At 35.6% G+C, this 72,089-nt stretch overlaps 6 protein-coding genes across 8 annotated transcripts in view; 2 read left to right on the top strand and 4 right to left on the bottom strand.

Annotated features, from left to right (window-relative positions):
* The first annotated feature begins 17,680 nt into the window (after positions 1-17,680).
* Positions 17,681-18,691, top strand: LOC138316522 (uncharacterized). The gene has a single exon (XM_069258211.1). The coding sequence runs from the start codon at positions 17,681-17,683 to the stop codon at positions 18,689-18,691; it is 1,011 nt and encodes a 336-aa protein (XP_069114312.1).
* Positions 18,692-22,730: 4,039 nt separating this feature from the next.
* On the bottom strand, positions 22,731-26,277 carry LOC138316523 (perlucin-like). Its single transcript, XM_069258212.1, has 4 exons — positions 26,241-26,277; positions 25,869-25,951; positions 23,570-23,654; positions 22,731-22,969 (listed from the first exon to the last, which is right to left on the bottom strand). The coding sequence occupies exons 1-4, from the start codon at positions 26,275-26,277 to the stop codon at positions 22,731-22,733; spliced, it is 444 nt and encodes a 147-aa protein (XP_069114313.1).
* A 12,145-nt stretch (positions 26,278-38,422) lies between these two features.
* Positions 38,423-44,717, bottom strand: LOC138314874 (sepiapterin reductase-like). Its single transcript, XM_069255469.1, has 3 exons — positions 43,508-44,717; positions 42,948-43,100; positions 38,423-38,926 (listed from the first exon to the last, which is right to left on the bottom strand). Exons 1-3 carry the CDS (start codon positions 44,043-44,045, stop codon positions 38,808-38,810), a joined length of 810 nt encoding a protein of 269 aa, XP_069111570.1. The 5' UTR covers positions 44,046-44,717; the 3' UTR covers positions 38,423-38,807.
* A 4,448-nt stretch (positions 44,718-49,165) lies between these two features.
* Positions 49,166-53,052, top strand: LOC138314872 (sepiapterin reductase-like). Its single transcript, XM_069255468.1, has 3 exons — positions 49,166-49,981; positions 50,310-50,462; positions 50,977-53,052. The coding sequence occupies exons 1-3, from the start codon at positions 49,441-49,443 to the stop codon at positions 51,126-51,128; spliced, it is 846 nt and encodes a 281-aa protein (XP_069111569.1). The 5' UTR covers positions 49,166-49,440; the 3' UTR covers positions 51,129-53,052.
* Positions 53,053-53,158: 106 nt separating this feature from the next.
* Positions 53,159-65,728, bottom strand: LOC138314869 (beta-galactosidase-like). Of its 2 annotated transcripts, none has more exons than XM_069255463.1 (16): positions 65,582-65,728; positions 64,001-64,167; positions 63,527-63,677; positions 63,021-63,084; positions 62,187-62,465; positions 60,185-60,240; positions 59,799-59,920; positions 59,242-59,282; positions 57,997-58,112; positions 57,569-57,643; positions 57,275-57,364; positions 56,921-57,028; positions 56,633-56,767; positions 56,097-56,197; positions 55,537-55,651; positions 53,159-55,105 (listed from the first exon to the last, which is right to left on the bottom strand). In XM_069255463.1, exons 1-16 carry the CDS (start codon positions 65,657-65,659, stop codon positions 54,848-54,850), a joined length of 1,956 nt encoding a protein of 651 aa, XP_069111564.1. In that variant the 5' UTR covers positions 65,660-65,728; the 3' UTR covers positions 53,159-54,847. The 2 variants fall into 2 exon arrangements, with proteins under 2 accessions (XP_069111564.1, XP_069111565.1); XM_069255464.1 differs by lacking the exon at positions 65,582-65,728 and adding an exon at positions 65,389-65,469.
* A 926-nt stretch (positions 65,729-66,654) lies between these two features.
* LOC138314870 (beta-galactosidase-like) overlaps positions 66,655-72,089 on the bottom strand; it is a 12,191-nt gene continuing 6,756 nt past the window's right edge. For both annotated transcript variants that reach the window (XM_069255466.1, XM_069255465.1), the window contains exons 11-17: positions 71,697-71,771; positions 71,273-71,362; positions 69,945-70,052; positions 69,339-69,473; positions 68,069-68,169; positions 67,754-67,865; positions 66,655-67,320 (exon numbers count right to left, since the gene is read on the bottom strand). In XM_069255466.1, coding sequence (XP_069111567.1) covers positions 67,081-67,320; positions 67,754-67,865; positions 68,069-68,169; positions 69,339-69,473; positions 69,945-70,052; positions 71,273-71,362; positions 71,697-71,771 — 861 coding nt within the window. In that variant the 3' untranslated portion in view covers positions 66,655-67,080. The remainder of the gene's footprint in view (positions 67,321-67,753; positions 67,866-68,068; positions 68,170-69,338; positions 69,474-69,944; positions 70,053-71,272; positions 71,363-71,696; positions 71,772-72,089) is intronic.

Here is a 72,089-nt window from a genome sequence, read left to right on the forward strand (position 1 = left end):
AATTGGAATTTTAAGCATAAAGTTCGGTAACATAATACACTAACTATCAAAATTAGAAACAAAAAATGAAGGTTCAACTTTAAAGCTTATTCTAATTCGTAAATACTTTTTACAGATTTGAACCAATTTGCAATGCTCTTTCTGTATCAGCACTCAGGTGACCGTCAAGGCCTCTTGGGCCTCTTGTTATAGTGTTATATCCAAGAGATACCAAGGGATACGTTTGGAAGAGTCGGCAAGGAATAGGTAACGATAATATTCCAAATTGAGTCGTTTTTTTTACAATCATGCAAATAGGGCAGCAGGATCTTACATCCCAGCAGCAGTAGTGTTCATTTTTATATGGCATATAATGCGCGCGTAATTGCGTGCGCTTTAATTAAACCCAACCTTCAATATTGCCTCCTGTCCACTCCTAGGTGTTGACGTCCATTAAAGATATATATTCCATTCTTTATAATAACACATTGGTGTGGTAGTAGCGTGCTAGTTTATGGTTATCTAACCATAATACTACTTGTGATGGTATTGGTCGGGCTAATATGACACTTAAATGTTGTGGGCTTATATATATGTACTGTGTGATAGAATAGGACACGAGGTATCTTGCAGCTAGAAATATATCATCGATTTATAATTTGTTTATCATTCTTCATGTTCTACAAGTTGATAATATAGTCCGTGGTTATCTTATACGTAGTTTTTTTTTATATACATTCATCTTCTAAATATTGGAAATGAAGATTGTTGCTTTCAGTGGGTTTTTTTTCTTCAAAATCTCGATATGTATCCACATTCGAAAAACTACCATATTTTGAGACCAAAACACAAAATATTATATTATAATTGGTTGATATCATGTACGTGTGGGCACGTTGAGGATTTTATACCAATTAGATTCCGTCAACCCTTACAAAGCAAAAAATAACAAATGTATTTGTGCCAGAACAAATATTGATGTGAATAAGAAATGTTCATCCCAGTTGAAATATCTAACCCTCTCTGAATATGACTGTTCGTCAGAAGGACGCTTGGGATTGTGTGTAACGCTCCTATGGTACTCATATTCGACAACAACACTATCCAGGCGCCTCAGCGTCGTTAATTAATATGGTATTGATATTTGTGGCCGGTACATAGGTACTGTCAGAAGGGACAGTATGTAAATCGTCCAACACCGGACTCTATCATAGCGCTTATGTGACCACCATTAAACTGTTTAGTATCAAACTTCTATAATCTGTAAACATACAAGGTTGATGTATTGCATTCATATGCAACGTAATTCAGACACGAGCTGTAAAATATCTTCTTATATATAAGAACATCCGATTCGTTTTATTAAAAGCATTTCAACAAGATTCCCGTGTGTGCATCATTTGAATGCCTGCATCAACGCAATAAAGTGTTATCTAACGGGTGCCATTCTTAGTTATCTGCCATCCGGGTTAGCATTATATCTACTGTATACCGAATCTAGTAACAGTTCGTGGCTTACTTTCACTACCCTTTTTGCAGCCCCTCCCCCTGTTCTTTTTTCAAACTTCTCACCCAATGAAGTCCACCTCCCAAATATATATTAACATATGGTATAATACTTTCAGTAGTAGCATTGACTCCGCAATACAATTTCTCTCAAAAAGCCACTTAGTATAAGCGATAGCGCAAAATATTTGTGTCGATGAATTAGATTTCATTTTTTGAAGTATTATTTAAATAACATAACTACAATTTTAAAAAATATATTATTAAAATTAAAACATTTTGACCACTGCAAATAAGTTTACTATTGACGGTTCTGTAGCGACATACGCATTTCCGTAAACGTAAATATGCCGTTTTTACTATGTATTGAAGTATTCAGTTCATCCAAGTAAACCAAATGATGGGATTTCAATTTTCAGGCTATGACCACGCTTGACCGCTCACTGAAAACTCGAAACATACTTGAAATAATAAACTAATCCTATTGAGCTACATATTGTTATATTTTTTCAACATATGCAAAAAGAAATGTGAAGTTTCCTAAACATCCAATAACATTTTGTTGCTATATTACCATATGAAACGTCAAAATGAAAATATAAACGAAATCTATGGACTATTGAATTGGTGAGTATGTAATGTCTGGTTTGCCACACATCCCGGATACCTAACTAATGTTGCGGATGACCATGTAATATAAAATCATCTTATAAATACAAAATATTATCGATCCTTGTTTGTTTGATTAATCAATGTCCTATTTACCGCCAGGGTCATGTAAGGACGACCCCACATGTATGCGGTATCTAGCGTGTATGAAGTGCACAGTGCGTGTTTTGGGAGACTGCTGTATGTTCGTATAGTGTCTTCTTGTATAGTAGAACTAGTACTCTGGCCCTTTTCTGCCGATAACCTGAGTATGTTATTGAATTGGAGAACTAGAATAAAAATGAACTTCTAAATTAAACAAGAGGCCCATGGGCCTTAACGGTCATCTGACTCATGGCACAAAACAACAAAGTCACAGTATAAAGCAAATTGGTTAACGATTAATATAAACAATACAAGGAACTCCTTAGTTGAATATGTAAGTTTCTGAAATAGGTAAATATCATTTGTTGAACAAACTTGGTAGCCCTTCATCCATATATGGTTGTAACCAATTCAAGGATTAATATGAGGAGTCGTCAGATTTTAAAGCCAAATTTCAGCAAAGCTCCCATTTTGGACCTCCGCCGTACTATCCCCATGGGTCTTAGCTCGGTCCTTTATAAAATATGATTGTCCTCACCTAAAGTTCCCCCTTCTGAATCAATTAAAACCCCTATAGACCAATTTTCATTGAGATCGGAGACTGAAACCTGAAAACAGGAAGTGGGCCAGTGGCCATCTTGGAATACCAAAATCTTTATGAAAATGTTTTCATGTTGTTCGGCATCAATTAAAACCCCTATAGACCAATTTTCATTGAGATCGGAGGTTGAAACCTTAAAACAGGAAGTGGGCCAGCGGCCATCTTGGAATACCAAAAATCTTTACGAAAATGTTGTATGTTGTTCGGCATCAATTAAACCCCTATAAAATCATTGAGATCGGAGACCGAAACCTGAAAACAGGAATTGGGCCAGCTAAAATTAAGAAAATTTGCCCTTTTGGGGCCCCACCCCTCAGCCCCTAGGGGTCAAACCAGACTCATTTATATAAAATATGATTGTCCTTCCCCAATGATGTTTCACACCAAATATGGATGAAATTCATCCAAGGATGAAGGAGGAGTAGGATTTTAAAGCTAAAATTAAGAAAATTTGCCCTTTTGGGGCCCCACCCCTCAGCCCCTAGGGGTCGGACCAGGCTCATTTATATAAAATATGATTGCCCATCCCAAATGATGTTTCACACTAAATATGGATGAAATCCATCCAAGGATGAGGAAAGAGTAGGATTTTAAATCTAAAATTAAGAAAATTTGCCCTTTTGGGGCCCCACCCCTCAGCCCCTAGGAGTCGGACCAAGCTCATTTATATAAAATATGATTGTCGGTCCCCAAGGATGAAGGAGGAGTAGGATTTTAAAGCTAAAATTAAAAAAATTTGCCCTTTTGGGGCCCCACCCCTCAGCCCCTAGGGGTCGGACCAGGCTCATCTATTTATATAAAATATGATTGTCGGTCCCCAATGATGTTTCACACTAAATATGGATGAAATCCATCCAAGGATGAAGGAGGAGTAGGATTTAAAAGCTTAAATTAAGAAAATTTGCCCTTTTGGGGCCCCGCCCCTCTGCCCCTAGGGGTCGGACTTATCTCATTTATATAAAATATGATTGTCCTTCCCCAAGGATGTTTCACACCAAATATGGATGTAATTCACTCAAGGGTTTAGGAGGAGTAGGCTTTTGTATAAATAGTTTTACGCACGACGCACGGCGGACGGCGCACGACGACGGACGAAACACGATGACAATAGGTCATCCTGACCTTCGGTCAGATCCTACTTAGAAAAATAGAACTATATTTAAGCCCTAATGTCTTACTCTTCCTTGGAAGGAATATTGCTTTAAAATGGTTCTTTGGAATACGGATGTTTATGTCTGCTTTAACAGAACGTTCGATCTCTTTATCTAGGAGGTAGGCGCGTATATTTATGTGTGTATTTTAGTTTTACTACCAAATTTCTTTTGTTGATGCGTGATAGGTGTGTGTATAGATTTTTCAGTTCTGTAACTCATGACGAATTGTAAAGATACACGCGATTTCATCCACAATTTACCGTCAAGTTTATAAATACAGGAGAACTTTATTTCCAAATCTTGAGTATATTTCATCGCCATGAAATGTTCACGCAAATGTCAGCACGCAAGCAAATGCTTTTATATATGACTTCGAAGACTGGATTGAGCGATTGGCATATTTTATCTGCATATTGATATGATATTGGCGAAGCTTACATCCTTAATATTATTGCCTGTCGTTATGAACATTTCATACCTGTCAAATCATTGTTTCATTTCCTTGTTTTAATGGATTAGTTCCGAGTCTGTTTTGGTGTCTGTATATTCAACACAAAATCCTGCAAAGAATAATCGTAATGCAATATAGTCCAGTATGCTGCAGCCCATTCGTGTATCATTATGATTTGTCATAACATAAATGTTAATAGTGTTGCTACATTTCATACTGCTGTGAAAATATCACATTTATTCTGACAAAAAAAAGAACAAGGTGCCTTAAAGGGGAATAAAAAGCTGATGAAACAGCCAGGATTGTATTTTTATAAGCAGATTTGAAATTACATAATGTACTATACACAGATATAAAACAGCGATGGCAACAATTGTCGTCTATTGAAACATTTTTTTCAAATACAACCTAAACTGAAACTTCATTTGTTCAGTTAGAGAAATCGTATAGAGAAGGTTGCCATTTCTCGTCTCGAACTGGTCATACCGTCTAAGTCGTGTGCATCTGCTGAGAGTGGAGGATGTCATGTATGTTATTCTCCCTTCACAGTAGAGCACATTTCATTACACTGCGGATTTTAGTGTATCAGCACTTAGTACTTCGATGTCTCCGACATGCTACCTGTTTCATGTCGTGGGCCTTTATGTTACTTTTATACACCTAAATGAAATTGACTTTTATCATAAGCTATAAATCTTAGTATCATGTGATTTTACATTATTATCTTTTGATGGCCTTTTTTATATTTCATATGATTATTTGTTATTTACTGAAACACTTTTTTGCCATTAACAGCACATTTTGAACGTCCATAGAAACACCGAATTTGTTTTAGAACGGAACGCACTTGTCTATTTTTTAATCATTGTTTTAAAGGTTATACCATTGATATACTTCAATCATTAAGTTTGGCCCTTAACGTTTATGTAAAATCCTGCATTATACAAAATGCTAGAGGATAATTTAGCCCGAATTTCGTTCAATAATAAAAATAATTATCGTTTGATTTTACATATTATCATTCTTCATAAAGAATCAATTAATAGTCTCAAAAATAATCAATGATACTTTTAATTGTCAACAAAGTGATTAGGACCAACATTGTATATTCTGTTGTATCGCTCGGTTGGATGCAGTATTTAGTATCTAAGAGTATGATTATAAAACTAGTGCCAAATTGTGTAACAAACAAATCATACATTATCTGATGATTTATCGCCATGTTTACTTCTACATCCTGACACTGGATAGCTGAAACATTATTTGAATTATCGGTTATTTGATATTAGGATCTAGAATATCTGTCTGATCAGATATTCCACTATTTCTTATAATCTAATAACACACATCAAATGAACTCTGCCAGTGGCATGGAGAATGTGTTTCACTGTACTCTTCTGTGACAAATCACGTGCTCACCCGGTTAGTGTTGATGTAATTATTCTTTCCGCGTTTCGATCCCGGGCCGTACTTCAGCAATGAGATTTAAACGAGATCGGCGTAGTCAATCGTTTTTACTGGACGTGGAACAAGTCAGTAAACCGAATTACCTCGAAACAATTAAATCAGTCCGCGGTGTAAGTAGTTCCCTCACGTTGCAACACTGATTTAGATGATAGTGCTTCACATTATTATTCTTGTGTAGAAGTCCCCGTCACTGTTTAATCAAATTATGCTGATATATGACAGAATGACCTACAAACATTTCCAATAGAGATTCTGATCACAAAATCGTTGTAAACAAGCATCAAAAATTGATACACCAATCGCATTTACCCCTCCGCTATCAACGTTTAGATCATTTGAGTTTGGCGGACATGTATAAGGTGTAAATACACCTCTTAAATTATATGTGCCATAATTGTCGCATTTCAAAGCCAAAACCATGTTGCTCACCAACAAAGGAACTACATTTTGATAAACAAATATGGCACGAAAAGATTTTTTACACTTTTGCGTAGCCGGTTGGTTGATTGACTTTGCTTAACATCCTATTAAAATCTAAGGTCATTTAAGAACGCCCTCCGATATGTTGTGTGTGAATGTCTATATGCATTGGGATTGCTGAAGTATATCCGTGTCTCTATTTGATAGTGCAACTCCATCCGTTTTTATAGTGTTCACTGAAGCATACGGCGGACACGAAACAAGCAAAACAAGCACACCCCATCCGGCCGCATTTTACTGACAACAGGCTCAAAGTTTCATACTTGTAATATATGCGCCTTTGTAAATGACGAGGTATGAAGCGGCTTCCTTTCCAATACTTTGAAGTTAACGTGTGCTCTCTTATACCAATGTAATAAACTACAAATCTACTACACTATCCAAATGTGCATTCAAGTGTATTAAATAGTCAAACAAAATTCGACTAAAATATTCATGCATAATCATATTGTTTGTGTTTCTAGAGTAACATGGGCAATGATTAACCGTTCTAGGGAACACATCCATCAAAATTATCATATTCTTTCTGACTAAAAGTAGGATTCCAACTTGTCCCAAGATTTCTATATGTCATGCTTCAGTCTGACAGTAATATTGATTTCTAACACTACCATCAGATTCTAGATGTTTCTCAGCACAATCGTTCGATCATCTATCCCCGTCTTGGGTTCGAATTGGGAATTGCAATACATCTTCTATGCTACAAAGACAAGGTACAAGGTATACCCACAGTGAAGTGTTGTCCTCGTTCGTAATCGAGGTACATACTTTCATACTTTAATAGAGACATACTATTGTACAAAGAAAAATGATCCGTTCGGATCCAAACACATTGATTGACAAAAATGGTTAAATTTTTTTTATGGTATCTGAATGACTATCTTATCTCTCGCTAAGATGAAATTTGTTTTGCTTATCTTTTAATATGAATTTTTCAGTTTTATTTTTTGACAGATTTAGTTTACAATCTTTGTGATTTGTAGAAATAATTACAATATTTTTTTTCATGTGATGTGATAATTTGACATCGGGCTGTACATCAATAAAACTTTATTTTGCTTGATTAATGAACAGTCGTGCCTCTATTGTTCTTGGATTGTAATAACTCGACCGACTTTCTGATTCTTTTGTTAGTAATTTCATATTTTATTTATTTTAATATATTGTTAAACTTCCCGTTAAATCAAAGGAAATTAACAACTATTACTTGTTTGTTTGTTTGTTTGATTTATTAACGTCCCATTAACAGCTATGGTCAACTATTACAATTATCTGTGATTTCACGAGAAAATCAAAGCTGTGAATATCCCATATTTTGGATTTAAAATATTGAGTTAATTTTCAGCATCATTTCATGCCAACATACACCAATAGTTTATGCTCTTAGCAAATAACAAAACAGCTTAAGTAAGTCTCAAGTACAAGTTTGTTTTTAATTAACAGGTTGTGATTGTGTTGTTTCAGGGTGTTTTATTGTTATTATTATTTTCGCTTTGTTTTATTAAATCCTCTATATATATATATTGCCAGATGTAGACGAATAGAGATAGAAGAGAAAAATGTTGAAAATGGCAACAGTCCAACTATAAGAAAATCAAGAATATGCGGCAGCCTTCCGAAGAGACACAAGCACCTTAGACATGCCGTGGGATGCCGCCCTTAAATAATTTTGGCTGTTAGTAGGACATTAATATAATCAACTAATTAAACAATCAACGATTGTGAAAAGGACTAACAGTGTGTAATACCTTAACTGTACATGGAGTAACAATTAAAATGTTGTTTTATCAGATTGGCCGTAAAATATTATTATTGTACAACTCCTTACTCCGTAGATACGAATAAATAATCCTCGCATAAACTGTGTTATTTTTTCATGACGCGGATCACAAATTAATAATTTTATTTACTGTCCACTTAATACTGACGTGTTTAGATACCACACATGCCTTCGGCACAACCCTAACTGCTGCACAGGTCTCTGGTGCGCTGAGCTGGACAAGTTATCGGAAGACAGCAGACAGCGTTGAAGATATATATGATCGTAGTTATGTGGTTTAAGATAAATCTGTCACAGTATTTCTGTCAACACAGCTATTAATTTGAATCAATAAAATCTCGAGAGTTTACTGCACCGACAATATAGCCACTTTTTATTGCGTGGGTATAGTTAAAGTCGAGAATTTGTTTGGTTTCATGCCTATAGTTACGGTAATTAACACTCACGCGTGCCATGTTTCATATCAAGCTGCAGACAATTTAAAGTCTGTTATTTATCAATAAAGAACCAAAATGTTTATCAATAGGATTTCAATTCTCTGAGATAGTACACATAAAATAGATTAAAACAATAATGAACGTTATGCTTTTGTTTGTTTATTTTAACGTCCCATAAACAGCCAAGGCCATGTAAGGACGGCATACCTGTATGCGGTATATAGCGTGTGTGAAGTGCGTGTTTTTGGAGACTGACGTATATTAATGTTGTGTCATTATGTATAGTGGAATTTTTTGCCTTTGTATAGTGCTATATCACTGAAGCATGCTACCAAAGACACCGAGCAACACATCCTACCGGGTCACATTATACTGGCAACGAGCGAACCAGTTGTCCCACTCCCTTAATTCCGAGGGCCAGGCAGAGAGCAGAAGAAACTACCAGTTTTATAGACTTTGGTGTGTCTCAGCCAGGGGACAGAACCAAGAGCCTACCTCACAGTAGCGAGCGCTGAATAGAAGGCCAAAAGTGAGGTGATGACGGTAGGAAGAGTGAAGTAGGTTACGGATTCTCACCGCCATACAACAATGAAGTATGAGTGTTATTGGAGTTCGCCGCAAGCAAAATGGCCAGAATTTTGTTTGTTTGTTCGTTTAAGTAACGCCCTATTAACAGCCAGGGTCATGTAAGGACGGCCTCCAATGACAGATTTTGAAAAATGTGGGGGGGGGGGGGGGGGGAAATGATAGTATAACTTAGTTAATAAATAGGAACCTTTTTGTGTTAATCATTATGTAGCATTGATTTATATACATACATATTATGACGTGTACCAAATAAACCTAATTAAATTGGAAGCAGTGTCCTTGTAAAGCAGAGATAATATGTACCAATAACGACATCAACTACACACTGTAGCCATAGTTGGGTGACGTGGTCATTCAGCTCTTTGCCGTTTACATAGCCAGTCGGGTTTGATTCTGAAAAAGGTGCGGATTTTCTCGAGAACTCCGGTTTATTCCCACACGTAGAATCATAGCGCGCTGACATCTGGACAATCGGAATTTTGTTATCAATGAAAATAATGTTCATAGTTTTATATCTCTGTTTCCTTTACTGTTAAGATCTATATTAGTTACATATCACGTCCGTCCGTCACGATATATCATCATTACAAACGACCCCGAGTCTATGGAACGCTTGACATGAAGAACGTATATTATAGATGTCTCCTTTTAAAGCTATATTTTGTAGAATATAATTGAATGGATTGTTGTTTTCTGCTGTATTTGTTTGTTTCTGTGACCTGCTTCCTGTCGGGGGTAACGCACTTCCTATCAGACGTCCATATTGATTTTTCGATGTTTTGTTTTATTTTGATTATACATGTAACCGGTATATATATTAAAATCTTTCGCCTGATTACTTCTGATAATACCTCACCTAGATTGCAATCAGTCTACTTATTCAGCTCCTTCGAGTGACGTCAGAGTACGTAATGGCAGGTACAGGTAGTGCGTTCATGTCATGGTTTGGTCGTAAATATCCCTAATCTAAACGAACCTTTATTAATGCTATTATATTTATGTACATAAAAAAGCTCAATTGTTCTGGTGTTTCGGATGCTGACGCCAATGCATTATCGATTGATATTTACGATCAGCGGATTTTCGCCGACAATGGAACAACTATTTGGCCTCAGCCCGTCAACATCGTATAATGCTTAACAAGCAAAATAAAACTTCAAATTATCGCAAATAAAACATTATTACAAAACATGTTTTGATCACCTACGGATGATTACGTCAGAGTTCTGAAGACATTGCCTTATCGAATTACCATGATGATAGACATCGTTCGCTGAGGCTGAGCGGAATGCGGGCCGTGCTGGTTGTCATTGGCGGTGTCGATTTCGTAATGCGGAAGTCATTGTCTACCAGGCTGGTGTATATTTCAAATTACTGATTAAAGCAAAAATGGCGGAACGAATTAGTCAACGTGTCACCGATTACGTATTTAAGAACAGATAGGATTTCCAGCACTCCGGAAATTAGCGATGGTCTCGGAAATAACGTCACCGTTGTTTGTTTTAAAATGGAACTGGTCGATAGTCTAAGGTTTACTACAACAAATGTTGTGCATGCTTGTCTTATCGAAGAGAAGGCGATAGTATTACGCTATCACAAGAGGACAAATACAGAAAGAACATAATCACTACACATATCCTGGTTAGGTGTTTTTTTTTATTTACTTTGCTCTTTAGAGAACGAGTAGAATTATCAAGCGTTTCTGAAATATAAATTATGCTTATCGAAACTTTAAAATAAACAAATGAAAAATACCGAAATACTATTGCTAAGGAATAGACAATGTTTTATCTGAACATGACATTAAACGGTCCAAGGCCAGAGTCTGAGTGGTATACATTGTTTTAGCAGCCAGAAGGTTCTAGCTAGGAATAGACAATGTTTTATCTCAGCGGGTAAAACTCAAAACAGTACGTTGTCGACTACCAGTCTTATCAACGTATGTTAATTGAACGAAATCTGACGCAATGAAAATAACTTGATCATGAAGGTACCATCACTGACCATGTTTAAATTATTATGAGGGTATCGCAAATTAAATGATCGACCAACGATAATCGAATATTTTCATCCGGCGTCTTATTTTAGTTGTTTTTATAGATATTCAATATATAGCTTATATTTTCATCCGGCTTACATTGTGAATCTGCATCGCGAAAGTCTTGTTGTGGTATGCTTCAATATGATAACATGAACAGTCAATTTATGTTAGGATATTTTTAACACAAACATGTATTTCGATGACTAGTACGCACAATATGTACAAAGTCACCTTCGTCAGACAATTGACCAGGCAGCGTATGAACACAAAGGAGTATTGTCTTCGAAATGAAAGTAGACAGTCGATAATGGTGGTTATATTTCAATTTCCGAATATTTTATTGACAAAAGATGTAAAGTGTCAATAGGATTACACATCAGGCATTAGCTGATATTCCTATAGGAATAGATAGTACAATGTCCAACATATAAGATTTTGATGTTGACGAAAAAGCACAATAATTGCTGACATTTCTTAAAACATAGACATTATAAGTTATTCTTAAGGTACGTTTTACGACTGAAACTCTAGGGAAATCATTGAGAATTAGCGATAAATACCCTTATCCCAGCAGACGACCGTCCACAAGTGACATGAAACACTTGATCTACCGTCAGTTCGAACTGTCGTAAGAACAATTGTTTCTAGTACGTAATTCAAACCACTTCGTAAAGCCAATATTTAAGCATTTGTTGTCATATTTTTTGAGATGCATTATTGCTTTATATAAATTGGGTGTTCTAAGATATGTTAGCACTAGCACATACTATGAATAGATATAATAAGGAAAACAGAAAAAAAGGAATCAAGAAACTGCAATTGCATTGACATTAGTGTGAATGTTTCAGGGCGATGAAACATAGTTAAGAATTTGAAATAAAGTTCTTCTATATTTATAAACCTGACGGTAGTTTGTGGCTGAAATCGCGTGTATCTTTACAATTCGTCACGAGTTACAGAACTGAAAAATCTATACACACACCTATCACGTATCAACAAAACAAATGTGGTAGTAAAACTAAAATGTACACATAAATGTAAGCGCTCACCAACTCGATAAAGAGGCCGAACGTTCTATTAAAGCACACTTAGGCGTCTAAATTCTACAATACTATTTGAAATAAAATTCTCTCCACGGGAGAGCTTAAAAAGGAGCTCTATTTTTTAAGGAATGTGAAGTAGGATTTTCTTATTCATGGTAGTAGTCAAGTTGTATTCTATAACGTGATCGAAATCGATAACATATTTAGGCTTACTGTATTTATATATAGATGAGTGTTTATTTCATCTGTGATTTCATGAATTGAGTCCTAAGAAGTTTTTATTTTTGCGAGCCTTGACGACAACAACCTACTTTTCGAATAATCTCGCGTCAAAATGTATTGCTGTGGCCGTCATTTTGTACCACTATCCTCGAAAACCTGACGTCACGTATTTTAATGGCTTCATTTTATTGTGTATGTTCAGACGTCATAAAAAAGTTCCATCCAATGGAATAGCTCCAGGTCATATTGCACTAGTGGCACCGGCGAAATCGCTATATATCAGGCGAATTACGTAATAAAAGATGATATTATGGTTATCTGCAACACTAGGTATATATATCCAGGATTTGTAGCACAACAGATTTATATCAAACATACTCGTAAAGAGGCCATGATACACACATGCTTTTTATGTTTATTTTAACGTTTCATATGCTAACGTGGCAACAAAACGGTATTGGATGTTTTGAAAACTTTAAGACTGTGCTTGACATCCTTTGAAACCGAGATAACAATATGTAGCTGAATATGTTTCGTGTATTATTATTAGTATCCCCCGCGAAATGCATTTATGAGGGATATTGTTTTGGGCTCCGTCCGTCCTTCAGAGATTCTTATCCGGGCTATAATTCAAAAACCGTTCAACGCAGCTCCTTGAACTTTCTGTGAATATCAGACAAGTGTCCTAGTTGCGCCTTTTGTTATTGCAGACCTTCTATTTTTTTACAATGGAAACTTAGTCAAATATACGTAATTACTGGTTCTTTTTTCTAGGCTATAACTCAAAAACCGTTCAACGCAGTTCCTTAAAAAAATTTGAATATCGGGTTTCTTTTTCTTTTTGTTACCTGCTGTTGTTTTTTCAGTTTTACAATACGCACATAAATATAAAGTTATACTTGAATAATTGTTACTTTGACCTTCATGTATTTGGGGTTTTATACCAACTGCGGGGGGCGGGGGATAATGCCACGCTTTGCGGCTCCTTGTTATCATTATGTTTCTAGTGTTCAGTTCACTCTATGTAATGTGTTGAGCGCTCACCCTGTGAAGTAGGCTCTGGGTTCTGTCCCCTGGCCGAGACACACCAAAGTCTATAGATGCTGTAGTTTCTGCGCTTGCTTAGCGCTCACCATACAGGGTAAATGTCGACTGGTCCGACCGTTTTCAGTATAATATAACCGGATTGGGTGTGTTGATTGGTGTCTTCGGCGGCATGCTTCAGTGATATAGCACTATAAAAAGGGCAAGTGTTTCACTATACAAGAAGACAACACTTGTTTGCTTGTTTGAATATCGTGACGTCCTATTTACAGCTAGGGTCATGTAAGGACGGCCTTTCATGTATGAAGTGTGTAGCGTGTGTGAAGTACGAGTTTTGGGAGACTGCGGTATTTTCGTGTTGTGTCTTCTTGTATAGAGGAACTGTTGCCCTTTTTATAGTGATATATTTAGCGTTATTATGCATTAAGCATTCTCGATTTATGTTCTTTTCGAATTCATGTTTTTTCAGTTCGAATTTGTATTACTGACGTACCTTTTTTTCTCATCATTGTGCTTCACAATAATTTATTTTCTTTTTATTCACATTCATGTTTAATATGTTATTGTTATAGTTCTTTTCAATTATACCCTTACATGTATGGAAGTATTAAACAAAGTAAAAACAATTCAATGTTAATCAAACAAATCATACCAGTTACCGATAGACTGTCAATAAAAATATATTCCTTATATTTACAGTATTTCACGCAAATGAATTTTACATATTCTCGCGACAGTTGTATTTTTTTTTAAATACCCATATCTCCCGTCATCTTCAACGAATTCGATTGAACAGCTGATTGCTATCAAGTCATTCATATGTTCCCACCAAAAGTGGGGTCATGACCCCACGTTTCTCGCCGCATTACTACGCTATTGGCTATCCACGTAACAACAGAATCGCCGCACGTGTTGTGCTTTCATTATACACTGATAATGATTATACTAAAAGCATGGTTCTTGAGTTCATGGCAGTACAAACTGTAAATATAAACTGATAACCGTTTTCTGTAATGGTTTAGCAACGCATCATTAATGTAATCTATATCTTGGTAGCTTGTATTTATAAAATTCTGTTTTTGGATTACGCTTTCTATTAAATCGTAACGAAAACTTTTATCGTAGAAAAGCATCCCTATTGCAACTGTTTTGTTGTTATTCATTACATAAGGAGTTTGTACATTGGTCTCTATCACTCAGCTGTCGGAGCATACTCCTTTGACTCGGTCGGTAGAGCCCCACCATTACTGGTCGGAGCTTTTGACAGGCATGTGTATTTTCCTGTTCTTTCACTGTTATATTACGGTGGTATACATAAGCGTCAACAATCTCTTTATGAACTCTGATTTCGCTATTGATGTTTTATTGTCTTTGGAAATAAAGCAACTATATTATACGTGTAACTTGTTTGATTTTAATGTTCCCAATCGTTACATGGTTTATTGGACAAAGGGAGACAACAAGTAGATGTATGTATCATAATACAGGTGCAAAAGACAAACTATCACTATTTATTTGTTAAAATGTGGTTTTGCTTGGTTTAGTAGGTTTAACATCCTGTTAACAGCCGTTTTAGGAAGTCTCCCATGTGTGCAATGTATAAGTTTTTGTAGAAACAGAAAACTCCGAAATAAATAATTTGAATGTACTATATCTTATTGATGAGAAAGAGAAGGGAAAGGAAGGAAGTTTGGTATTGAAAACGTTTCTTGATGGACAATGGAAACATTTTTCATATTTCGGTCTCTTGATTTTAATAAAAAAAAACAAACAAAAAAGTATATAGTTTACAATTTAATTTAGCAATATAAGTTATGCAGTTTGTTTCGCAGTCGATGTCAAGAAAAACACATTCAATAATGTATATTATTATGCTTTGTATTTACTCCAAATTTGTAGATTACGTACAAATATGTACAATCAAGTTTACGTCAAATAAGAAAATAGTTGAAATTTAATTGTAACATGAAAGATCCTCTGTTTTAATGGGTCGATACAAAGATTTCACCTTTCCTTCAGTAGTTTGTAAAATCAAATGTTAATTCTTACAAAAAGAAATAAATCAATCAAAATCTGATGAATTCTGAAGCGATGGCATGAATTCGAATTTAAATCACCAGAATTCATCACTTTCGCTAAACATTCCACAATATTGACATAATTTCATACGATTTGATATCGGTGAGTTTGATAACATCTATATCATTTGACATACGTACTAACCGTGATCTATCTTTGTATAGATTTCCATTTCCGGGAGATGTACCAGATTTTATACAAATAGTAAATGCATCTTACAAAAAAGTAATTTGTAGTATTCATGAGATGTCTTGTATAAAACCTTATTTTTTGTATTAAAAGACTACTCTCCACGGCAATTTCTATAGTTATGAACATCAGGTAGGTTTTCGTTGAAGTGATTTGCTTCGTGTAGCGTGTAGTCATGATGAATTTTAACAGTTACAGTTTACCTGTTGCTGATGATGGGACTAGAGATTAGCTCCCCTTAAAGGTTATATTATTTATTGGAAACAACATATTGTCAAAATGAAGTATTCTAAACTACAATTCGATAATACATTTACAAGCATACATAAGCTTATTATTTAAAGCATAAGACTTTTTGACTCTTCTATTTTCCTCTTTCTATTCTTTCTTTTATGGTATATTTTTAGTATATTACGTATGTGGTTGTACATAATGTAAGATGATGTAAATCTCATCAGCCAATATACTCCTATAGATGAAACGTATCCGTTTAAAGATGCTACACCGCTGACGAATGGTATTTGTGTCTCTATCAAAAACATGAATAGACGAATTAGTATTTTCTTCAATTACAACTTTTAAAGTTACTTACTTTACACCATTTCCACCATTGAAAAGTTTTGATTATTTTACCTCAACATCAAAATAATAAAAAAAATGATTAATTGCGCCGTCGAAAAAAAATCCATAGCCCCTATGCCCAAAATGGAATTGAAGTACTAAATGCGCATCCACCAAAAACAAAAGTCATTTATAAAAAAAAATTGCGCCGTCGAAAAAAATCCATAGCCCTATGCCCAAAATGGAATTGAAGTACTAAATGCGCATCCACCAAAAACAAAAGTCATTTATACTATTTTTGTATTACGTATACATTGTTCATGTATTTACTTGAGTAAACACAATTATAGTTCAAATCATGAGTATCCTTTATGCATTGTCGGCGGTGTATCATCTTTAAGTATACAAAAATATATGTCAATTTATAAAAGGCAAATCTAAAAGGAAATTGAAACTTTTAAAACATAATATATGGTTGTGTATTGAATAAATCTCCTGTGTAGGGATACTTACGTAACATCATAGGAAGTATGAATAAAATTTGATTTTGAACCTTTCAAAAGACGGAAAACATTCATGTTTTAAAATAAATGAAATATTACAAAATGACCAATAAAGATTAGTTGAATGAAACAGGAGAAAAAAAGAGGCCTATGGGCCTTAACGGTCACCTGATATTGGATACAAATCAGTTATGTCATTTATTAACCAACAGATGTCTTTTGTTCACGAATTAGTTATTGTGTTCACAAGGTCCAATAGTAATTATTAGTGCAAAAGGCAATAACTCCGTAAAATACTGTCGAATCAAGCTAATTTCAAACTTGTTCGAGATCTTTTCAATGTTAGTCTATATACAAAGTTTCATTAAGCTCGGTTTTGTAATATGAGTATCTACGGTACAGACACACTTAGCTAGGTATTACGTCATCAGCTTATGTGTACTGTGTACTACGTCATCAATATAGAATAAAACTCATGCTTTAGAAGTCAGCCATCTTGTGTCCACTGTTACATGGTGTCAGAAGTGAATCCCTAAAACTTGATGGGAACTTGTCAGAAAACTGGCGCAGGTGGTATCAAAGATTTCAGTTTTATGAAATAGCGACAGGAATCGCAGAGAAAGCGGAAGGTGTCCGTTTAGCAGCGTTTCTACATGTTATCGGTACAGAAGCGTTGGACGTGTATAACAATTTGAAATTTGAAAACCCTGGGGACGGAAATAAACTGGAAAATGTTGTTGACAGATTCAAAGCCTACTGTAATCCTAGGTCTAACGTAACATACGAACGTCATTTGTTTTTTATGCGTAACCAGGAAACAAACGAAACAGTTGATCAGTACGTCACTGAACTCAGAAATAAAGCACGCACGTGTGAATTTGGAACACTAAATGACAGTCTAATCAAAGATAGGTTAGTTTGTGGCATGCAAGATAATGCAGTACGTGAAAGACTTCTGCGTGAAACGGACCTCGATTTAACTAAAGCAGTGGAACTTTGCCGTTCATGTGGAGCTAGTAAAACACACGCACAGGGCCGACGTGAGGGCGAGAAATCTCAGCAAGTAAGTCTGGTGAAAGAAAAGAAAAAACATTCCGGCTCAAAACCTCAAAAATATGTCGAAAAAAGCAAAACACGTCCCGGTCAAGAGAAAAACTTTAAAGAATGTGGAAGGTGTGGTTACAACCATCATCCTGATAAATGCCCCGCTATCGGTCAAACGTGTAGCAAGTGCCGCAAACCGGACCATTTTGCGGCGAAGTGTCATTCCAAAACCCCAACAAATAAACATTCTCAACATAACAGGAGAAGGAAAGGTCGACAGGTACATTTAATTGATGAAGATGATGATGATGATGAGGACTACGATGAACATCCATTATTTGTGCAAGCCATTGAAAATCAAACTGTCAAAACAAAACAAAATGGCGATGAAAAAGATTGGTTTGTGACTGTGAAAATAAACAATCAAAACAAACAGTTCAAAATGGACACTGGAGCCCAATGCAATGTCATGTCACAGAAGGACTACAAAAGGTTAGCTGGAACAACAGTGACAAAAGTGACACCAAAGAAACTGGTAACATACACTGGTCAGCGAATCAAAACAGTTGGTACTACAATCCTAACATGTGAGTACAAGAATGCCTTCCATCTACTCGAATGCCAAATTGTGGATCATGATGTGACTCCTGTTATCGGACTCCAAACCTGTAAGGACTTGAACCTTATACAGAGGATCGAAACTGTCGAGAAAACACCAATACTGGCAGAATACACTGATGTGTTTGAAGGGCTTGGCAAAATTCATTAACATCACATAAACATTGACAAATCAGTAAACCCAGTCGTTCATCCACCCAGAAGGGTACCAGTCATGCTACATGATCGTGTCCGTAAAGAACTCGACCGGATGGAAAAATTAGGTGTAGTCGAAAAAGTAACTGAATCAACAGAATGGGTCAACTCTATGGTTGTGGTTACCAAATCCAATGGAAAATTGCGTGTATGCATTGACCCGAAGGACCTAAACAAGGCTATAAAAAGAGAACACTACCCGATGAAAACCATAGATGATGTCACATCCAAGGTTTCCGACGCAAAATTCTTTTCTAAGGTCGACGCAGAATGCGGATTCTGGCAAGTCGAACTTGACGACGAAAGCAGCAAATTTTGTGCCTTCAACACACCGTTCGGTAGATATAAATTCTTGAGACTTCCATTCGGAATATCCTCAGCTCCCGAAGTGTTCCAAAGGGCAATATCCGAGATCTACGAGGGAATGGATGGAGTGGAAACTATTGTAGATGACATTCTAGTATGGGGTCAAACTAAGGAGCAACATGACAGTAGACTACGTGCTGTACTTGAACGTGCTCGTGACAGCAATCTTAAACTAAATCGAAATAAGTGCGAAATAGCCATGACTGAGCTACAGTACATCGGACATATCCTCAGCGACAAAGGTTTGAAACCGGACCCGGAGAAAATCCGTGCAATACGCGAAATGCAAGAACCTACTGACAAAACCGGCGTACAGAGGTTTATGGGAATGGTCCAATATGTCGCGAAATTTATTCCAAACTTGTCAGAAGTAAGTGCACCACTACGCCAATGGTTGGAAAAAAATGTGCAGTGGCATTGGGATAAGCATCACAGTCAAAGTTACGAACGCCTGAAGGACTTGGTATCATCGGCACCAGATAGAAAAAGAGATACTGGCTATCGTGTTTGGAACGAAAAAATTCCATCAGTATGGCAAGAAAGTGAATATTCAAACTGACCACAAGCCACTAGAAATCATAGTGAGAAAACCCCTGTACTTGGCCCCTACGCGTCTACAAAAACTGCTATTGAATCTACAGCAGTACGACGTAAATGTAGAATATGTACCGGGAAAATATCTGTACATCGCAGATACACTAAATAGAGCACCATTGACTGAACAAGCTTCTGATCTAGAGGAGAAATATGATTTGAAAGTTGTACTGGCGGTTTCTGAAAATAAACTGGACATAATAGCCAGAGAAACGGAAAATGATCCAGGCATGAAGCTTGTGAAAAAAAACTTGTACTGTCAGGGTGGCCCGACGACCAATCTGAGCTACCGAGCGAGACAAATGTATACTGGAACTTGCGTGACGAGCTCATTGTTGAAAAGGGTGTCATATTCAAAGGAGACAAGCCTGTTATCCCTCCTTCCATGCGAAGTGAATTGTTGCAAAAAATACATGAATCGCATCTCGGGATTGAAAAATGTCGACAACGCGCCGCTGATGTACTATTTTGGCCAGGCATGTCCAAGCAAATCGCTGAAGTTGTAGGCAGGTGCAAAGTCTGCCAGGAGCATAGACATTCAAATTCAAAGGAACCGCTCATACCACATGAGGTACCGGATTGTCCATGGTCAAAAATCGAATCGGATCTCTTTCACTTAAGAGGAGAAAACTATTTACTACTTGTGGACTATTATTCCGAGTTTATAGAAATCTCGAAGTTGGCCGACACGAGGAGTGAAACCGTAGTAAACCATTGTAAATCACAGTTTGCAAGATACGGTATTCCAGATATTCTCATCACTGACAACGGACCACAATATAACTGTCGTGAATTCCGCAACTTTGCTACAAACACTTTGCTATCGAACACAGAACGTCTAGTCCCAAATACCCCCAGTCAAATGGGATGGCAGAAAAAGCTGTTCAAACGGCAAAAAAGCCCAGCAGGATGGAACTGATCCGTACTTAGCCTTAATGGCTCATAGAAACACCCCCCGATCGTCCGCGATTGGTTCTCCGGCCCAACGGCTAATGGGAAGGAGAACGAAAACGCTCTTACCCACCTCTAACGAGCTACTGGTTCCAAAGATAATACCGCATGTTAAAGAAGCCCTACATGAAAAACGACGAGTGCAGAAACATTAATATGATCGTGGTTCACGAGAGTTGCCTCCCCTGACACTTGGACAAAATGTTAGAGTACAATCTGGGGATGTATGGCAGCCCGGTCGCGTCATTGATCCTCACAAAACTCCACGTTCTGCCCTTGTCTGAGCAAACAATAACGTGTATCGGAGGAACAGCCGACAACTTCGCGCCACTAAAGAGACATTTACAGATATTGACATAAATCCACACGAGTTTGTTTCGGACAGTTCACCAGTCGCGAGAGAACCTGCTATTAGTGAAACATCCGCGAGTGCCTGTGGAAACAGAGAAACTGTATCTCCGTGTTCAGAGACTGTTACACGAAGTGGTCGTGTGGTACGAGAACCACAGCGAATGAAGGACTATGAAAAGTTCTGATAAGCCTAATGATCGGCATACAGTAGCTGTTAGTCAGATATATGTGTAGGACTCTGTTGAGACACTTTCAGTTCTAGTCAAGAGTTTGTTTAATATGATCTATTGATATAGAGACTGTCAATAATGTTTAAATTTCTGTACCATTTCAGTTTTTTGTTTATATTCACATAATACTCAACGTAAACAGTGATTTGGTAAATTTTATAATTCGTTTACTGTTATAGTCTTATAATGTTATATTCTTAAATACATCACTGAGATATAGTAAAATAACATAATGGTCATTCTGATTACTATCTCCCAGTTCTTTCAAATTACATTTGTTGTGTCAATTCACTTTAGCTTAATTAAAAGGGGAGATGTAATATGAGTATCTACGGTACAGACACACTTAGCTAGGTATTACGTAATCAGCTTATGTGTACTTCATGTGTACTGTGTACTACGTTATCAATATGGAATAAAATTCATGCTTTAGAAGTCAGCCATCTTGTGTCCATTGTTACAGGTTTATATTTACTCAAGTTATCGCGTTTACAAGGTCCAATGATAATTATTAGTGCAAAGGGCAATAACTCCGTAAAATACTGTCAAATCAAGCTAATTTTCAAAGTCGTCCGATATGTTTCTAATGTTAGTCTACATACAAAGTTTCATTAAGTTCGGTTCATATTTACTCAAGTTATCGAGTTCACAAGTAAATGTTAACGCGCGACGCACGACGACGGACAAAAGACTATCGCAATAGGTCACCATGACCTATGGTCAGATGACCTAAAAACAAGAAACAATTGCAATAAAATCTAAATAAAACTAGCTCCCTGCCGTCATAAACATTTTATAATCAAATTTTTCAATTCTCACTGAAGTTGGACTCATTGAAACTACTTAAAAAATCCAGGTTCATTTGCTCATTAGAACTGTTTACGATTCCCTGAAGCTTTGCATGACTTTCAGCTTTTGAATGACGTGAAACATCGTTTTTAGCGCCGAATGAAATACTGATATGAGAACTACATGTTTTGTTTTACAAAAGGTAAACTGTCTACCGTTCTTACATTCCTTCAGCCATGGAAATTCAGACTCCCAAGATTTCTGGTAAGGACACATATTTTCACTTACTCGGAATACCGATACAAGCAGGCCCCGATAGAGATCGTTTATTACCTGGCATGTTCCCGACTCGAAACAGACTAATCTTACAATATAGGAGATATTTTGAATCGAAGCGGGAAACAACCTAATACACTGTTTTGACATTGTCCTTCTGCAGCTTCGGCGGACGATTTTTGCCATCATTTCTAAATCTATTTTATTTTTCATCTGGACAACACTGATAAGATAAGTGTTTCTAAATAAATGTATGACAAATTGTAATATTTGCACTTTTTTATAATTAGTTGTATTCAAATGACGAACTGCTTTTCACCGACAGGGGACTAAAACACAACGAAAAAAATGTAAATATCTTTAAAGGTTACATTACATTATATGCGAATAAAAGCAAGAAATCAGCCAGACTGAACGTATGCCGTTACCCAAATGTCATTACATTCCCTGTATCTCGCAAATGGGGCGATGTAAATTAAAACATTCCACATCATCCCAGCCATAGTTTACCCACGAGCCCATCACTAGGCAGTCAGCATCCGGTCCTAAGGAGCCTTCATTGTCTGGGTTGCCATCCTGCCAGTCGGTGTGGTTTTCCACGATGTTTCCGGATATCTCCCATCGCCACTTGCCTTCGGTAACTATATCAGATGCAGCTAGCCATCTATGTTTGTCGACTAAACGATAAAATATTTTTTAGATTCTACGAAATGATACATGTAAAATTATTTATGTGATAGTATATATAGGATATCAAATGAGTGTTCATTTCGTATGAGAGTTTATAAAAAAATCGTTGGAAGCCTTGGCGAGCAAACATCATAACTTCGAGACAAGTGAAATGAAATAAACACTTTTCATCACATAACTACAACAAACAACTTTTCGAAGAATATCACGTCAAAATGTATCGTGAAAATCCAGCGGAGGCCGCCATTTTGTCCCACCGTCCTCGAAATGCTGACGTCATGATGAATTTCCAATAAATCAGTCCAAGTCATATTAAACTATAGACATATACAAAATGATTACAAAGCTGACTTACCTAATGATATTTAAAATGGGGATTCAGGTAAATTCTTCCTAAGCTTAATCGGCGAATGAGTTTATCCATTTTCTACAGGCACCGAAATGGATTTAATCTAAGTAAACTATTTTGGACGAATTTTCATCGATTTAAGTAGCATGTCGATGTTTAAACAAATATATGCTGCGATAGTGATCAACAATGCCAAGTTTATTTTCTTCTTGATTTTGATGCCGTTTTAGTGACTTACTTGATATTGTTGTTGTCTTGAGGAAATTACGTTTGGCTTCACTGTCCACCTCTGTCAGTCGACCATTCAATTTCTCACAGAATGCCTAAGTCAGTATAAAAAACTTTGATTAAAATTTAGCCTCAACCCATTACATAAATTCTACATATTCCACGTATATCATGTATAGTGACATATCCATAGAGCATCCGACAATAACTGTCCAGCCGCTTTGCTAGTAAGGAATTGAAATTGCATTGCATGATTGTAAGAGGTGACTTTATTCAGGACCGTTTTTGCTTGCTAACTGACGTTTCTCTTCCTTACACCTCCCTTGACACCTCCTCACAATTGGCCTTCATTTGAGTAAGGCTATGGGTTCTGTGTGTCTCACTACTCATCGGTGTGTCTAATACACGGAACCAGACGTATTAATTATCCGGAAAATACTAGAAAAACTTTCTGAGCAATATCGATCGTGAGTTAGTTAGAAAAATTACAATAGTTCACTGCCATTCTATTAAAAGATTGCACGATTGTTTTATAATACTTCAGTTACATTGTTACATGTTACAGGTGAAGTGTCTTTGTAACACGCATTGTGATTGGCCGACAGTTGATCTTTTAAAATAGAAGAGAAACGTGTGTGCTCAAAAAAGCTGTTTGTTTAACCATTTATTTTGTCTTTTTTTCTATCATAATATGGTGAACAGAACACTTCTTTCAGTGACAAACGAAATTTAAAACAGTTCGTTGATCGCTAATTCTCTGAAATCTGATGAATACGACGGATTTTTGCGAAGTCTGCATTTAATGGCATGAAATACTCTGTAAAAAACATTGTACTGTGGAGAGTATGGTGATGTGTCTTTATTCAGGAAACTCAGTCCGTCAACGTCTCCACAGAATCCTGCATTCGGCTTTCTTCTGTCGCTACCATGTACATGTGCTACGATGTTTAAGTTATGTGTATTCAAAAGGTGTACTACGGAAAAACACCCGGAATCAAAACAGTCCATGTATATTTTTACAGCTCGAATTCTATATCAGCATTATTTTGTTGAAGTGTTATACAAACTGTACTTCCATTTAACAAATATCTCTATTTTGGATGTTTATTTATTTTGAACGTTTGTAATTGTTTCGATATTCTTACAACTTCCCGATTGCACAAATAGGGGCCATTTTAAACTGGGGCATTTTTTTTCTGATGCACAATAAGGTTGTGTACTGTCATCAGCCAATCACAATGCGTGTTACATAGACACTTCACCTGTAACATGTACCGATGTAATCTACAATAGTGAGTCGATACGCTAGTACTTTAGCACAATCGAGCAATCTTATGATAGAACGGCAGTAATCAAACAAGAGAGAAAAGATTGTTTCCCAGTCGTCTTTTAAGAACATACATTCACTGTCATCTTCATCAGATAAAATATCAATATCATTAATTCGTTTTTGCACAAAATATTTAAAACCACTAGAGAATATTTGAAATATATATATACATACCAAGGATTCGGTCCACGTCATTTTGTAATAATAAAAGAGATAGCACGATGTCTCGAATCTGACCATTTCCCATGGACAATCTTCATCATTTACTAGATAATTAATAATATCAAAAAGTCAACGGTATGTAACAGCTTTCCATTGTAAACGACACCCCTCCCCCTGCCCCCTGGAAATAGAAAGTACAACATTTCAGAAACATTGATCAATAATTCTCACGATTTTGTGAACAATATGAATGAATGTCAATAACTAGAGTTTTAAAAGAAATCATAAATAACAAAATAATAAAAGAACAGAACAAATATATAGTATACACTTTATTAATGTATTGCAAAGCATGGTGTTCGATCATTCATAAAAGTTTATACTAATGCCTTAATACCTAAGCATCCGCTATATGATTGACATATCCGGCCAAAATATTTCAATGATGAAGAACACGAGATTCTTCAGATACATATAATGGTCTCGTTTCTATGAATTTTAAAACATAAGCTTTTAATCGATTGTTTATACATTTTATAAATTAATACATTGATAAATTTGAGAGTAGGTAAAAGTTTAATTCGTATATTACCAGAGGGAGCAAGACAGGCATCAACAGTTATGAAACTAACGTACTGGAATACCAAACGGATGAAGAGGCTTCGTCGAATTGATACGGTGCCCATCTTTCATGCAGGGTACAGTTTGATGTGGTATTTGTGTACGATACCAAACCGCATCCTTCGGTCGCCATGCAATACAGCATACATTCTCTGTAATTGGGAATGAGCACGGAGAGCATCCCGATATCCAATACATAACCTCTGAGCGAAGTCGCTTCACCCCAATAACTTTCCAGGCACCAGGCGTACCAGAAGGCACAGTACAGCACGAATATCACTGTAAAGACAAAAAGCAACGTTGGTAAACATTAACCAAAAATTCTGACGGCAAAAAGGCACACAGCTATATTTGTTTAACAAAAACATTAAAATTAAAGAAATATTATAATATACAGCAAAACTTTTAAAACTAATTCGATGGTGAAGGATGTTTCGCCGGATTTTTTTTCTTTTTCAAACTAGGAGTTATTTCGCTTAAGTTACTGGTGTAACATAGTGATTCTCATATGTAAATACAAATGACAAGAAAATTAAATAATGTTTTCCATTCATTCCTCCTAGATTACCTTCTTCCTCCCAAAGTTCCCGCTGAACATTTGGCATCGTGCACTCGCCCCTGTGAAATAAGCCTGGGTCATGTTTCTTGATCGAAACACGCCACAATCTAAAACGTAGTAACTTCTAATTGTGTTTCAACGCTCAACAAAAACAATTAATGGCTGGTTTTCTAGATTCTTTAGTTTAGTTTGGTTAGGTTTAATAATTACGTCAGTATCATTTAAGTATCCCTCGGCAAGCCTCGGGTTTTACTACATTTGTGACCCTCGGGTAGAATATCCCTTTCCGTCATATCCACATATGAAAGAGTCTTATAGTATATACTTTTTTTATCTATCTTGTATTTTTAAAAAGGTATAAAGGGCCTATTAATGATGTTTTCTATCAATACTCTGGGTATGTAGCAAGGCGACCTTGAACATACATTTTATTTTCTTGTAATTTTTGTTAATGAAACATACTTCATTCTTTATTGTATACCCATTTATAATGTTTAATTATTTTGACTACAAATTTATTTTTCAGCCACAAAATATCAATTTTTGACAGAATAAAAAATAGCGGTATTTGGTTTGCACCAAATATTTGGCATGATTTTGGCACCCATTGAAATTAGGGAAAACAGTATTTCAAAGGCTAAAATGCAGCCAGATAGAATTTTCTAAAAAAAAAAAAAAAAACAAACACACAATTTGTCCTTGGTGACTGTAAATTAAAATTGACCATAGTTACCGTAATAAAACAACAATTAGTGATAAAATTTTGCATTTTCCCTAACAGTACAAAAAGCCTAACAACTAGAACAACTAGATATGCTCTTGGGTGAAACAAACGGTGTCTTTTTATATCAGAAATAAAACAAAAAACCCATATGTACCATTTTCACTTATATTTAAAAATATCTAAATTTCAACCAATCTGAGACGCTGATTTTGTTACCATGGAATCCAAACATTTCGAAAGTGTTCCTGTGTTATTCAGCATACCTCATAACCCCTTTGTGTCAATTTTCACTTAAATATGACATTATCTAAATTTCAGCCCATGGCAACCAATATTTTCCAAACTGTTAGCATTTACTATATTTAGCATCCAAAAATATTACTATACATTATTTTTCAATGAAATTGGACTCTGGAATCTTAAACTGGAATTATTTAGCTATGTATATGAACAAAACAGAGTTCTGTTGCTACCTGCATTCGCCATAATTAAATCACCCAAAAACTGCTTTCCCGGTTTTTGAATTTGAAGCTAATTTTCACATAGACAGAGATGTCTTAAGAATGGCAAAATTATGGACACTTCCTTTAAAGGGTGAAATGAGATGACAAAGAGCAATAATTCGTTTTCAATTTTCGCTAAAAGTGTTATTTTTTTGTTAAAATAATTATTGAAAAGTTTTCCGTTCAAAATCTGAAAAAAATGACTCAGATGTAAAGTAAAAGATCTACTCAAATGATTTAGGAATAAAAAGTGTAGAATATTTAACAAAGGATCACTTATTTTGACATATTTGTAAAGGTAGTTTAACGACAAACGAACAAGAAGATTTCAGGCCCTTTGGACCTTTTTTAAAATCACAAAAGGAAATAGTAGGCTTACTTTAAAGGGAAAATTAGTAGTACTTTCGATATGCAAAGTTTAAAGAAAATTAGGCTATGTGCAGTTTCTATGGGATTTTTATTATTAGCTTGTTTCATAACATCTATTACTGAACGAATATCTGGTTTAAAGATTAATCCGTTACACAAACTTATAAACATATTATAAGCAATGCACAATTTTAGAAAGTGAGTAGAGAAGATCTGCAATGATCAATATATTGATATTGTGAACATGTTGAGGAAGAAGAGTAACTATGAAGTTAGTTGACATGAATTGGCGAAAGATGAGAGAAAGAGCTTGTCCAACCCAACGAAAAGATAGCGACACACAGCTGAGTAAGACAGAACAGCAGGATGAAGCGCGATGAATGAATAAATAACAGCTACTTGCAACAGCGAAACATGGAAAATAAGCTTTCAGACTTTATATATATGGCAAACAAAGTTGTTAACGAAAATTCACACGAGAGCCCATCTTCAAATGAATTCATAGCTGTTGAATGTCACCCCATTCAAACTAGATCTTCCACAATGGGACAATTTGTTTTACCAAGGCATAAAACAGCCAAGTTCAGATATTTTTTTTAAATATAATGATCAAGCACACTGGAATAACCTTCATGCAAGAGTCATGGAAAAAGCATCTCTTAACACCTTCAAGGTTGAATGCAGAAGGCATATCTTTGAACTTTATGATAATAAAAATCATTGATTTTATGCATGGACTATAACTGGAATTTCTTTATCCGTATCTTATTGTGTGTTTATTTTTAAATCCTTATTCTAGTATTTCATGTTATCATTTAACATTTATTTCTTGTTTTAATGTTTGTTATATTAGTGTTTAATCTGTCAAATTTTATTTTTTGCCATACTGGCATATATGTATGCAAGACACATATTTATTTTTTTTATTTCATTATCACTAATGGAAACATGAGAGTTAATGTTTGCATGGCTTTTGTGTGTACACTTATGGCAATTTTCTGTATTTTTCTAGGATATGAAAATGTAATCTGTGATATGTGATTTACTTGTTCTGTGATATCTTTGATATCATTTTATATAATTACTGTATGTTTATTAACTATGCTGTAAATACTGTACATTTTATATGTTCGACCACATGTGAGGAGAGTCTTTGACTCAATGTGCAATCGAATGAAAATGAAGTCAATTATTATTATTAGAAAATTATCATTATAATGTTAATTACTAACCTTCTTTGATAAGAAAATATATACAAGACAAGTTGACGGGAGAAGAAGTAGACCCTCTTGCCGTCGTATTCGGACTTGTTTCAAAAGAACATTCTACCTGAACGAGACTTCAGATTTCATGTGTGAAACTAAAGAGTCCGAGAAACAAGATCGTGTCACATTTGGTTGACAAACTAAACAAAACAGTATTAGAGGTACCGAATATGGAATATCATCAATACTTGTGAATATCCGAATTAATAATAGTGATATTTTCTGATGTCGTTTTCTCAAGAAAACCTATTCGCACTTCATGAAAAATGTGGAACCCTCTAGAAGTATTAATGAACAACATAGATCTAGACTATCGAAGTAATGCTATCCCTCTTCCCGTTTTTTCTTTTTTTTTAATTGATATATCGTTTTAAAGTATCCGAACTTGCTATAGTTGTGGAATCCGATATTATGAGGAAAAAATACCAACGCAAATGCCAGGTAAGTAAGGTGGATATAGTAATAAAAATAGGTTTTATACAGCTAGGATGACATGAAAAGCTATATGCCGTAAGTCCAGTGTAATTTGTGAAATTAATATATATCTATTTCCATGGAAAAAATCCCGCAAAGGTTTTGTTTATGTTGTGCATACCTTAGATACAAATTAAGGTACCAGTCTACATCTGATATTCAATATGAGCATTGTTCTTCTTAGGGTTGTCTAATCGGTCGGAATTTGCTAACTGTTTACTCGGAAGATCTTCCAATCGAGTAACGGATTTTAAGAAGCTGTTATATATAACAAAAGGTACTTGTTTAATGTATTTTCGCTACAGTTTTAGCGCAAAAAGACTTTATTCGGATTTTACGACAAACGTATTACACGAGAGTATTTTCCTGGATTTAAACTACATTCTATATGCATTAGTCATATAAGTACAAAAATACAATGTAAATGTACATGCACAGTTATATTTATACATTGATAAAATTAACAGACATTTTTTTAACAGCGGTAAGTGTGCATCCACCTCGGTATCGTTTCAATAGATATACAATGTAATGTAATGTATATAAGTCAAACTGCTCTATAAGTTAACAATGAGTTTCCTGTTGGCCAATAATTACACAAATAGTCAAATATATATACCAGTCCGATAATTCGGTTACAGAGTTTGGTAACCGGTTAGCAGACTTCCGACCGAGGAACTGGTTATTCTGTTAACCGTTAACAATCCCATTTTTAGCATGATTCTTTTATTGTTTCTCATAAATTCAGCAAACATTATATTTATCATCCGAAAAAACATTATATTGCTTGATAATACATAGTGGCATACAACTGATTAGATTGATATTTATTAAGTTTCATTATTAATAAAACAAACAATAAAATTGGTAAAATTTGTTGATTTTTATATGGGACGTTACTCTTGACAATTAACGACGTCATTAAAAAACAAACTGAATATAGGGTATTATTGCAATTGTATATCCATATTTTGGTAATAAATACTAATTCCAATGGAATACATAAAGGATACAAAAAAATGTACTAATTTAAATACCCCTACCCCCTTATATGCGAACATCGGCTATACTACCGAAATAAAGCAATAAATCACTTGTATCTTTGAATTATTTCTTTTCTATGGTTATAAGGTACTTGCATATGCAGGGAAACCTTTGCATCAGAATCTGCAGTAAACGGAGTAATTTTTTGCACTTAACCGGTCTACTACATGGTTTTTGAATTTGGAATTAAAAATGGACTTTAACGTTCAAATTCAAAATTATTTTCCAACATCATATCAACATCATAATGCTGTAATAAATATCTTTATAATACAACATCAGCATTAGTACCAGAAGTAAGGTATTTACATCCACTTGAATATATTGTTTATATACAAACATACACAAATAACTTCTTTAAATAATGTTAAACGGTCATTATTTCGTCTCAATATTATACATTCAATTGTAACTCACCCACATATCGAAAGCTAACTACCCCTAGATGTGTAGATGGCATTGTCACTGACGCTTCAGAATGTATGATCCAAGCGTTGTCATACTACGTTTGGCTACCACTACTTCTGAGCATCACCGGTGATGTGGATTAAGGGTATATAACATCCCCAGGGATCTACTTATGATTGGTCGTTGGTTGGGTGCTTGATTGGGGTAATGTTAATGACGTATGAACAGATAGGATTGGTTTGTTTTGTTTTAATATTTTACATCTTTTGAACAATCGGGGTCAACGTTCTTACCTGAGCAATATGTTCGGTATATGAATGGTTGTATTCTTTTTGGGAAAAACGGTTGATATGATCGACAGGGCCCAAGTACAGCCTCAACAGTTATGCTTAAAAACAAAAAAATATATAAAAACTAATTTTCCCCGTGGTCCCATGTCTAAATTAAAAAAATGATTGCACAGGCATAAAAACTGACTACCAGGTGTATAGCTTTCCCTATAGAGTGATAGACATGAGACATTTTATGAATCTTCTAAAAAAAACACACATTTGTCTTTGTTTTCAGTTCATTTGATTTGGTTTCGTTTGGTTTAGTAGGCTTAATCAGACCATCTCTTTCACTTTTTATAGTGCTATATCACAGAAGCATGCCGCTGAAGACACCAAACAACACACCCCACCCGATATCATTATACTCACAACGGGCGAATCAGTCGTCTTACTCCATGCAATGCTGAGCGCTAAGAAAGAGTAGAAACTACCACTTTTAAAGACTATGGTGTGTCTCGGCCAGGGCACAGAACCAAGAGCCTTCCTCACAGGAGCGAGCACTCAACCAAAGGCCAGAAGTGGTGTGGTGTCACGGGAGACGTTATATAAGAGAAAATATGGTAGGATGTTAATTCCGCTACTTTTTGAGCGGTGTAGTGATATTCAACTACTGCAAGGCCCTTAAGAAAACGACAGAAAACATAAGACGACCCGCGTTAACATATTAACCTATAATTCAGGTATTTAAAAAAATTGTTTAGTAAAAAACGTGTAGTATTAACTGCAAGCTTTTAACTTAAATTCTACAACATCATCAAACTCGGTTACATTTTGAAAATTAAAAGCCGTTTCGGTTATGTGTGTACGTCATCGCAAAAGGTCAGTGTGGTGCGGTGTGCGAATAGATATTGCATGATTCGTAAAAGACGATTTTTGTTTGTTTGTTTGATTAATTAACGTCCTATTAACAGCTATGGTCATGTAAGGACGGCCTCCCATGTATGCAGTGTATTGCGTGTATGTTGTGCGAGGTGCGTGTTTTGGGAGACTGCGGTATATTCATGTTGTGTCTTCTTGTATAGTGGAACTGTTGCCCTTTTTATAGTGCTATATCACTGAAGTATGCCGCCGAAGACACCAAGCAACACACCACACCCGGTCACATTATACTGACAACGGGCGAACCAGTCGTCCCACTCCCTGTATGCTGAGCGCTAAGCAGGAGCAGAAACTACCACTTTTACAGACTTTGGTGTGTCTCGGCCAGGGGACAGAACCCAGAGCCTTCCTCACAGGGGCGAACGCTCAACTCAAGGCCAAAAGTGACTAAATTTCTAATTTCCTTAGAGTGCCACTGCCGCACTTTTGGTCTTCGGTTGGGCGCTCGCCTCTGCGAGGTATATGTAGGCTCTGGGTTCTGTACCCTGGCCTAGACTCACCATAGTTTGTAAAAGATGAAGTTTCTGTTCCTGCTAACTGCCCAGGGAATGGGACGACTGGTCCGACTTTGTCAGTATTATGCGACCGGATGGGATGTGTTCCTTGGTGTCTTCGGCGGCATGCTTCAGTGATATAGCACTATAAAATGGGCAAGAGTTACAAAAAACTAGAAGACACAACACGAATATACCGCAGTGTTTCAAAACACGCACTACGCCCTACATAATAACAACATACCGTATACATGGGAGGCCGTCCTTACATGACCCTGGCTGTAAATTGGACGTTAGTTTCAACACGTATATACCACAGTCTCCCAAACACGCATGTCAGCAACGGACCATATTGATAAGTTTGAATTGCTACTGATCATACATGTCGCTTTTGTTAGCACAAGCTTATTACATATTCATAAGTTTCATTGTTACTGGAATAAGATTGTCTCCCCATAGAAAAAAACGTCATGGCAACGTATCCTTAATTTCTGGATCAATTTCATTGAAACGTGACAGCAGTATATTGGCCACCATGTTGAGATATGCATGCAAGTTTTCTTTTGTCACAATTTTGGTTGCCATGTTAAATAGACCGCTATATAAGGTTCTGTAAAATGACCAATAATTCACAAGCAGTTTTGATCAAACTCTTTTTGCTTGAGATTGTAACATATGGATCACGTGCTCCAATAATGATTTCCATGGATACGTAATGAACAATTGGTTGGCAGGGTCTTAAGTAATGGGTTGTAAACTGTCCATACAAGAAAGAGTTATGCCATTGGCGGCGCTCTGTAAGCGATTGTCAGCTCCAAGAAGCACATGACAACTTACTCACCGTTCCAACAGACAAATCCTCTCCGTGATAAAATGCTTGTCCCAAATTATTTTTTGAATCCATCTGTCTGCTGACAATGCCTATATATGAATAGTTCCTTAAGAAACATATCCGTCCCAAAAGAAAATCATAATCACAAAGAAAACCGTTCTGATTTTGAGGTTTACATGTGTTATGTTGAACTAGAGGACCAAACAGTTCGGTCCTCGAGAGTTCAACATGCAAAATATAAAACATGACCGAAAAACTCAATCTAGAAATGTTTTGATACCTTCTATCATGTAAAAAAAAAACACGAAATAGTCTCATTCAGTACAAATGTATACTGTAATTATAACGTGTGATAGCAAATGAAATGAATGCAGTCTTTTAAGTTTTGAAATAAAATATCAATACAAATGATGAATACATTAGCGATCAAATAATGGTAAACTATTTAGCAAAACACAGAAAGATAGGACATTGATACAAAAAACAAAGTGATTTTTTTGTCTTGTTCCGTCTGTTTCGCACCACATACAGACATATGCCGAGACGTAATGGATGCCGCGATTGATTTGCGCACATCGGCAGAAGTTGCGATGTAGTGCCGAATACTGATGAGTTGTGAGGTCATGATGACGTAAGCAGTCAACATTTCGATGGCGCACACATCTGAAATATTGACCTTGTTTTACTTTAGAATAGTATAAAAATATATAGCAATATCTATTAGCATGGATAAATTATTTCGAAAAAGGGAATCCGATGCATGGAATATTCCGAAATGTTTTTAAATAAGGGTAGGAGGATAATAAATTTAGTACCTCAATATAATACAATTGTTTCAAATATCGAGTTTCAAAAACAATACGAAACACATGGTTAAAACATGTGGATTTTAAAATAATGCACACGCGGCGTCATGTTCATACATCAGGCAATCATTTTCAATAGTGTTTATTATTCGTTTCAAATTTTATTCCGTAAGTTAACAAACAGATTGGATATTATAATTAAATATTTCACTCAACACTTAATAATTAAAACTCAAAAATCACTTACAATATTCTTATGCTTCATCAATACATTCACAATTTTTTATAGAAAAGTCCTTCAATTGCATCCTCGCAAATTTTCAAAGTCGCAATCACACTATCAAATCAAGTTGTCCTCAAATAAATAACATGGATATACAATACAAAAGCTTCACGACTATACTAGTATAGCTTTTCTAAATTTTCATAGCCTCAAACATAAATTTTGTTAACTTACGATGATCAATTGACGTTATCGCAACACAACAATTGCATTAACTTGTACATAGAATGGTTCCGCCAATAAAAGATATTTACATATTTCTCTCTTGTAGTATAATAATTATTACAGATTATGATAAAGTGATACTCATCTTCCATATCTAAATTGTAACCAGGGCATTTTTTTATGTCTTTGTAGAGGTATTGTGTGACTTAACCCGCCAGAAACAGACAGTATCCTGGCTACAGTTGTAACGAAGATCGGTAACATGACGCTACCCAAATTGAAACGCTACCCAAAATGGAAAACTTTTTAAAAATGTGATACAGAATTTTCCGTTTACAATCTAAACCACCAATCACTGTCCTGAACAAAAATTAAGGTGCTGAACAGTAACTGTGACAATTTTTAGATGTCATTTCCTTTCCAGTTGCTTATTATCTGTATTTAAAAACGAAAATAATGACATTGTGAAAAAAAATCCGGGAAACGACGTCGTGCGACAACCCTAAAAACCCATATATTTTAAAACAAACGTACAACGGGATATTTATGACAGACATGTGAATTATATAAACTAAAAATGTTTGAACTTTCCTTAAATGAATTCCAACATTTTTATGATGCCTATACATTTTTGATCAAATTTAGGAGGTGTTCCATTTTGGGTACTCGAACATGCTGAAACACCGGGCTTGACCGGGCATGCTTCAAGCTCTCTATTTCAAAATATATGCACTGCTGACAAGTAAACAAATTATGAAATTAAAACTGAAGACATATATTTGTGGAAAGTTAAGCGAAAATCTGGATTTACGACCACGTTAGAAATTTTTCACAATTATCATCAAAAAGTGTTCCAATTTGGGTAGCGTCACGTTAAATGATAATATGTTATGGGTGATATAATAGCTACAAAGACTACTGGGTGTAATAATTGTGTCTTTAATCAATAATTCATTATTATTATCTAGAGTTTACTGATGGGTAAATAAAAATAGATATGATATTAATCTACTCTTCATGGCTGAATGACACATGGGATGTGTGGTTATTAAAAATGCGTCATCTCCTGCATATTTATGCGTAATAATTTCCGTTACTTGATTATCTAATACTTATCTTCATTTCTAGAGACGTACTGATTGTCATGGGACGGTTATTTTATGATAATCAAACTTAATTAACCAGGCATCGGCTTTTTTAAAGACAACAATAATCTAATGAAATATCTATTCATAGGATACTTAAGGATACAGTAAGTTTTGTAAACAAAGTTTTAATCACCCTGGATATAACTATTCGTTATTAATTCTGAGTCGATTAAGACATAATAAGAAAACTATGGATGGAACAGATGTTTTCTAAATTAGTGCCATTGTGTTAGGCACTATATAACAATTTTCACCGAAATCAGACAATACTTAAATATTGACCGATCGGAGGTCATGGAATGGCGGCCTCACAGATTGAAGGTTCGGGGAAAATTCCCCTATGGAACATGATGAATTTCTTTCAATGTTGTAAAGATCTTTGAAAAAGATATCGATAACAAAATCTGGGAGAAGGAGAAAAAAGACAAATAAAATAAAATTTAAGTATTGTTTGGTGTCTTTGGCGGAACGCTTCAATAATATAGCACTATATTTACATTTGCCACCGTTTCTGTATCGATAAACTAAGTTTGTACAAGTCTGTTTGTGGCGGACTTCTTTGACATCCCACAAAATCACGTGTCAATGTTTACAAATAACACATGTACAAGACAATCGGAGACATACAGCAAAGCAAATTTATTTTGAATATGTTATTGCATTTGACCTGAATAAAATAACTGAAATATAAGAACTTTCTTGTGACGTCATAGAAAAAAGAGCGGTTGAAACTGTCAGTCAGCGCCTTTTCTGAATGGCTGTTGTACAAGGTTAAACATGACGGCAGTATAATTTTGACGGCGAATAACAAACGGTTAATGGTTGTAACTGACGTTCTGGTTGGTTTAATTGTTTAAAGAAACGATGGAGCAGCCGGTAAACTGTCCGTAAACGCTTCGCGTCGCGTTTACCCCATATACCTCGTGCTATTCTCATAAAGTAAACAAAGTAAGAGGTTAATCCTTAAATAAAAAGGGCAAATTTTCTACTACACAAGAAGACATAACATAATGTTTCACAGACTCCCAGGACACACACTTAGCACTTCTCACACGCAAGGCATCGTATCCACAGGAGGCCGTGCTTAATTGATCCTGGTTGTTCTTTGTTAATTATTCTAAAGACACTATCTAGTTATATTTCTCTATTCAATATATTATCATACCGTCGTATACTCTTACAAAAGACCTTCTGGGATACCAAACATCTTAAGAGATTTACATAAACCCTCTTAAACTATTGATGTTCTTCAATAAATGTATTACATGCCTGTTAAAGTTTACTTGACAGTTACTTCACTCTCATAAAGATGATTAAGCAGGATTTACTATTTTTAGAACTGTTTTATTCAAAGCATGTGGCTATGAGAATAACTTATTTCACGTTCCTTATTTACACAAAGTCAAGCACTAACAGAATATATCTATTTTATGCTTTGCTCAATACCACTTGAATGCCCATTTTGAAACAAAATATTGGCCGAGACATACCATAGTCTATAATCGAGTTTCACAATTGCAAGGCGACACAACACGAATATCCACACACCAAACACATTGCACTCACATGGGAGGTCGTCCCTAAATGACCCTGACTGTTAATAGGACGTTACACCTAAATACACAAACCCAAGCCCCCGTGCAAAAGATAACCAAAGTGCATTTTGCTCACTCAATGTGAAAAGTGTCACTCTATTAACACTGCAGTTGTGTACTGGTTAGGACACTTTGTATTAGTTTCAATTTTGATTCTTATATCGTTGGATTTCTTGAAATAAGCAAATTTATGAGATTTCTATATAACTCGAATTTTTCTCAAATAGGAAAAATAGGCCAATACTTATGTGTAAGCATGAAAATTGAGAAATTGTGAAAAATTTCTCTTTTTACTTCTGGAAACCGTATGAAAATATCAGAAATAAAATTTCTATTGTAAGGAGATTAATATTTTGAGCAGTGTCTTTCCGGTATTCCACCAACAGTGTGTATATGTACATAGCACCATGGTTATTGACCAAGATCCGTTTAGTGTGTTGAGTTGATGAACAATCATTATGAGCACATGGTTATATTACATTCGTACTCGAATGAACGAGTCTACGTACATATTCTAGGTTTGCAGTGGCCGAGTGGTTAAGATGTCCAAACATATAAACACAAGCGCTAAACCTTTGGGTTCTGATTTCGAATCCCATGTGGGGCAGGTGCCAGGTACTGGCCGTTGGTCGATGTTTTTTTCTGGTTCTCCGGCTTTCATCCACCAAGAACTCTGGCACGTTCTTAAATGGTCCTGACTGTTAAAAGGACGTCAAACTAATAATAAAGCTAAACCGTACATATTTATGTATTGTTTATCTTTAGTTACTTCCGTCGGCAACAAATATCAAAGAAAGTATGTCGTCAGCATCGATCTGTCAATTAACAACAAATAATAATTCCAGAAGTAAAAACGAGAAAATTGGAATATTACGTTCACCATTTTATTACCTTGTTATACAACAGTACGACAAAAATATGTATATTAAAATGATAGAATGCCGTTCACTACATGCAAAAAATGTTAATACTGGTACTTGAGTGCGGTTTTCCGTTTGATCTTTGGCTATATTACTAATATATAAAAACGTAAAAAAATTCACTCGAATCGTATATAATCAAAATCACACAAAACTTAACCAGTCACGATATATACTACATAAACTCTATATACATTTAACGTGAAAACATTAATCAGTGTCGATAATTAGCTGTCAATCCTCAACCTTTAACTTGACAACTTGTAACACTAAACTAAGTTTTATTCCAGACAAATCTATCGCCATAGCTACCACCCAGGTGTGTGTGCTGCCAGTTACAATGGGTCGTAATACTCTACATATTCGGCGTTCTTAAAGGTGTTTTTCTTCAGGAACGCGATCAGTTTGTCAATAGAAGTGTCACATGATAACACTTTGCCCTCGCTGTAGAAGTCTACAAAACAAATAAAAATCATAAGTTTGATAAGTTATAAGCTACAGAATTATGTGTACCATTTTATCAAAACCTGTTGAGGAGTTCGGCGGACAAACTTTTTATTAAAATCAGTCAAGTAGTTTAAGAGGAGTTTGCCAGATAAGTTGTGTCTACAGACAGACAGACGGACAGAAAGACGGACAACCCGATTCCAGTATACCCCCTTAACTTTGTTGCGAGGGTATAAAAACTACTAACGTTATAGATTATGGTGTGTAGAGCCAGGGGATATAACCCAGAGCATTCCTCACGGGGGGTGGGAAGGAGGGGTGCTCAACTATAAAGTGAGGCGATGTCAAGTGAGACGTTAGAAAGAAGAGAGGATCCTACCATGGGATAACGACGACTTTACAATGTATTATATAATTAATTTTTCTTTGTTTTCATACCAAATCTGGCTTTATGATTAGCCAATATTTTTTTTGCATGCCACTACGAAAGGAAATCCAAGAATGGCGTGAAACCCGACGTTATCGTGGACAATAGAGACATTGACGTTGCGTGTTGATTCGGAAAAAGAATCCTTTGTAAAATCACTAGAACAATAGATTTAAACATGCGTTATTTGATCAAATAAAATATAAAATTAATTATATGCATTGATGTCACTATTCTTTAATTGTATTGGGGTATGAAAATAACTTGCTTGCAAACTGCGGATTCACACGATCGATAACTAGACAAGGTTACAACAAACCATGGAAGATTTCACACAGCAATGTATCAATGTATCAATGACATCTCGGGTAGCAGTGACTTTAAAATAATATAATAATGCTGAAACTATTAATGAACTAAATCCCATGCCAATACAAATAGTCATCTAGAATTAATATAACCTATTACAAAAAGGCGTAACAAGAAATAACTAAATACAGATATTCACACAAGGAAAACATTCCATAGCCTGGCCTTAAAAGTAAACCAGTCACCAGTCACCACACTTTTGACTTACTGAGACGAATATGAAAGCTTTGCCTACTTCAAATAATGAATAATGTGAAATGGGCAATTTACACAAGTAAATGACCACCGACGAACAGTGAATACTGTAGAGTTAACACTCCCTAACTAAATCATTTCATTTCTATTGAGTATGTCGTTATATCCAGCTATGCCATAACAAAACTGAAGGCCTTGCGTGTGACAAGACATGAGACAAGTACAGTGTATTTGGTCCTTTGATGAACATCGAATAACGGTATACAGATTGGCCGTATGGTTTGGAGGTTGGCGTAGTTCTCTATATAATCTTCTAGGGAAACGTGTTGTCCTGTGATTGTCAGTTGTTGTTTTACTAAGCTGCCTCCAGTTTTGGAATGACTTAGGAGTCAATATAACGACAGTGATAGCAACGCTTAAAATATCGCTTATGACAGTCCATATTCAGGGAGACCCTTACATATGTACTAACACAATCAAAACAAACTGTCCAATAACTACACGTATTTGATTTAGCATTTTCTCCTTTTACAGTGCCACCTTCAAAAAGTGTGTAATTCTTTATGTAAACACGATTTATTGACGGCGCATCCATTATATGTGCCCTACAAATAAATCCAGACGTGCAAATATTTTCCCAAATAAGGGAGGTCGCCCTCACACCAACTTCGGAGTCAATGCGCAATATTTGATTTTTTGAAGTTATACCGGTAATTTAAAAAAAAACAATAATTCATGGCCTGTATCGCTCACCTGGTTTGTAATGCCAAGTAATGTTCTGAATACAGGTTCATTGTTTCTTTTCTGAAGGAATTTTAATATTAACCTCTATATCCCCTATTGGGCCCCACCCCTCCTGCCCCCAGGGGGTCAGAGCCAAAATTTATACAAGTTCTGTTCATCTTCCCCCAAGGATGTTTATGGCCAAATTTGGTCACAATCCAAGCAAAACTCTAGGACAAGTAGCGATTTATAGGATTTACCTCTATTTCCCCTATTGGGCGCCCCCCCCTCCTGCCCCCGGAGGGTCAGAGCCAAAATTTATACAAGTTCTGTTCTCCTACCCCCAAGGATGTTTATGGCCAAATTTGGTTACAATCCATGCAGAACTCTAGGACAAGTACCGATTTATAGGATTTACCTATAATTCCCCTATTGGGCCCCGCCCCTCCTGCCCCCCGGGACCAGAGCCAAAATTTATACAAACTCAGTTCTTATTCTCCCAAGGATATTTCTGGCCAAATTTGGTTACATTCCATGCAGAACTCTATGACTAGTAGCGATTTAAAGGATTTACCTCTATTTCCCCTATTGGGCCCCGCCCCTCCTGCCCCCGGGGGGTCAGAGCCAAAATTTATACAAGTTCTGTTCCCCCTCCCCCAAGGATGTTTGTGGCCAAATTTGGTTACAATCCATGCAGAACTCTATGACTAGTAGCGATTTAAAGGAAATGTTGACGGACAGACGGACGGACGACGGACGACGGACGCCGCGCCATGACATAAGCTTTTTTGAAGTTATACCGGTAATTTAAAAAAAAACAATAATTCATGTTATGTATATTGTCAAACAGTTTTGATTGAGTACACGAGTATTCACAAAACATTCAACCTGCAACACACGATGCCATGATAGCGTGACGGCGACGATAATTCATAACAGTCGACGCGTTATCCATGTTAGCATTGCTGACACGTCAGTATTAGAGACACAATTTAGTGTGCAGAGTAAGAGAAAAAGAACCATTCACCCTCTTTAAGATTAGATATGAGATCACAACCCTTAGGAAAACATTCTTCGGTGCACCTGCTGCCCCGATTGCATCGATCGTGAAAGGCAACTTAATTTAGGATCTTATCTGATCCCTTCTTCCTTACTAACTTGGTTCTTCCTAACGTCTCCCTTTACAAGGCTTCACTTTTGGCCTTCTGTTGAGCGCTCGCCCCTGTGAGGTAGGCTCTGGGTTCTGACCCCTGGCCTATACACATCAAAGTCTATGAAAGTGGTAGTTTCTGTTCCTGCTTAGCGCTCAGCATACATGGGAGTAGGACTGTTGTCAGTATAATGTGATCGAGTGGGGTGTGTTTCTTTGTGTCTTCGGTGGCATGCTTCAGTAATATAGCACTATAAAAAGGACAAGAGTTTCACTATAGAAGACACATCACGAATATACTGCATTCTCCCAAAACACGCACCACACACTTCATACACGCTACACCGCATACATGGGAGGCCGTCCTTACATGACCCTGGTTTGTTAATAGGACCAAAATTTAATCAAACATGCGTGTTGAACAACTTAATAATTTTTTACTCCTCGGGTTGAGATTCTCCTGTCTCCATGTTAAATGTCACCAATGATTGAATTAATGTCCCGCATTTGACCTAGATTTGTATTGGCGGGTTGAGTTGTTTGAGCGCAAACACTTACAGAGCACCTGAGTTTAATCACTTGTACGCTAGAGAACGTGTCTTCGTACAGATTTATTTATCATGTATTTAGGCCCGACTATGCGGATTACTGTAACTTCCATCGGCAACAAATATCACGAAAAGATAGTCGGCATCAAGCTATCAATAACTTAATTAATAGAATACATGAAGTTCCAGAAATACAAATACTATTATTTATATTTTAACGGAAAATTCTATCCTATTCTTTGTTATACAATTTTCCCGCGGTGATAGCTGTTAAATATGCCATAGAAGCTACCCTCTTCGTTTCTGCGGTACCCTAATTGATGTAGATTTTGGCCAATATGTTACCCTTATCATAACTTTTCAATTGTCTTTTGTCATACGCTATTTCACGTGATTGATTGCAAAGTTTGTGGATCTCTGTACATATGGCTTATACTTCAGATCTTACTGATTTTGTTATAAGAAACTATATATTGGTTATGCCACAATAATACACAACGATTTACTCGTGGTTTTGCATTGCCACCATTATGGATTACTGTAACTGCAGTTGATAATGCTCCCTCCCCAAGAAGACGTTACGATTAATCGATCAGCCCATTCCCTGAACACTTACTTTTGAGGTCGCCCCCGAGATCCTTGCTTGTGCACGTGTCACGTGTGTAGGCTAGCAGATCTGTGTCACATGGTCCAGGCGAGTAGCTCAATACCCTGATGGAAGGATCCTCAGCAACCATGACGCGGAAAAACATGTCACGTGCTGCCTTAGCTGTGTAGAGATATTAGTTTACCATTTATATTCTTATCAACATTTACATAAATATAGGAAAATTATAAAGAAGGAAGTGAGGAATTGTTGTCTTGAAAGGATAGCTCGTCAATGTCGTCGTACCATTTTCTTAAGGCTTATAGAGATGGTAGCTTTAACGGAAAAAACTTAAATATTACTAATGCAACAATAGCACAAACTTATTAGCTTTAACAAATGAAGAAAATATTCTCAAGAAATAAGAAAGTATTAATGGACTTTTTGGCACAGTTGGTACTTTAACAATGCCTAAATGAAATTAAAAGGAATTGTGTCTAATTCGAAAGAATATTCATTAACGTTTTACGTGAACACTTTACTGTAATAAAATGAGTTGTTTTTCACACATTTATTGACACTATACTTACATGCGCAGTAGACACTCATTGACGGGTAGGGTATTTTCGAATTGTCTGATGTTATATTCACGACCAATCGGCTTTTTGTTTTACCAAACGTTTTCAAAAAAGCGGAGTTGAGCAGAATCATACCAGTGACATTTATTTCAAAGAATTTCTGCAAAGGCGTTACTTCTGTCATCTCCCAAGCCCATTTCGACACATCTCCAACTGTCGCGCAATTGTGAACAATGACCGATTGCTCAAAATCATCCACTTTCAATTCATATTCCTTTAGGACGTCCACCAATAACGTATCGAATATATTCTGCTCCAGAATTCCTTGGTCGAACTTACGCCAGCCTATCCGTACACCGGGATGCGACGTCATCAAATCACCTGCTAAGGCTTCCAGTGTCGCATTGTTTCGCGCTAGGAAAAGAAAGAATGAAGTGCGGGGAAGTTCTGTCACCAATTTTGTGGCAATACTTTTGCCGAGCCCTCGACTTGCTCCAGCTATAACTACAAAACTCTTCTTATCTAGTAGAGGTGATGTTGCGTCCGCCATTTTGAGTGCATAAAATAGGGGTGAAGCACACTTTCTATCGATTGGTGCCGACGCATGAGCCGGTGACAGGCGGCGAATCTCGAGCTTCTTATCATTATCCCTATGGGTAGGTCACGGCCGCATGACATCCAAAAGTCAATATTGGGGATGTATGTGTGCGTATCGCATACAGGAAGGTCATTAAATGACACGTTAAACCTAACCAACAACTCTATCTTAAATCTGGCTGATATATAGTAGTCAACGTGGCTCAAGACTTTTACATGTTAGGTACTGTTTCAATCTGGCTGATATACAGAAGTCAACGTGACTTAAGACTTTTAGATGTTATGTACTGTTTCAATCTGACTGATATATAATAGCCAACGTGGCTTAAGACTTCTACATGTTAGGTACTACATGTATATATGGTCTCGTGAAACGTCATTTCAATTCCATCTTCCTTATGTTCCAACAGTGGGTAAATGTAACAATTGAACCTAGAACCCACGAAAGGCCCATTACCTCTCCAAAACGGGATTTTTGAAATGAGAATATAAAACGAGTTTGATAATTTTGTAGAGTCGCCAAAGTTACTAGCTTACCGTTAATACTACACTTGTCAACACTCAACAGCGTCAAAACTATTTAATTTAAACAAGTTGATGTTTATTTTCATAACGCGGCTCGTCTTATGTTTCCCGCCGTTATCCTAATTACCGCGCGTTACTTGACTATAACTGTGCTTGACGACAAAATAGTGAAAATAATTAGCTGTTTTGACGTCTGGCGCTGTGATAGTCAACTAACGCGCGGTAATTAGGACGACGGCGGGAAACATATGAATACCCGAATTGTGAAAATTAAAATTTATTTCATTTTATTAAAATTGAGTGTAGTATTAACAATACATAAAATAACTTTTGTGATTATACAAAATTATCATTTCACGTTTCGGAAAGGTAGTGGGACTTTAATTGAAACTGAGTTTAAACTGAAAACAAAATGTGTTTACACCTTAAACAAAAATATTTTCCTGTCATATGAACACCGGGGCCGTTTTCGTTTAATCGGAACAACCGTTTCGACCGTTGGTTAAAGACATCATCTCAGTATAAAACCTGGTGGATTTGCAGTTTTTGATAAAGGCCTGTGAGGGTTCATCTGAAAACAATTTAAAATCACAGGGTCCGTCCTAAACGAACAATTAGGTCCAACCAGTCAAACCGTATAACCGAAAACGGCCCTTCTTTACCAGGCAAGTGATGGGTCTGTGGAACCCCACACAATATCCTGTAGTTGAAGCCTTCACTTTTAGCACATTTCTCTCAAAAATTTACTTAGAAAATCAACAGAAATATAATGTAAAACAACTTCAATGTAGGCCAGTGATTCAGAAGACGCTCCACTGCTCTATGCACACTTAACCATCTCGTGGCACAACGTTTGAGGATCTTGGAAGGTTCACTGTCCCGAAATTTCAGAAAATCTATGAACTACTTATTTTTTGTTCCTTCCTCTTGGCACTGTGGTGAAAGTGATAACAGACATCTATCATTAAATCCTTAACAGGAAGGGGGGGTCTTTACAGCAGCAACTGTGCACAAGTTGGCAAAATGTCAGGCTGTACTTCTCTGATCCTTTTGATAACGGAGTTGTTTCTCCCCGTCATCACACTGCAGTTGTCTGACATGAGAGTTACGCAGTTCTCCCATGGTATGTCGTGCTCGATGAATACGTGGTTGAGATGGTTTAAAATATTCTCTCTATGTTACAGATAGACATGGCGAGAACCCTGGTGTGAGCGTCTGTTGTTAAATACAAGTATGTAATGGCCAAACTCTTCTCACCATGCGTGTCGTTGCTCTCATCACAACTGCGGGAAACTCTCATCACAACTGAAGGAAACTTCGCTCTGGAGCAAGTGATTTCTTGATGATCTGTGTTGCCTTGGTCCGCCCACAGTTATTTTTTGGGCGACCTTTCTGTCGGGGAACATCTTCATGCATAGTTTGGAAAATTGTCTGCTATGTTAAGGAGATGTTTTGCTTGCAACGGAGTTAGGGGACCTAGCGATGAGGCATTCAGCACGGGTCACTTCGTCATCTGTCTGTGTCTTGAAAAATGACGTTACATGTGCTGATTTCGATTCAGCCCTCACATTGGAAAGTTGCATGACTTTTGTGCAATGCTTCTTGACGTCATTCTTCCCGCCGTGACTTAAGCTGAAGCATCTGTGCCAAACCTGGAAAATAAAAGTGACCATGAGTTTAAATGTGCATAAAAGAAATATTTCAAAACAGTGTGTCTTTATTGTGACTTGATGTAGTATTTTGTCGAGCAATAATGCTAGGTTTACACTATGTTCCCGGCGGCCACGGCAGCCCCGTTTCAGACCACCGTGGACAAAACGTGGTGACCGCGAGACAACGTGAGACAGCGCAGAAGGACGTGATAGACAAACGTAAGCGGCCGTGAATACCGTGGATGCCGTGCCAGATTTTTAAACTGTCAAAAAATTTGCCACGGTAGTCACGGTACTGATGGTGAACGCCACATGACGTAATAAAACGGGATTGACGTAACAAAACCTAACAGTGCGTACGAGGCCGTAACAAAACGTCCAGACGGTCCGTGGTGGAACGGGCAGCAAGCACGTTCCCCGGAATTTCACGGTGATTTCAAGTTTTTTGGCGTTCTGTTGAGTTTTTTCCACGTTTTATCACGGTTGATGCAGATTGGCTGCACGTTTTGTGCCGTTTTGTCCAGGTTTGTCAAGGCTTTGACGGCAAGCCAAGGTGGAAGATAGCCATTTCGATGCGTTCTGTCAAGGCACATCACGGCTTGTAGCGGTTGAAAGCCCGACGTGATACGGCGTGTTGCGTCTTATTACGGTCTTGCGTTGCAAGCAATATCTGATTGCCTGGCCCGGTACATATTTTCTACTTCATGGAGTAATTTGTATTAATAAATAGAAATAGTCATTATCAAACACATTTAAATCATCATATTATACCAAAGCTATTATTTCAAAAGGCAGATTAAGTGAGAACCATTTCAGAAAAAAAATATTTGCGTAGAAACACTTGGCTATGATAATTATAATTTTGTAATCAAAACGTGTTTGAAATGACATTTTCGGCAATAAGTATTGTTTCATTTGCTCCAAAAAAGCCCGGCATCAGACTTTCATCCCTAGTAAGCCTTCGCGGACCGTGAAAAACGTATCGGAGTTTGATCAAAACGTGTAAAACGTAGCAGACCTCTTCAGATCGTAACAGGCCTAGAGAGAACGTAGTGGTATCCTTGATAGACCGTGCTAAAGCCGTAGTGTACCTTTAACCTCCGGGAACAGCACTTTCCCCTATATCCACGGTCTACCACGTAATCCGTAAAAGACCGTGGCAAAACGTTACAAGACCTAGCTCAACTTGAATACAGAGACAAAAATAGCCAAAATTCCACGGCGCACCACGTTCCGGGCAAACGGGGCTACCGTGGTCGCCGGGAACAAAGTGTAAACCTAGCATAAATACATACACGTATACTTGGCAACACTTTGTATGTCACAATGACAGATTAACAATAAAGCCACAACAACAGCTTCAACATACCAGCTACAAAAATATTCTAAATCTGATATTGATACAGTTCTAAACGTGCACGTGTTTAACCTTATGCTAGGTTTACACTGTTTCCGGCGGCCACGGCAGCCCCGTTTCAGGCCACCGTGGACAAAAAGTGGTGACCGCGAAACAACATGAGACAACGCTGAAGAACGTGATAGACAAACGTGAGCGGCCGTAATTATCGTGGGTGCCGTGTCAGATTTTTAAACTGTCAAAAAATTTGCCACGGCAGTCACGGTACAGATGGTGAACGCCACAGGACGTAATAAAACGGGATTGACGTTACAAAACGTAACAACGCGTACGAGGCCGTAACAAAACTTTCACACGGTCCGTGGTGGAACGGGCAGCATACACGTTCCCCGGAATCTCACGGTGATTTCAAGTTTTGTGACGTTCTGTTGCGTTTTTTTTCTTCTTCTTCTTCGTTTTATCACGGCTGATGCAGATTGGCTGAACGTTTTGTGTCGGTTTGTCCAGGTTTGTCACGGTTTTTAGGGCAAGCCAAGGTGGATGATAGCCGTTTCGATGCGTTCTGTCTAGGCACAACACGGCTTGTAGCGGTTGTAAGCCCGACGTGATACGGCGTGTTGCGTCCTTTTACGGTCTTACGTTGCGAGAAAAACTAGATGGAGTATCATTGCCCAGCCTGGTACATATTTGATACTTCTTGGAATTATTTGTATTAATAAATAGAAGCAGCCATTATCAAACACATTTTAACCATCAAATTATATCAAAGATATTATTACAAAAGGCAGATTAAGTGAGAACCATTACAGAGAAAAACCATATTTGCGTAGAAACACATGGCTATATTAAACTTTTGAAATCTTTAGTGACAGTTTTTGTGTAATTCTCCATCTTTATGTTAATGTTGAACATTTAACAATGAGCAATGCCATTGTGAACTACCCATATCCTTGATATCAGAATCAAAATGGCCCCTACATGCACTTGCACGGTAATTTGGTGCATTAATAGCAAGAATCAGCAAAATCTGAAAACGAGTCAGGGGTTTATTTTTTCTCAAACCCTCAAACAATGGTAGCTTAAGTCTATGTCACATTGAAGAATAGTACATTGTTTCATATATCTGGATGTACATGTATGTGGTAATTTTTCATTGAAGAAGTCTCGAGCAGTAGGAAGGCATTCGCAATTCTATTGGGGAGTTCTGGAATAGTAACTGTTGAGCAGTTGCATATCTTCTGCCTCTTGTGTTACTTAGCTACTATACAATACATTAAATATATAATAATTGTATGTTTATACCAAATATATATTAGATTTTCTTTTCTTTTAACACATTTTGTAATTAAAATGTGTATTAAATGAAATTTTAGGCATTAAATATTGTTTCATTTGCTCTAAAAAAAAGCCCGGCTTCAGACTTTCATCGCTAGTAAGCCTTGGCGGACCGTGAAAAACGTATCGGAGCTTGATCAAAACGTGTGAAACGTACATGTAGCAGACCTCATCAGATCGTAACAGGCCTAGGGAGAACGTAGTGACACCGTGCTCCTTTAACCTCCGGGAACTGCCCTTTTCCCTATATCCACGGTCAACAACGTAATCCGTAAAAGACCGTGGCAAATCTTCACACGACCTAGTAGCTCAACTTGAATACAAAGACAAAAATAGCCAAAATTTCACGGCGCACCACGTTTCGGGCAAACGGGGCCAAGTGGTCGCCGGGTACATACTTGTGAACCTATCATAACGAATGCGCCCTGATATGATAAGTCGTTCGGAAATCCTCAGGTCTTTATATTATCGATTTCAAAATGGCGGCTGCTGCAAATGACATGTTCTCCAGGAAAGCCTGTGTAGTGATAACAGGCGCTAGCAGAGGTCTTGGAAAGTCTGTCGCCAAAATCTTCGCCTCGAAATTTCCATCTACTTCATTGTTTATTCTGTTATCAAGAAATGTATCGAATCTGGATGTTGTGAAATCAGAAATCCTTGAAAATAACCCTAATTTGACAATTGCGGTCAAAAAGTTTGATCAGGGTAATCTTGACCAAACGATTTACGATACATTATTTGACAGTGTGTTTAAAGAATACAATGTAACGGCAGACGACTTCGAGCAATCGGTGATCGTCCATAATGCCGGAACTCTTGGTGACAACACGAAGTACGCTAGTGACTTATCGGATGTACAAACTGTTCAAGCGAACTTTGATATGAACGTTTCTGGCATGATTTTACTTAACTCTCAGTTCCTTAAAAAATTTTCAAACTCTTCTAAAGGGCGATCAGTTGTGCATATTTCTTCTTTAGTCGCTATTCAGCCGGTACCTTCGTTTTCTCTATATTGTACAGGTAAATAACTCCACCGTACATGCCATTGTAAAGATATTGCTGCATGCACGTACAAATGTACATGAAATTTTGCTGTGTAGTATTAACTTCATGCCCTATGCTATCTAAAAAGAATGATTAATGGTGAACTCGCCATCCTTATATTCCACTGTTTACCCTGTAAATTCATCAATGGATTGGTTAATTAATTATATATTCCAAGATTTCAATCGATTCTGTAAAATAACGAAGAAAATTTTAGGCTAAAAAAGTTTCTCAATTTGTGATTTTATAACTATTTACTTTGCTCTCCAGCATCCTTTTGTTTACAATATTTTTTATGTTGTAGGGAAAGCAGCTAGGGATATGTTTTTCAGAGTAATGGCGGTCGAGAATCCATCCATCCGCGTCCTTAATTACGCTCCAGGACCTTGTGAAACGGATATGCAGCGAGCGTGTCGGGAGGATACCTTGGATCGCACAACAAGAGATATGTTTCAAGGTATAGACACGAAATTGTCGCTAAGTCCAAGATATAGACATAGAATAATGTTTTTTATTATTTTCATTTTTCCTCTGTTAGGTCATTGAAAATCTTAGCACATACATCCCTCCCATTGATTCAGGTTCTTCCGGCAATGTCCTGACCAACTTTGTACAGTGAGTGAACATCACTACCAGGGCATCCAGAGAGTATGTTTTTGGTTCCCAAAAATCAGATTTGACTCTTGAGTTTAAAGCACATGTCTCATATGTTTTGACTCTTCAGATATCTGAGAAATTGTGATTTGACTCCTGAATCTGCTAAAAGTCAATGGTCAACTAGATGCCCCGACTACATGGAGTGGAGGCGGGGACATATATGCCTTAATTACATACATTTTTAATTTAATTTAAAATTTATTTCAAACATTTTTTGTTTTGATTTTCACTTTATGAGTTTCCATGAACTTTTTGTTTTAAGTTTTCTGAAATGTATATATCCGATATAAGAATTGTTATTCTGTTCATTGTAGCCATGCACACAGAAGGGAACACTCTGGATTGTGACACATCTATAAATAAGCTGGTAGAGCTACTACAACAGGACCAGTATGATAGTGGGGCTCACATTGACTTCTTCGACGACATTGGAGGCCATATTGCAAAGGCAAAATTGGACAGTTGATTTGTTGATGTGTTATCACTTGCTTGCATAAGTTATTATATAAGCTTTATATAGCAGCTGTTGGTCACATTTCATCTAACTGGGGTTATTGGAGGTTTATCATTTACAAAAGAATATTTAAAGATGCTCCACCACCGGCAGAGCATAATTAATATTCATCATTTGAACAATAATTGGTGTGTATATATATATATGTCAAATAACGCTAAAAAAAATGAAATAAATTATTTTGCCTTTGGTGCATGCGCAATCATTACTCATTCCATATATGATACAGTGCCACAGAATTTTTTCAGGATGCAAATAAATATTTTTCATGGTTTTAACTTGAAGTAAAATTAGAAACTCAAACTTTTCAATGGTGATAATGGTGTAAAGTAAGTAACATTTGTAACTGAAGAAAAATACTAAATCATCTCCTGTTTTTGATAGTGAAAAATACCATTTGTCAGTGGTGGAGCATCTTTAAACTGAGGTTGTTTATTGTAATTGTATATACATTTAGTACATGTATGGTGATGTATTTATTAACTCTGAATTACTTTTGTGAAAGATTTGGTTCAAAATTCTTTATGGAAATGAATTTACAAATTGATATAATAGAATTGTAAAGGCAAATTACTGTGTTTTGTTTTGAAACATTTTCTAATATTTAATTATTTTTCCTCAGGATTTAAATTATTTTGATACTTTTTTTTATAATGAGCAGGCAATGTTTAGCTGTTTTGTTCCTCATTTATTATAATGAGCAGGCAATGTTTAGCTGTTTTGTTCCTCATTTTTTATAATGAGCAGGCAATGTTTAGCTGTTTTGTTCCTCATTTATTATAATGAGCAGGCAATGTTTAGCTGTTTTGTTCCTCATTTTTTATAATGAGCAGGCAATGTTTAACTGTTTTGTTCCTCATTTTTTTATAATGAGCAGGCAATGTTTAGCTGTTTTGTTCCTCATTTTTTATAATGAGCAGGCAATGTTTAGCTGTTTTGTTCCTCATTTATTATAATGAGCAGACGATGTTTAGCTGTTTTGTTCCTCATTTTTTATAATGAGCAGGCGATGTTTAGTTGTTTTGTTCCTAATGATATAGAGTTACATGTTCTATGTTTTATTGCGGTTGCTGTACTTATATATTGTAAACATATGTTCTTGTATCATCAATACAATATATGTTGCTGATTATCTCCCCTTCATCTACATGTTTATATTTAATACCTCGTTGGATAAATTGCTAAGCTGTGTATACAAGTTCAAGATACATTTAATTGTTTTTGCTTGGGTATATACATGAATAATTTTGTGATTCCATTATTGTGCTCAAAGAAGATTGTTTTTTTCTTTTGTATTGAGAACATGAAAAGAATTTGAAATCAGGTTGTAATGTCATTCTTCAAATTAAATACTGTGAAAATAATAAATAAATACCAGTAAATTAAACTTAATGAAGATCAAGTAATTGATTTGCAATATTAATGTACCTAGCCAAGAGTATTGTACTAAATACCCTTGGCTAGCGAAGTTGTGCACCCTGGTACACATAATCTATTTTGATATAGAACCAATCAATTCTGTTGTGGCTTTTGAAGATGCGATGTTTTAAATAAGCTTGTCTTAAAACTAAGAACATAATATTTCAAGTGCATTGTACATGATACTTTTTTGAGATAAAATTCAGTTTACAAAATAAATGCCCAAATCATATTGTGCTTCATGTACCAATTTTGTAGTATTGTTTGTGATCTATAGTGAAACATTCCATTTATGATACATGTATCAATAAATTGTATTGTGATAATAGTCCTTCATATCTATGTATACGACTTATTATGTATGACGTGTTTTGTACTAGTCCGTATTTGCTGTCATGGAAATGTCTCACTTTAACCATAATTGCCAGGTGGTAGAAATAAAAAAATTTCAAACTTTTCTCTTTTCCTTTCTTATCTTTTATAAAGAATGATGAGAAGAACTGTTTTTTTTTTTTTCAACGTTAAATTGTAATCTTTTAATATTGATAAATCCTCCGTTTCCATTTGTTACTTGAAGTCTTTATTTCTGAATACATGTACTTATCTTCTAAAATTTTTGCAATATGAAACAAAAATAAGATAATTACATTTTGGCAGTTTTACTTATCACAATGTGGCTAGTATCCATGATTATTTTTTTTAAATTATAAGACATACATAATGTTATATTATACATTAATCCCCATGACATGGAAATTGGGTTAAGGTCATTTGTTAGAAAACTTTTACAGAACAATTATCAGTGCTCTGGGTCTTCCGGATTTTCGACAGATCTATAAATTTACTTTGTTTTACAAATTAAAGATGGAAGAATGGGTGATGTTTTACAAATTAAAGATGGAAGAATGGGTGATGAGGAGATGATACTACATGAAAGTAGATCAATTGGAGAAAAAAATCTTGATTGGTCAGAAAAATTACCATTAGCAAATTAATTAGAATTCATTTATTGTCCATTTTCATAACATGTATATCAAAAAAAATTTGCATACATAATTCCATCTAAATGAAAAACAATTTCTCACTTTTGATGTTAGTCAATTAACATATATATGTACATGCAGAATGAGACATTATATTAGGAGACTTATGTTTGATCACAGATATCGGGTTTGACGTTGGGTGATGGGAGGACGCCAATTGTTTGGGATAGGTGGTTCAGGAAGAGGAAGGAAGGAATCACATGTATGGGAGGTGTTAGTCCTGATTCTGCCAACTTATATAATAGTATATAATTATCAAACACAGGCTGGGCAGTAAAAAGCAAAATAACATTAAAATATGTCACCATTTGATTGTTTCACCACCAGGTAAACATAAAGTGTTTGTATAGCATAGTAATAAAACCAAGACATGTACAGAAAATAACATGTTCACAAAACTAAAGATCAACAAAATGGGAAGTGTTTCGACCACCATGAATATCACAGGGTCATGAAGCTGTTTCATAAAGAATTACAAGTTATCACTGAGGATTAGGGAGCCAGAAATATCATTAGTTCAGGTCATTCTAGCTCCATAAAGGCCATTATGTCCAGCCTGCTATACATTTAAGCCTATAAAAGACATTTCTGGTAATGTCCAGCTACAACGTTATAGACCCATTAAACTGTTTAAAGACAGGTGTAAACATACACAGAGCACTTGACTGATCAGCCACATACAAATGCAACTTCAAAATAACATGACAATGGGGACAATGACAATGACATTTTTTATCCTCCTAAACTTCAGTTTATGAGAATAAAAAATGTCATTGTCACTGTCATTGGTGAACTTCAAATTCTTATTTGTAATAGTATATCTGTAGTGTACTATTGACACCACAATTACATGTATCTGAAACAATAGCAAGTATAACAATAAAATACAAAATGAAATAGTCAAAAGGTATAATTGTAGCAATATATAATGGATTTCTAAACATATATAAAAAGACAATTATTACTAATTTAAAACGTGCTATGAATTAAGTTAAATGACAAATTTGGATCCATGTAATTGCAGTTTTGAGTAATCAAGTATTAACCAAAACAATAAAATACCAGCTCACAATGGGAGATAACTGTGTCAGTGAATGATTTCAAATCTTTGTAGGCGAGACTTTGGCTGGAATGTATAAGTACATTTCATATTTCTTCCTTCTCCACACCTTAAAACAGGATCATATTGACTGAGGTATGTATAAAATTTCAGTGTATGTCACCACTAGTTAAATTGAATCTGTGTCTGGTCACTGGTCCATTGATAAGAGGCGTGTCCACAAACTTGACCACACACGTTTGATTGGCTACACATGGACTAGCCTCCAGTTCCACCAGCAGTATCTGATTGGGTTTAGGGCCTCCCTGTAGGTAAGGCCCTGGAACAAACAGGCGCTCTTGGGGACCCTTTAGGGGCCAGTACCGCCCAAGGTTTACCATCGACTGGGACTTGATGAACACTTGACCCTGTGATGAGTAAATAGTGAATAAGTTAACGGTTTCTGAGACAGTTGAACAATTAAGAACATATTCATTAAGACATTTCTTTCAAAATTACTCCAATTAATATATAGAGTTCTTTAATATTCAGGGAGGATATTTTTACAATTTCATGGGATTTTACTCTGAGTGCAATATTTTGATACACGAAATATTGAGAAATTTTCTTATCACATGTACCCTTAAAGTCATATCACGAAAATTTATAACTGCTAAAACTTAAAGAAAAAATTTTCCCAAGCAAAAACGGCAAGCTATATAATATCATCTTCATACATGTGATTTACCTTTTCATTGGATTTACACCACATCACACAATTTCAAATGTTCATTCATTATATATCCGCAAACTTAAATTTGTATTGAAATTAAAGGTTAGATCTGTAACAAATACCAACCTTCTTCCATCCCGTCACATCCAGGTATGTATCCTGGACATCTGATGAAATGGTCAGTTCACCCACATACAGGGACGGAACTTTAGGGTCAAATGTCACATCCTGTTGATGGATTCTATCAAAGAAAACGAAAGAAAACAAAAAACTTAAAGGACAACTTTCACAAAAAATGGAAATTTGCCCACAAACCAATTTTATCAAAACTAAATGTCAACATTGATGACAACCCTTGAAACACATTTTAAAAATTCAAAAATATCACAGGGGCCTGTTCTATGGCCAAATTAAAGTTACCCAGTACAGGTGTATGACAGGGTTCCTTATTTTATCAAAAATGGTACCAAAATCATGGTTCTTTACAGAAGACGTGGTAATTTTCTGAAATGCTAAATTTCAACATTTCTATTATTTTTGCCTGAGTTTTTCCCCTGTACTATACACTACATATAAGGACGTTACAATAGGACGTTATGGGAGGTGAAGACATAGACAGTATGCCCTCTACCATTAAACCATGATAATAAAAACGATTAAGTTTTAATAAGATAGCCAGTACTGACCTGTGTTTCTTAGACATTGAGAAGTACTTGTCCAGCTGTAATGGGTACATTGTCCAGCCCTGGACCACCTGACCAGCCAGTGTAACATTCTGTATGATGCCCTGTCACCAACAAAAATCACTGGTGTTAAAGTTCTATTTCACAATAATCATGTCACATAAATGAGTTTAAATTTTAGATTCTTCTCTACATTTAAAGTATTTATAACAAGGCGTACCACTTTAGTTGTATTCAGTTAAGATTTTATGGCTGAATTATAATTCTAGGTTAATTATCTCCCCTCTTATATAATGCTATTATTACACATGTATATAAAACCAGTGAATATTTGAAAGTTGGATAAATTACCTCTGCTCTGCATTGGCAATTAATTCTATGACTAAATCTCTAATTCTAAAGAAACTTCTAAACTTTCAGAGATAATAATTGTTAATTATCTCCCCCTAGGCTAGTTTAAAACCTTACATGACAAAAAGCGTTCGATTGCTAAGAAGAGTTTATCATTTCAGATGTTTTTTACCCTCACTAGCACCTACCTTTAAATTATCATTAATTCCCTTGTTAAATGTGATGTGGCCTTGATTTTCAACCAGTATATCCAGATTCTGACCCTTCAAACCAGTAATAGACAGGGACGTTTGTGTATCTCTCATCAACACCCCAACAGACACCTGGAAATGTAAAGTGAAACTTTGTATAAAGTAATGGTACAAATGTGTCCTCTGTAAGTATGACGACAAGAAGAAAATTCCATAATTTGACTTCTATAAATGGTACATACACTAGATGATGTAATAAGCATGAAAAGAACTTAAGAAAGATACCTTATTGATCATGACATAGGCGCGGTCCCTCACTCCAGGGACGTTGATAACTGTGCCCTTCTGTAGATCGCTAGTCAGGGTGTGTCTGTACAGGGTAAAGCCTTGAAACTGTAATAAACAATTAAGAACCAATGTTAACTTAGATAAAACAGTACCTCTCAAATCATCTGAGAAAAGTTGGATAAATTACCTCTGCCTCTGGATTGGCAATTAATTGATTGGTGACTAATTCTATGACTAAATTAAATATCTAGGTAATTTTAAATATCAGTAAATTGTTAATACAAATTGTAAATTAACTTCTAAACAATAATAAGACCAGTGCTTGTAGAAACCTCAACATATATCACAAACCTGACCAATGGCTTCCATAGAAACAGGATACTGTGATTTAATTGGTGGTCCAGATGTCAGATGATCAAGCAAGTCGAGGACTGATCCAACCTACAAAAACAATGGCAATAAGCCATATGATAAATGGTGGGATATAAAATACAGACGTATACAATAAGTACCAGGTATTGTTACAGTTTCTCTTCTTAAACTTGGAGAAAACCAATATCCAATATAACTGGATTCAGACTGCCAGTAACATAGTAATTATCACAATAATACACCAGGAGAAAAACCAAGTCATTTATTACTTACAAAGTGCATCTGTATTGATCCATAGTTGGCCTTGGGTGTAGACGGCGGGAAAGAGATCGGTGGTAACGGCTTGAACTGTAAAATAGAAATATTCCCAATATAGAAGTACCGTTTTACGATGAGATTTCTATAATTCAAAATAAAACCTTCTCTGAAAAGTAGTCATTATATCCTCTCTACCTTTTGTTTTGTGTTTTGTTTTTGTCAGTGTGATTTAGGAATTTTTTTAAGTCATTCAAATATTTAGACTATTAACTGTGATATATATATTGGAGATTTCATAAAAAATAGTATATAGATATGGAAATATCATGAGAATTATTTTTTTTCTAACAGAATGGTAGACATATATAGTTATATACCACATAAAATGCCCCTAATTCTTTATACTGCCTTGAAAATTTTGCAGGTCAACCCACTCTGATTACCTTAGAGATGACACGAGCGATGTCCTTGTATTTCTCAGTTATGTCCCCTGCTTCTGAGAGTGGAGCATCGTAGTCGTAACTTGTGGGGACTGGTAGATAGGGCAAATCATCAGCTCCTATGGAACAAGAATACATAAGGTCTCAATTACACTCTGTCATCTTATCTTTGGTTTTGTACCGTTGCCATGGAAACAACTAAGTTAAGCATAGGTTACCTTAGATAAGTTTAATATTAGGCACACAAGTAGTATTTAAGATAACAGTATCTTCCTAAAAGATATGAGAATGATTTATTTGTTATTTACTGTTGAGGCTTGTATAGTAAATATTGAAACTGTTCTGACATTTTATTTCTAAGCTCTATGCTTGTAAAGCAAATATCCAAACTGTTCTGACATTTTGTTTTTAAACTGTAGGCTTGTAAATCAAATATCCAAACTGTTCAGACATTTTGTTTTTAAACTCTAGGCTTGTAAATCAAATATCCAAACTGTTCTGACATTTTATTTCTAAGCTTTAGGTTTCTAAAGCAAATATCTCAACTATTCTGACATTTTAATTCTAAGCTCTAGGCTTCTAAAACAAATATCCAAACTGTTCTGACATTTTGTTTTTAAGCTCTAGGCTTGTAAAGCAAATATCCAAACTGTTCTGACATTTTGTTTCTAAGCTCTAGGCTTGTAAAGCAAATATCCAAACTGTTCTGACATTTTGTTTCTAAGCTCTAGGCTTGTGTTCTGACATTTTAATTCTAAGCTCTAGGCTTGTAAAGCAAATATCCAAACTGTTCTGACATTTTGTTTCTAAATTCTATAGGCTTGTAAAGCAAATATCCAAACTGTTCTGACATTTTAATTCTAAGCTCTAGGCTTGTAAAGCAAATATCCAAACTGTTCTGGCATTTTAATTCTAAGCTCTAGGCTTCTAAAGCAAATATCCAAACTATTCCGACATTTTATTTCTATGCTCTGTGCTTGTAAAGCAAATATCCAAACTGTTCTGACATTTTATTTCTGAGCTCTAGGCTTGTAATGCAAATATCCAAACTGCTCCGACATTTTATTTCTGAGTAAGCTCTATGCTTCTAAAGCAAATATCTAAACTGTTTTGACATTTTGTTTCTAAGCTCTAGGCTTGTAAAGCAAATATCCAAACTGTTCAGACATTTTGTTTCTAAGCTCTAGGCTTGTAAAGCAAATATCCAAACTGTTCTGACATTTTGTTTCTAAGCTTTAATTAACCCACCATTCCAGTATCCGAAGTTTGTTCCTCCTTCAAACATGTACCTGTAAATGAAGATCAATTCATCTAAATGTGCATTGTTTGAGTCATATTAGCAATGGTTTATGCTACATTCATATTCTGTACTATTCAGTAATAATTGTATTGCTGTTAAGCATTTGAAAACCATAGTATTTTTTTGTTCAGAATTTGAAAACTTTCTATATTGAGAACTTACATAGGCTGATGACTATTGAATAATTTAATTTCATTGGTTTAAAGTCTTATTAATAGCTAGAGTCATTTAAAAACATGTCAGGTTTAGGAGGTGATGGAAAAGAGGAGTACCCAGCGAAAAGCCATCAACAAGTGGTCAGTACCAGGTGGTCAGTACCAGGCAACTGCCCTACATGGATTGCGACTTAGAATTGGAGGGCATGGTGGTGATATGTCGGGGCACCTTAGCCACTCAACCACCATAGCCCTTGAATGTTAATATGAATGAAATATTGTTGAAATTAAAAATGAAGTATTCCTTAAGCCAATACAAAGAGTAATGGCGTGAATCTATAGTTACTCACATGTTTACACTGGCTCCATAGTTGAGAAGGATGTCTAACATCACGGATACCAACAGCCTACTCACAGTTTGGTGACGGTGACCCCAGTGGTCTAACCATCCCGTGTAGAACTCTGAGTTCACCTGAAACAGTGAATACATCAGTCACCTAAAACTGTAATAATAGAACAAAGTGACCACCAGAAAAAGTCATTATGCTACAAGTAATGAATATAGAACTTTGAGTTCTCTTACATTACACACCAGTCATAAAGAACATTGATTTAACCTTATACTGTTACAGTAGACGTACATGTACATAGGTATGTTCACTTACCGAGTTAATTTATCAATCTTAAGAGTGATTACGGTACAGGCACAACTGCATTGTAAAAGTAAACAACTTACCAATGGTCCTTTAGGCTGATAATTTCTCAGTGGCCTAAATCCTCTCTCTGGACTGTCTGAAATACATTATCATATAATTCTGAAAATAATTTTTTGAATGTCAAATATTGATAATAATGACATGTAATAACAATTGAGGGAAATTGTTTCTTACAATATTCAAAAGTGTCATTTTATGATAAAAGATACATAAGAATCTTCTCTGCTGAGGTAAATAAGAGTAAAAACTTCCTATGACTACACATATCAAATAGAGGTTACACAACGAGTGGCTGTTGGATATGGAATTTATTCCACACGAGTGAGTTATTTTTTAAAAAATAACTCACTCGAGTTATTTTTTAAAAAATAACTCACTCGTGTGGAATAAATTACATATCCAACAACCACGAGTCGTGTGACCTGTTTCTACCAAAATTATATCCGCTTTTAGCCGATAGAACTACGACGAGGCTAAGTACGCTATCCAACAGCAGTTTTGGCGTCAAGCGGCGATCACAGCATAGCATGACGTCACTCGATAATTGATGACGTTGACAATTGATGGCACGACACTCAGAAAGACGAAGTTCGGTCAAAGTTCACCGTGTCAGCCAATCAGAACGCGTACAGAGTTTATACCACGTGTGGTATAAACAAATTGTTAATCAACAGCTGCATCGTTTATTTGATACCCTGAGAGTTGAATAACACTGACTATTGTGGTAGAAAATTTCTTATCAAACACATAACATTGATTTTTGGAAATAGAATTTCAAACCATAGCTTCAAATGGAAGAAAATGGTGGTGTTTAAAGATGCTCCACCGCCGACAGAACATAAATGATATTCATTATATGAACAATAATTGGTGTTTAATGGTGTATATATATATGTCTAATTAACACAAAAAATAATACAAAATAATTTACTTTACCTTAGATACATGCGCAATCAGTACTTCATTCCATATAGGATATAGTGCCAAGGAATTTTTTCGGGATGCAATTAATTATTTTTCATATCTTTAAAGATGCTCCACTGCCGACAGAGCATAAATGATATTGATTATTTGAATAATGATTGGTGTTTTATCGCGTATATATATGTCTAATTAACACAAAAAATCATATAAAATAATTTGTTTTGCCTGTGGTGCATGCCCAATCAGTACTTAATTCCATAAAGGATATAGTGCCACGGAATTTTTTCGGGATGCAATTAATTATTTTTCATATTTTTAACTTGAAGTAAAATTAGAAGCTCAAACTTTTCAATGTTGGTAATGGTGTAAAGTTAGTAATTTTTGTAACTGAAATAAAATACTAAATCGTCTGCTCTTGTTTTTGATAGTGAAAAAATACCATTGGTCGACGATGGAGCATCTTTAACTTGAAGAAAAAATTAGAAGCTCAAACTTTTCCATGGTGGTAATGATGTAAAGTAAGTAAATTTTGTAACTGAAGAAAAATACAAAATCGCATGCTCTTGTTTCTTGATAGTGAAAAAAGACCATTTTTCGGTGGTGGAGCATCTTTAATATTGCTATTTGACATACTCTGTGATTTTACTGAAATTTCAATTATGACCAACAAATTGACAAAAACAGTGTTTAAATAAAAAACCAGTTACACAAGTATTGCTAAAATCCCATTCTATTTGCCCCGGATAGCAACACCTATCAATGAGTCATTTTCTAATGGCAACTTGCTACTAACATAAAGATAATTAATTTTTCAATTCATAAAAACTCTTTGATCAAAGGTCGTAATAAGACTTTGATGAGATTGGAACCTCATCAAAAAAGATCCTTAAGAATTAATGAAAAAGAATGCATGTTTTTATTTTTACATTCTTTCTAGGCAATTTTTGTATTATGATCAACTTCTTATATCTCAGACAGTGATTCATATATAAGCCATGTGGTCTATGTGGTATAATCTAGATAAGACCAATTTATACAGAATGATTCTTTTTTCTATATTTCTATCAACTCCAAATAGTGACTGTAAATATCACTTACAGGAAGTTCCAAAATCTGTAGTCGCAAAAACACCAGGGATAGGTCCACACTTAAAGTTGGAGTCCAGAGTTCCGTCAGTAGTAAACAGTAAAACCTCATCCTGGAAGTGAGAGACAAACTTGTCCCGAAGATGTGATGTGTAATTCTTGTCACAGGCGAAATAACTTCCGTATTCATTTTCAATCTGGACCATGATCACCGGGCCACCATTATTGTACAGGAGGGGGCGGAGCAGAGGGAGGAACTTGTCAATCCACAGGTCCGCGTAATGGATGTACGCTGGTAAATAAACACACTGGTAAGTTTTGGATCTGAAGTACCATCAGTCAAACTTATATGCAAGATTGTCCTTTGAAAGCCATACATACAAGTAAAATGTACAAAATGAATGATCAAAGTAACAAAAATAAATGCATTTTGCATATTAAGGGATTTACTAAGTAACAACACTATGCCAAGAATGGTATAAAACATGAGAAAGGAGGAGTTAAATCTTATAAACTTCTAAATAATGAGCAGAAACTCTTTGACATTTCAAATTACTTCAAAACTGTAATCAACATTCAAGTTAAACAGCAAAGAACAACTAAATTATTTACCTATGTTAATTTCCGTAATTAGTTCTAAATAATGATATTGGATGTTTAAAATTCATGTAGTTTTAGAAAGACTATTGAAAGCAATGACATATGATTTTGAAGCAAGCCAGCTTGAAGAAAAAGAACTTGAGATGTGTACCAGGTATCCCAATAACTTATAGTAAGAAAACTTAAAATACATGTATTGATAACCGTCCGTTGTCAGTGATTTTGATACACTAAATCTATTACTCACTTGGATCCATGGTTCTGAACACCGTGTTAGGGTTCTTTTGAAGAATCCAGGCTGGCAGCCCTCCCTGGCAGAAACATTATTAGGAATTCTAAGGTTAACGCTGTACTAGCTGAGTGACAGGGACTCTCAAACCTGTATATACCGGGTAAAGACCACCCAAGGAGCCAAGAAACAATGGTCTTTACTGCCAAGTGGTATTTATACAAAGACTGCATTGTGTTGAACTTGACCATTTGGGACCATGAAAAAGTATATAGCATTTGGTCTTTATACAGAGGTGGTCACTTATGCAAGTTTGTATATGATTAACTACTTTCTTTCTTTTTTATTGTGCTTCTTATATATTGCGCTCCAATATAACAACATATAAATGTTAACATCTTACTTCAGCAATATCATAATTAAATTGTTAAGTAATCTATTGAAATCAAGGTTTTTATCCATAATATTTAGCTATTTTTACATTTATTTTTTCAAAATCATAATGATGAGAAAATGATGCATACAAACTCCCATTCTCCATCCATGTACGGTCCAGCTCTGACAATGACCAGTAATCCTATCTCCCTGGCTACAGAAATGAACTGAAACACATTGTTCTGTCCCTCAAAGTCGAACTTGTTCTCCAGGGGCTGATGAATATTCCAGGGAACATATCTACAATACTATCTCAATTGAAGTTACAAGCAAAAATATATTTAAGATATATCAATAAAGATAATTTCCAAAGTTATGCTTAGATCTATTCTAGATGTGCCTCTATTTATCTGAAACTCTAAGCTTGTTCCTGTGTTATTTTTTTTGTATTTCTGCCAGTAGTTCACTAGTTGTTTGAAAACGAAATATTTAAATTAAGACACTGTTTAATTTCTCTTTGTTCTATCTATGCAACAAACTACTCTTTTTCAATACAATGTTAATTCACAAAGACTACCGTAACCTGATAATCATGTAATTCATAATTTAATTTCAATACTCACATCTGAATGGCATCTAACCCTGCTGCATACATCTTAAGGAGTCTATCCTTCCAATAGGCCTGTGGGATGCGACTGTAGTGGATACTTCCAGATATATAGCGGAATGGCTTCCCATCCTTCAGGAATGTATTATTAGTGTAGTCTACAGTGAAACTCTTGCCAGGCACCTTAGATCAAGAGAACAAGAAACAATCAACTATAAAACTTTACCATACATCAAAAAAAATTAAAGCTTTAATAAAAGTATATGTCACAAACTGGTCAGCAACAATTTTTTGCCTTGTACCAATTCTCTCCATCACGTCTGTATCTGTGTGATTCCTCAATGTCAATAAAGTCACCTTCTGATAGAAGACACTACCATGATGATTTCTACAAAAATATGTGGGAAAATGTGTGTGTACTCACACAAGTACACATATATCATGATATATGATGACAAGAATGCATGGATACTTGACGAGAAATGGTTGCCTGCCAGTACAAAACAAGAGATCCCAGAGGGATCTTGGCTTAGGCGCCCACCAAAGAATGATCTATGTCTGACAATGGGGAAAAAAGACCTTTTCTCTGCTTTTCAAACTTTTTCAAACATACTACATATAAAATTTGAGACAGATCGCTTCAGTACTTTCTGAGAAATAGCAATAACAAACTTTAACTATCAAAATCCAAGATGGCTGCCTGGCGGCCATCTTAATGACCGATCGGTCCTAAAAGACAACTAGGGCCCTAGGTGAACCTACATATGAAATTTAAGACAGATCCCTTCAGTACGTTCTGAGAAATAGCGATAACGAGACGGACGGATGGATGGATGACGGACGGATTATTAGAAGGGCTGATGACAGACCACGGATGAAAGGCGATTTGAATAGCCCACCATTTGATGATGGTGGGCTAAAAAATGAAGGTTTTTCTAAGCTCTGCATTGTAAAATATTTATTCCATTAGATATGGACCATGTGGCAGAATAACAAACCGATTGCTTGAGTTAAAAGCAGATGCCAGGAAAGCAAAATGACGTTTAAGTTGGAATGTACTTTAATTGCCATGCCAATATCACTGATACACTACTGTATATACAGCTGAGCCTGATAAATGTGCAACTGTATTTCACTAAATTAGTTGAAATGCTCACATGATGATAATCCAATAATAATAGACGTCGATATTGAGAAACTGATGATGGGCAATATCGACACAACGTAATGATCAAAAGTGTCGTGTCGTGCTATACCTCTATCATTGTTAAAGGACTGATGACAGTTGTTATGGGCCATCGTAATATATCATGCTATCTCAATGTGCTTAACTGTATAACGGGAATGTTTCTGGGTATTTGATTACTGTTACGTGGGGTCATGTTGAGTTCCATTAAGACTTACTGTTACGTGGGGTCATGTTGAGTTCCATCAAGACTATACTGCAGTAACAGCTGCAGTAAAATAGTCAACGTTAACTCCGGGAGGAACTGAAAATCAACAGCTACCGCAAAAAGCAAACGGGTTATGTCAGCACTTAAAAAGAAAACAGAAAGGTATCTAAATATGAAGGAATTCGATTGTTTGATAAACTTACCGTAATTATTGATGACAGGCCCAAAATCACACCGGGTAAACACAATAACACAACCCACACTTTTATTACCGCCGCCATTTTGGCCCGGTCACATGATCAAAGTAGCAGGTGCGTTCGATTTCCATAGAGCTAGGGTTAGGGCTAGGGCTTAAGGGTTACGCCTGAGGTTGAAAACAAAATTAAAGATTTTAATAATCCAAAATCGTAATTAAGGAATATATTTGAATTAATTCAGACTTAATTAAGTCAAATTAATTAATCAATTAATGACTCTTTTAGAAAATTTTATGAAAACTAATTCAAATGAATATTTTAGAAATAAAAGATATGAAAAAAGATTTAAAATCAACATTTAATTCAGACAGCATGGTGCTTCTAAATGTGTACTGCTTGCATTTTTGCAAACACGAATCATTTTCAATCCAGAACAAAGAGAACATTCATTTTTTTAATGTAATTTGTCACCACCATATGTTATTTAACCAAATATCTCATGGTCACAAGACCAAAAAAAATAAAGAGATCAACTTGAGTATTTATCATTTTGAAATTAAGACATTGGACATCATTGTACACTGTGTTTAATTGTTTTTGTGTCCAATATTTGATATTGAAAACTGTTCTAAAATCAATTGACTAATATTTCTGAACCTGACAGAAATAAATTGGATTTTTCAAATGGAAATTTAAGATCAAAATTTTATTTTTCATCAACCTGGTATTTTATTTCAATATTCATTATTTCCATAATTTGAACATTTTTTTTAATGTGAAAAACAAAATGAGAAAATGTGAATGCAGTAAGGGTGTGGGGTTACACAAATTGTCTGCAATTTCTTAATTTCAAAGAGTCTGTATCACATGTAAAACTTACATAATTCATGCATGACACATTTAATGTCTATTTGTTATTTCAATTTTAAAGAAAAATACACTTACATTTTGTAGCTGTGAAAACCCTTTTTTATCCGAATCTTTTGCACATGTTTCACAGATTTTGATATTTTGTTAACCATTAATTAATGCGTTTTATTAAGAAATTCAACAAAAAATCAATAAAAAAAAAAAAGAAATGTAAAAAATATATGCAACTTTATTTGAAATATCATAACATTGTAAACTACAATATTTAAACACTTAATAAGTCATTAACAAAATCAACACTTGGTAGAGATTTTTTTTTTCAACATATTTAACAAAATTAAACTTTATCTTTTTTTAACTTAAATCATTTGATGAGCAACAGAATCCCTTTTGTTTGTTATTTTCTATGATTATGTATATGGTAAAATTCAATTCAAAGCTATAAGAAACTGTACCCAAGTCCCTTGTTTGAAGTAAACATGCTCTGAAAGTCATTTCTTTTGTGTCCAAATGTGAAACCACTGAGCAAGTCATTTAGAAATAATCAACCATGTTGATTTGTAGTACAACCATACATGAATGGTCTATGATATAGTGAAGTGGCTGTCATCTAGGTATATGTCGATGGTTGAATGTCAAGGTTGCAGTGTCCTTGAGAATGTGGTTGTTGTGCTGTTGATAAGAGGTTGATCAACAAAGCTAACGCTACACTGACTACTGGACCCACAGGGAGCCTTCTCCAGTTCAAACATAACGAGAGTGTTAAGGCGAGAGGTACCATGCAAGTACGGCCGCGGGACATACATCCTCACCTGGGGACCTACTGTTGGCCAGTAACGTCCAAGATTAATCTCACCTTCCATTAGAGCTTGACCCTGCAAAATAAAGATTCATGTTTTATTTTTCAAAAATATGAATATATTCACTGCTGATGGTATTGTTTGACAATGAATTCTTACTTGACAGTGTCTTGATAAATCTTTACAATGTACATTCATTGATTGACAACTCTTATTTTAGGATCAATGTTCCAAACTGGAAGCAAATTTGTCTTATCTTTAAGCAAAATCATGAAACATACATTGCAAATTAAGAAAAAAAAAAGTTTGATGCAAAAAAGATATTTAACAAGTTTATAGCATACATCTACAAATTGGAAGCATTAACATTATTTTATGTTTGCAATTAATGTGTTTTACTATTGTAAGAATTCCTGACCTACTGTTGAGATGAAATGAATTTTCTTACAAAATGTCTTCATATATAACTAAAATAAAAGTGACTATAAAGAGAGCTAGGGCGACTGACCTTTGTCCATCCTGTCATGTCGAGGTAGGTGTCCAGAGGTTCTCCACTGATGGTCAGGTGTCCAACATATATAGAGGGGACCCTGGGGTCAACAACAGACGAGGATCCATTGCTGTAATATACAAACAGTTATGTGCCCATCAAATTGGTCTAATACTGTACTTTTACTACAATAACTACGTTAATAAACAATATTGAAGATTCTATTGTGAAAAAAATACAATATTATCAGTATTTTTTTCCTTTTTGAAGTTCATAAAAAAGAAATTTTAAGAATTATATTTATAAGATAAAAATATGCAATAATATACATACTGTTGAGCAATAACACTTGCGTTAATGTTGTCTGGTAAAACAGGGTAGATAATCCAATCTGTTAGTAATTCATTTCCCAGAGTGATGTTTTCTAAAAATCCCTGGGAATAAATCAATTAAGATAACTCTTTATTAATCATGTACATCACAGTCAATTTACAGGGGAGATAACCCAACCTGTATTTCACCTCCTAGAGTGATGTTTTCTATCAGGCTCTGTAAATAAATCAAGGGAGATAAACATCTTTATTTTTATGTTTATGCTTTATACACCTTGCAAAGGGGAGATAACCCAATACACGAATGACTACCTCAAAGTGTGGATTTTCTATCACCTAGTAGGCCTTGTATAAAATTAAATCAAGGGTGATACTTTTATATTCAGCTTCTATACACAAATCAGGGATAGACAAAACCTACTGCACATACAGTCAGATTGCATTAGCATTGTTCACATTTCATACTCACATAGCACTATTCTAATCCATAATCTTTTGAATTCTCAAATTTTAATGATACCTATAACACCATCAAACCTTGTACATAAATACAGTGTAAACCATATTCAACTCAATAAGTTTTCATATCCCTACAAGCGCCACTCCCCCTATTGAGGCCTCAATTTCAGGCATAAATAAATACGAAAACTGTATAGGCTTGCAATAAGTGTGTCTTATTTTTATCTCTTATTTTTTTTCAATTTTCTAACAGCCCCAGGCGCTTATTGGGTCGAATACGGTACATGTCTTTGACATTAATGTGGAAGTTGAAGTCTTAGACTTTATGTGTAAGTGAATGTTTTGACATTTATGTGGAGACCAAGATAAGACCAGCTGTTTACAACGTATATGGAGTCAGATGGAAAGTTAAAGACCCAATACCTTTCTAGAGCAAAACATAAAGGTATCTTAAAAACAATAATGACATCAGAAAATATATACCGATGGCCTAAGATGAGGTTACAAGACCAAACATTTGCAAGATTTCCTGCACAAATTATTATTAGATAACAGTGGAAAGTCATTTAGCTGTTTTGCCTTCTGAAGCAATGATACTGATCAACTTCCACACAGTATTTAGGACATTGGCGGGAAACATAAAAAGACTCGTGTTTTCAAAATTAACATTATATTCATTTTAATTAAATTGTTCAGAAGGTGATGATACGTGTAGTATTAACAGTAAGTTAATAAATTTTGCAACTCTACAAAATTATTGATCTTGTTTTACATAAATAGGATCTAGAGCTGGCAATTAATTAAAGACTTACTTTCAAGTTTTCCGTTAATCCTCTGCCAACGTTAATGTGACCTTGGTTTTCCACCAAGATATCCAAAACTTGTCCTTTCTTTCCAGTCATCAACAACAACGTTTCTTTTTCTCGTATAACAATTCCGATGGAGCTCTGTAATATTATAGAATATTTTATAGAAGCAAAAAAAAGGCAATGATTAACATAATTATTTCAACTTAGTCATTATTTTCTAATTAGATTAAATTGTGATTGTTTTAACCTTTTCTGTGTCTATAAATCAATTATACCCAAAATGAAACCTTTCATTGTCTCTATGGAACAAACTATTGGAAAAAAGATAAATCAAATTAATCAATTTTATCAGCTGATTTATGATAACATTGGAATACTAATTTACTTGCTCAATTAATATCAAAAGTAAAAGAGATTCAGAACAGAAAGAAAACTAGGTTTTCGTGATTTTAAACAAATTAGGTGATCAGGAGATGGGGTTTTATCAAAAGCTAAAAATAGCTGAAAGATTTCCATATGCTTGCCTCATATTAAATCTGACAAATAAGCTAAAGGGAAGGCACAATTTTCTATCTTTGAATCATGTGAATAGATCAGTATATAACTTACATTGTCCAGCATAACATATCCCCTATCCCTGATACCAGCCAACTTGAGAATAGCTTCAATTTTGTAGTCTCTCTTTAGAATATGGCGGTAGAGTGCAAACCCTTGGTTCTAAAGATAAAACATAAATAAGCATCTTTTAAAAAATATCTATGAAATATCTGTAAAACATCCATGTCAAAATTCTTCAATACTATTGGCTGGTCAGCATTCTGCAACGTTTTACTGCCCAGCCAAAATATTTCAGGGCAAAGCCATCTCTATCTATACAAAAAGGACACATGCAAGATTCAATTCAAGTTCAAGTTCTTTATTACTTTAGTCATTTGGCTTATCAGTTTAAACATATTTATATACAAACATGTAATACAGGTGTGAACAAAAACAAACACAAACTCTCTCATCCATCTATGTTATCACCGTATTTTCCCTATTAAGAGCGCCTCCTCTAATAAGGGCGCCCCCACGTTTTTCGCTGAAAAAAATCAGCTAATTTCATACAATTTTTGTGCCAGATTGTGACGATTTGTCTTTGCAGACGCTAATAAAATACTGTTTCACATCAATCTGATGCTTAACAGATATCCGATCAGCTATAAATGTATTGCACTGGGCAACTTAGGACATCTTTGCCAAGTGTTTACACATAGAAACAGCGAGAATTCCATGTTCAAAACAAAACGTGTCACTTGAATGCCCCACACACGTGTATGGATGAAGACTAACTGGCAACAACATTTTAGCGATGTCTATACAGGTTTTATGAATACTTACTGTATGTCTATGATAAAGGTTACTTAATAACAGGCATGTTATCATTTCTAAGCATTTAATTGTGTGCTCTTGTCGGTATTTCCCATCTGCCACAAAACGAAAGTAGCGATCGAAAGCACCGTCCGCCATTTTGTGTACGCATGGTAAACAAACAGGCTTGCATGAAATGCCAAAATTCCGTGAAACATACATATTTAATCAATGTTTAATACTTCTGGTGCAAACATTTCTTCATAATTATGTAATTTCAATACTTACTTGACTTCAAAACGTAATTTGGCTATAGTAAGTTTCAGAAAAATACGAAACTAAAAGCAAGATGACTATAGTCTGTTTCAGAAAAAAACATCTAAAAATGGTCTCAAATAACGGCGCCCCCCTAGGCCATTTACCCGCGCCCGGCGCCCTCATTAGGGAAAATACGGTATGTTATCACCTGACATATAGTGTAGAGAGAATTGCTATTATACACGTTAACTAGTAATTAAGTTTCTGTCCATGTTTCTAAAAATAAGATATTTTGATCAATATGAGAGTTGTTCAATTAAACATTATACCTGTCCTATAGCCTCCATTGTGGGAGGGAAGGTAGATTTGATCCCACCAGTAGGACTGAGATATGGGAGCAGATCCTGAACGGTCCCTAGCTGGAATCAAAAAAGTATTTCTTAGTGATGCAAACAGTGGACATTCAAATTCAAAATAAGTCAGGGTATATAAAGATCCTGTGTAAAATCCAAATCGTGGTAGAAGAGACATTAAACCAATACTGATATGTATTGTATGGTGTATATCCTTGTCAAAATTATCAGCCATATGGTATTTGAAAATCAAGCAATAGATCTTAAAAGTTCAATTATTTTTATCAACTACTGATCAACCACCAAGCTCTCTATCATATAAGCTAATATAGCTTTATAGGATGCTTTTATTGGCAAGTTTTTTTGGTTTTGTTTTGTAATTTATGATTGATATACTTACAAACTTCATGGGTACAGTGCCGTACTTTGCTTTAGGGGAGGGCGCAGGTATAGGTATGTCAGGTAGGGTGTTGTACTGTAGGAATACAAACACTGTGTTAAATAAAAGGTCAAAAGTCTTTATCACATAAACTTGGTGTTCCATTGACAGATGGAGAAATACCAAAAAAACATAAATGGCTGACTAAATTCACAATATTCACTTAATATGAAGTGATAGATTTTCTGGGACTATAATTTTTAATTTCAGTCAATTTGCTAATACCCATAAATCTATGATTGTTTTGAGTCATGACTGATAAATTATGTGTACAGTAATTCTAACTGCATACTCTTATTTCAGTCAATTTTGTAATATCCATACACTCCTTCAAGTCCCTTGGAGTCCTGCTAC

The sequence above is a fragment of the Argopecten irradians genome, chromosome 2, assembly GCF_041381155.1.
Source record: "Argopecten irradians isolate NY chromosome 2, Ai_NY, whole genome shotgun sequence".
Classification (NCBI taxonomy): Eukaryota; Metazoa; Mollusca; class Bivalvia; order Pectinida; family Pectinidae; genus Argopecten; species Argopecten irradians.

Bases quoted from the DNA above. Each gene is read 5' to 3' on its own strand.
- LOC138316522 (XM_069258211.1), top strand. From the start codon at position 17,681: ATGCGTAACCAGGAAACAAACGAAACAGTTGATCAGTACGTCACTGAA.
- LOC138316523 (XM_069258212.1), bottom strand. From the start codon at position 26,277: ATGCCAAATGTTCAGCGGGAACTTTGGGAGGAAGAAG. The intron at 25,952-26,240 runs GTAATCTAGGAG...TTGTCTTTACAG, and splicing joins GGAACTTTGGGAGGAAGAAG to TGATATTCGTGCTGTACTGT. The intron at 22,970-23,569 runs GTAAGTCACTAA...TTTATCGTTTAG, and splicing joins CAAGACAACAACAATATCAA to TCGACAAACATAGATGGCTA.
- LOC138314874 (XM_069255469.1), bottom strand. From the start codon at position 44,045: ATGGCGGACGCAACATCACCTCTACTAGATAAGAAGAGTTTTGTAGTT. The intron at 43,101-43,507 runs GTAAGTATAGTG...ATCTCTACACAG, and splicing joins AATGAGTGTCTACTGCGCAT to CTAAGGCAGCACGTGACATG. The intron at 38,927-42,947 runs GTAAGTGTTCAG...TTTGTTTTGTAG, and splicing joins TCTCGGGGGCGACCTCAAAA to ACTTCTACAGCGAGGGCAAA.
- LOC138314872 (XM_069255468.1), top strand. From the start codon at position 49,441: ATGGCGGCTGCTGCAAATGACATGTTCTCCAGGAAAGCCTGTGTAGTG. The intron at 49,982-50,309 runs GTAAATAACTCC...TTTATGTTGTAG, and splicing joins GTTTTCTCTATATTGTACAG to GGAAAGCAGCTAGGGATATG. The intron at 50,463-50,976 runs GTATAGACACGA...TGTTCATTGTAG, and splicing joins AACAAGAGATATGTTTCAAG to CCATGCACACAGAAGGGAAC.
- LOC138314869 (XM_069255463.1), bottom strand. From the start codon at position 65,659: ATGGCGGCGGTAATAAAAGTGTGGGTTGTGTTATTGTGTTTACCCGGT. The intron at 62,466-63,020 runs GTGAGTAATAGA...TTTATTTACCAG, and splicing joins GTTCAGAACCATGGATCCAA to CGTACATCCATTACGCGGAC. The intron at 56,768-56,920 runs GTATCTTTCTTA...TTACATTTCCAG, and splicing joins CCTATGTCATGATCAATAAG to GTGTCTGTTGGGGTGTTGAT.